Source organism: Hordeum vulgare, chromosome 1H (assembly GCF_904849725.1).
Source record: "Hordeum vulgare subsp. vulgare chromosome 1H, MorexV3_pseudomolecules_assembly, whole genome shotgun sequence".
Classification (NCBI taxonomy): Eukaryota; Viridiplantae; Streptophyta; class Magnoliopsida; order Poales; family Poaceae; genus Hordeum; species Hordeum vulgare.
Window position 1 is genome coordinate 496712876 of NC_058518.1, and position 71508 is coordinate 496784383.

Genomic DNA, 71508 nt, shown 5'->3' on the forward strand with positions numbered 1-71508 from the left:
GTGTGCACATGACTCGAGAAAAATGTGTGAGTAAAGGATCAAGCATGTCAACTAGAATGGGGCTAATAGGAGTCCACAATATGTTATCCATTTTGGCTAATTTTGGGAATTATGTATTTATGTGTGCTCTAGAAATAGGCGAGTCACCCTAAATGACTAGATACAATTAGCAAGAAGGATATCTTTTAAGTAAACAAGGATTGATCAAGTAATATGATTAACCAACGGGGCATAGAGACGTAGTGATTTATCCTGAAGTTCAAGTCTTTTGGGGGTGGGGAGGCACTCTAATCTCCGATGGAAAGGCTTGGGTCACAATGCTTGCCAACTACACTGAATGTTTATATTTCTTCTCCTTGACCTTCAAAAAATGAAGCCTAGACACAACAACTAAGGGTATAGTTTACTTGTGCTTCTTATTGCCTTGCTCGCTTGGTCATCATATCTCAAGATACTACTAAGTTGTGTGACTTCTCAAATACTAATAACAATGATTTTAATAGTACACCTATACAATATGCTACTAGTGCAGAGTCTTATGATATAAATGCTCCATTGCTGAATCTTGTGATGAAAGGACAATTTTCGGCAAGTCCTAACGAGGATCCTGCTGCTCATCTTAATATCTTTGTTGAACTTTGTGATATGCAAAGGAAATAGGACATGGATAGTAATATTGTGAAATTAGAATTATTTCCTTTTTCTTTATGAGATAAAGCTAAATTTTGTTTCTCATCTTTACCATGTAATAGTATTGGAACATGGGATAAGTATAAAGATGCTCTTATTACCAAGTATTTTCCTCCTGCTAAGATCATCTTCCTTAGAAATCAAATTATCAATTTTAAACAACATGACCAAGAACATTTTCCACAAGCTTGGGAGAGGATGAAAACAATGATTAGGGAAACTACTCACGCTTTAAACTTGTGGATGATTATTCAAAAATTCTATGTTGGACTAAATTTTGTGTCTAGAAATCTTCTAGATTCTGCTGCAGGTGGTACCTTCATGGAGTTGGCCTTAGGAGAGTCCACCAAACTTCTGGAAACCATCATGACAAACTACTCTTAATGGCATACCGAAAGAACTCCAACTGGTAAGAAGGTAAACTCTGTTGAGGAAAATTTGATGCTCTTATGAATATAGTTGCTAGTAAAAATGCTCATGTTGATCATAATTACATGCCTTCGTCTAATTTGGTTGAGCAAAATGATAATGCCATTGATGTGAATTTTATCTCGCAATTTTTTTTAAGAACAATGCCTATAGGGGTAATTTCAATGCTAGGCCATATTCTCGTAACTCTTCTAATGGTTATCGCAACTCTTATGGCAATTCTTATAGAAATCCTTCTACCAACAATAATAAGTTATACTCTTATCTTGAGAATACCATTGAAGAATTCATTAGTTCCGAATTTTTTTTTAATACTATGGTAGAGGAAAAGTTGCATAAAATTGATGATTTGGCTAGGAATATGGATATGATTGGTCTTGATGTAGAAACTCTTGCCACCAAAGCATGACTTTAATGATACTATTAAATCTATCCAAATATCTATCAATGAAATTAAGGAGAGAACCGCTAAGTTGAAAGCTAAGCAGGAATTCCTCGAAAAGGCTCTTCCACCCGGTTTTTACCAGAATCATGATGAAGATCTTAAAGTGCTTGGTACTTCTCCTATTGAGTATTTGTTTACTAATCTGAAAATGAATGATAAAGGGACTCAAGATGAGTCAACTCTACCTAGAGAGTGTCTCAATTGCTTGGAGGGTGATGACTATAGTGATAAAACTGAAAAAGTGGTGTTGGAGAGGTTAACACTTTAAATTGTGATGTGTCCACTATCTTGAATCAAAAGGATTTTAAATATGATAATTTTTCTTTAGTAGAATGTATTTCCTTGCTCCAATCCATCATTATCTCACCAAATGCTTATGAACGAAATAGAGGACTTACCTAACATATAGTAGAAGCTATGGTAAAAGCCTATGATGGAAAACTTAAGTTAGAAGTCTCTATTCCTAGAAAGTTGCATGATGAGTGGGAACCGACTATTAAAATTAAAATCCAAGGATATGAATGCAATGCCTTGTGTGACCTAGGTGATAGTGTTTCAACTATACCTAAATCTTTTTGTGATCTACCTTGTGAAAGGATCGATATGGTTGAATAGAATGGGGGTGAATAGGCAACTAACAATTTTAAGCTTTTCTTTAACAAGTTAAGTTTAGCAACTAATAGGTTGTCTAGATATGAACTATGTGAGCAACCTATATGATGCAAGCAACAACAATGACAAACAAGTAGTAAGTACAAGTAAAGGTAAGAAGTAACCACAAGTGGAACCGATGAAGACGAGGATATGTTTCCGAAGTTCCTTCCCTTTGAGGGGAAGTACATCTCCGTTAGAGCAGTGTGAAGGCACAATGCACCCCAAGATGCCACTAAGGCAACCGTATTCTCCTCACGCCCTCACACAATGTGAGATGTCGTGAATCCACTAAGTGGTGCCCTTGAAGGCGGTGACCGAACCCTTACAAACAAGGTGCAATCTCCACAACTAAATTGGAGGCTCCCAGCGAAACCACGAAGCTTCACCACAATGGACTATGGCTTCGTGGTGACCTCTTCCGTCTAGGGTAGTCAAACACCCAAGAGTAACAAAATACGCACAACAAAGTATGGGGGAATCAAGTTTCCTTTGGTGGAAGTGTAGATCTGGATCTCCTCCTCCAATCCCTAGTAAATCAACAAGTTTGAGTGGCTAGAGAGAGAGATCCGGCAAGAAAGCTTGGAGGGAATTAATGGTGGGGAATGAGAGGTAAGAGATAGATGGGAGGTGGAAGAAGCCACTCCTTAAATAGTCCCCTCTTTTCCAACCGTTACACCCACTTTCTCACATGGGCGATACAACCGTTGTGTGCACTGGTACAACCGGTGCACACAGATAATTCGCACTGACCCGAACACCTCGTACAACTAGTGGCAGGGGCGGTAGTACGGTCACATAGGAGGACAGGAACTGCCACCCTACCATCGCCCAACAACCGCCTAGAAAAATATAGAGGAATCACCCCTGTGCGGAGTTGGGGCGGTGGTTGCCACGGTGCAACCGCGAGGGGGGAACGAGGAAGCGCCTAAGTCCTGGACGGTACAACCTCCCTAGACACCGATAGTACCGGTCAAGAGATATGACAGGATCTATCGGCCCGCAACTGCCCAAGTACGGCACCAAACCAGAGACATGTCCGGTTGTGGAGCGGTACTGGTCCAGTACAACCGCTAGAGGCGCTATGTCGGTACAACCACCCGGAGGCGGCGGTACTACCGCTGGGCACCAACCGGAGAGCAGTTGCACCTGACTTACCCATCCCAGCAGTACAACCACCCAAGAGAAAAAAGCTGATTAGAGAAGCAAAGAGGGCCTCTCTCAAGGATCGGAAGGAAACAGGGTGGGAGATAAAATGATGTGTACGTCTACTGATTCACACACTACCTTCTGATGTGAATTCCCTCTTAATAGTACGGATTCCCTACGACCAAAGGAATAAACACGTAGAGAACACCGTCTTCGTTCTTTTCCGTCCGGAGGGGTGTCAAAAGTGATGTCCCTGAATAGCTTGACACACGGTTAGATCACATAATGACTTGTCATCAACATCAAAAAACTAATGAAGTAAAATGCCCTAACACTTGGTCTCACTAATATTCATGAGTTTTCCCTTAATTTACATCTTGTGGTCTCTACTATCAAGAAACCTATGTTAAGAATAAATGATGTCCTCATAATTGCTAATAGAAATTATGTGCATGTAGATTTTATAGTTGTTGATATTGAATGCAATCGATCTTGTCCAACAATACTTGGGAGACCTTTTCTACGAACTATAGGTGCATTAATTGATATGAAAGAGGGAAACATACGATTCCAATTCCCATTAAAAAGGGATGGAACACTTTCCTAGAAATAGAATCAAACCACCTTATGAATCTATCATGAGGGCTGCTTATGGGTGGAGTGTAAAAGATGACAACACTTGAATCATATGCATTATGCCTAGCTAAGGGCATAAAACAATAGCACTAGTTGGGAGGCAACCCAATAGTTATCTTAATTTTGTTTTTTTGTACTTTCTGTTTGTGTGTGATAACATGATTGTTGCCTCTATAATGATTGTGTTTTTATGTTTAAATTAGTGTTTGTGTCAAGTAAAGCCTTTGGGATGATGTGAATGATAGTAGAATTGATGCGGTGCCAAAATAGAAACTTTGACATCCATTGCAGAATTTCTCGTATTTTACTCGAACGTCTTTTGGATCTAAATTTTTTACACAATATTTTTATACAAATTCCTAAGGTATTGCTAATTTTTTAGAATATTTGGTTTCATAAGTATGGTACTTAATCATACCACTACATATTGTTCTGTTTTAGACAAATTTTGTTTATGCTTGTATAGTTTGCTTATTTTGATGATGCCATGGATTTTATTTGGGGGTATAAGTCATAGGGAAGTCAAAATACAATACCTTATGCAATAATAAAATATGAATCAATTTATAACAGTACCTAATTTTTTTGATATGTTTATTGTACTAATGGATCTCTCAAAGTCTCTATTGAGTTTTGTTTGCTGAATTTTCAACTTTTGGGTGTTATCACGATGGATGAAGTTTCTGTTGAGTTTTGTGTGCTGAATTTTCAAGTTTTGTGTGCTGAAGTTTCAACTTGTATCCAAAGTGATGTCCCTAAATAGCTTGACACACGGTTAGATCACAAAATGAGTTGTCATCATCATCAAAACACTATTGAAGGATAATGCCCTAACAATCTTCCCCCTTTTGGTGGATAATGACAACTACAAGATTTGCATTGATGGTTTTTTTTAAACGAGAGCTCCCCCTGAATGCGTGCATTATTGATATGCACGAGAACATGACAGAGTTCCCCCTTGAAAAAACAGACCAACATCTGAGTACAATTAAAAATAGACCTCAACGAGCACAACTATAAGTAGAGCAAGATAGAGAATAAACCACGGATAAGCAGGCTTTACAACATATGGAAGACATGAGCAAGATAGACTTAAGATAAAGGGGATTGCATGTCTCACACCATGCACAAAGTCACCATACAACGTCCATATAAACTTCGACTCCAGATAACCATTCCCATGCAAATCTCGTCCTAGTAGAACTCTCTACACCTTTGGCATCAAGACACCAAAAAGGAAAAGAACGAAGCTAACACCGAGAGCTCAGTCGTCCTCCTCTGACTCCTCAGTTGCCTCAGTGTCATCCTCCTCATCATCATCATGAGGCCCGTCATCATCTTCCATAATTTCATCAGTAAGAATAGGAGAGGATACAACAGCGGGATGCCCGAGGCCTCGTCATCATTCCAAGGTGATGTGCTCGTAAATCCACTTCTCCTCAGGGGTGATGACCTTCTTAGAACCACTCTCACTCTGAATATGCAGAGCCCTCATAACCTGAATTTGTCTGCGTCTGGATAGAGAGAGATTGGGCAAGAAAGCTTGGAGCGAATTAATGGTGGGGAATGAGAGGTACGAGATAGATGAGAGGTGGAACAAGCCACTCCTTAAATAGTCCTGCTCTTTTCCAACCATTACAGACAATTTCTCAAATGGGCGGTTCAACCATTATGAGCACCGGTAAAACCGGTGCACACATATAATTCACACCAACCCTAACACCAGGTACAACTGGTGGCAGGGGCGGTAATACCGATCACATAGGAGCGGAACTACCGCCCTACCATCGCCCAACAACCACGTGGAAAACAGAGAGGAATCACCCATGTGCGGAGCAAGGGCGGTGGTTGCCACGGTGCAACCGCCAGGGGGGAACGAGGATGCGACTAAGTCTGGGGCGGTAGAACTGCCCTAGACACCGGTAGTACCGGACGACACATATGATAGGAACTAGCGGCCTACAACTGCCCAAGTACAATACCAAACTAGAGACATGTCTGGTGGTAGAGCGATACTGGGCCGGTACAACCGCTAGAGGCGCTATGGCGGTACAACCGCCCGGAGGCAATGGTACAACCGTCGGGTGCAACGTGAGAGAAGTTGCACCTGACTTACCCATCCCAGCGGTACAACCGCCTGGGAGAAAAAAGCTGATTAGGAAACGAAAGACGACCTCTCTCAAGGATCGAAAGGAAACCGGGTGGGGGATAAAATCATGTGTATGTGTACTTATTCATGATACGTCTCCATCTTATGTACTTTTCCTAAAGATTTTGCTCTTGTTTTGGACTCTAATTTGCATGATTTGAATGAAACTAACCCGGACTGACGTTGTTTTCACGAGAACTACCATGGTGTTGTTTTTGTGCAAAAATAAAAGTTCTTAGAATGGAACGAAACTTTTTGGATATTTTTTCTAGAATATATAAAAAATATTGGAAACAATATCCACCGGAAGGGAGGCCACACGCGCCCACTAAACATCACGGTGCGCCGGGCCTCCCTCAAACGGACTGCTGTCTAGTGGGGCCCATGTGGCTCCCTTGACCCTAATTCCAGCGCTATAAATTCCTATTTTTGAAGAAAAAATCAGAGAGGGGGCTTCATTGCGTTTCACGATACGGAGTTGTTGCCACCTCCTCTTCTTCATCGGGAGGCCTAATCTGGAGCCCGTTTGGGGCTCCGGAGAGGGGAATCTGGGGAAATATAACGTAACATTCCTTTGCACTAAGAGATTTAGCATACAACTAAAAAGCGCATGGAAACCTCTGCTTCCCTCTGCGAAGGGCCTATATTTTACCTTCATGTATTTACTTTTGTGCAAGAGTCAAAGTATTTTCCTCTACTTCCTTTATCTTCCCTTTGGCAAGCATCATGTGGCGGGGAAAGATCTAAACATATATATCCAGCTGAATGTGGGTGGCCATGAGTTATTATTGTTGACATCACCCTTGAGGTGTACGTTGGGAGGCAACACTATAAACCCCTATCTTTCTCTGTGTCTGGTTGAAACCTTTTGCTCATATATATGCGGTGAGTGTTAGCAACCATACAAGACTAAATGTTGGCTGAGTATGTAGACTTGCTTAAAAGCTCCGACGTGTGACCCTTCCTAAAAATATGATGAACTGTGTTGCAAAGTTGACTCAGAACATAGTTTGTTAGTTTTCAATAGAGTTTATGCTTCATACTTCAATGTTGTGATGAATTGCTACTTGTTTATACGAAGCCTTTATGATAAAAGTTATATGATGAAAATGATGTGATGAAGTATTTTATAAAGTTTTATTTGTTGTTATAATAATGAGCATGATTTCGCTATGTCCGTATTTTGTTTTTCTCGACACCTCTCTCTCAAAGCATGTGGTCATGATTTTTTCTATCGGCTTTCGCTTGAGGACAAGCGAGGTCTAAGCTTGGGGGAGTTGATACGTCCATTTTCCATCATGTTTTGTTACTGTTATTTATAGTGTTTTTTTGCATTTTGCCACTTGGTGGGGTAATTCTAATGCTTTTTCTCTCATAATATGCAAGGTTTACATCAAGTGGGAGAATGCCGACAGATGGAATTCTAGACCTAAAAAAGCTACGTCAGAGATACCTATTCTGCAGGTCTCCAATTGGGCTGAAAATTTATGGAGATTTACTTTATAATATATAAAAAATACTGGAACGAAGAGGTGCTAGAGGGGGCCACCAGGCGGCCCCTAGACACTAGGGCGTGCTAGGCACGCCTGGCGCGGCGTGATGTCTAGTGGGCCACCTGGCCCACCTCTCGCGCCCATCTTCTGGTATATATTCTCCTTCGACCTAAAAAATTAAAGAGAGGACTTTCGGGACGAAGCGCCACGGTCTCGAGGCGAAACCTGGGCAGGAGCACTTTTGCCCTCCGGAGGAGCGATTTTGTCGAAGGAACTTCCCTCCCAGAGGGGGAAATCGAGGCCATCGCAATCACCAACAACCCTCTCATCTTGGGAAGGCTAATCTTCCTCAGCATCTTCACAAGGACCATCTATTATGAAAACCCTAGTTCATCCCTTATACTCAATCTTGTATCAGAAACTCGGATTGGTACCTGGGATGTGTCTAGCAGTGTTAATTACATCTTGTAGTTGATGCTTTATGGTTTATTTGGTGGAAGGTCATATGTTCAGATCCATTATGCTATTCAATACCTCTCTGAACATGAACATGTTTATCACTTGTGAGTAGTTACTTTTGTTCTTGAGGCCACGGGAGAAATCATGTTGCAAGTAGTAATGTCAAGTTGATATTCGTTCGATATTTCGATGATATGAATGTTGTGATTCCCTTAGTGGTATTATGTGAACATTCACTACATAACACTTCACCATATTTTGGGCCTAAGGGAATGCATTGTGGAATAGTAATTAGAGGGTGGGGTGAGAAAGTGAAAGAAACTTAAACCCAGTCTAGGCACTAGTTCGTAAGGGGCTGATTTGGATCCCTAAATTTAATGCTAAGGTTAGAATTTATTCTTAATATTTTTCTCATAGTTGCGGATGCATGCGGGAGGGTTAGTCATAAGTGGGAGGTTTGTTCAAGTAAGAACAACACCCAAGCACCGGTCCACCCACTTATCAAATTATCAAAATACCGAATGCAAATTAACCGAGCATGACGAAAGTGACTAGATGAAATTCCCGTGTACCTTCAAGAATGCTTTGCCTATTATAAGAAATTTTTCTAGGATGTCCTTTGCCACAAAAGGATTGGGCCACCTTGCTGGACCAATTGTTACTATTGCTACTTTTCACTTGTTACAATTATCTTGCTATCAAACAACTTGTTACCGCTATTCCAGTGCTTGGAGAAATTACCTTGCTGAAAACTGCTTGTCATTTCCCTTCGTTCCTCGTTGGGTTCAACACTCTTACTTATTGAAAGGACTATGATTGACCCCCTATACTTGTGGGTCATCGGTGTGTTGTAGTGGGTTCAATCTGACGGGTTTCTATATCCCAGTGTGAGAAGGGGACACGATACGTATTTGTATTGTTGCCACTAAGGATAAAACAACGAGATTAATTCATATTGATTGAATTATCTTTGTCTACATCATGTCATTGTTCTCCAAACATTACTCTGTTTTACTTAATACTCTATATGCGTGTTAGATAGAGGTCGATGGGTGGAGTAATAGTAATAGGCGCAGGCAGGAGTCGGCCTATTTGCTTATGCACGTGATGCCTATATATACATGATCATTGTCGTGAGTATCACATAACTATGCATTTTTCTGTCAATTGCCAAACAATAATTTGTTTACCCACCGTATGCCTACTACATGAGAGATGCCATTAGAGGAAACTACGGCCCCGGGGTCTATTCACTTATAAGTTTACAAATGCTAAAATTACCTCGTTGTCTTTATTTACTTTTGATTTACTTTGCATTTATCAAGTTTCATCTACACACCTGACTTGTTTGCAATCAACGAGTCCAAGGGGATTTACAACCCTCTTGCTCATGTTGGGTGCAAGTGTTTGCTTCTTTGTGTGCAGTCGCTGAAGACGGGGTCTAGTTGTTACTCCTACTGGTTCGATAAACCTTGGTTCTCTACTCAGGGAAATACTTACTTATATTGTGTTTCCTCACCCGTTCCTCTTCATGGAAAATCCAACGCAAATCACAAGTATCACTTATCCGGACGAGTAGGAGGGATGTCTTGGTCGACAGCTTGGAATTAGCATGCTGGATGTCATTTTCTTCATTTGATTCCGTCCGTAGTCGGACCCTGCTCTTATGTATGATGATTGTTATGGATGATTGTGTTTGAATGGTTAATGTTTTAGCATGTGGCGAGTGTAAGCCAACTCCATGTAGTCATCTCGTCTTTACATGTATCGTGACGACATCCATTCTTGTGAAGCAACTTGAAATGCGCTTCTATCCCTATCGAGACCCTCGAGCCGCCGCGAGCATAGTGCCGCATTTTGGGTGTTCCAGTTTCCCGCCACCAACTATTGGGCATAAGCCTAGGCGGCGCGTGACAACTAGCTTAACCTAGAGCCCCTCTACCATTTCCAAGCACTGTCTCTGCCATCAGCCTCCTCGATAAGAAAAATGAGTCGGTGCAAGCGCCACAGCATGTCGAGGAGGAGGGAGCCCATGGCAATGCGCTGGACAACATCGTTTTGCACGGCATCACCAAGGTTGAGTAGGCCTTTGGGGAAAAGTCCATTTAAACCCTAAACTCGTAGAGGTTGGACGAAATGAACCCCCCAAGTCAAAATCCTTGTCGATTGTACCCATTCTATGCAATCCCGGTCTTTGAAACTTTGTGTCATTTTCCAAATTAGGATTGTCAACATGACAAAGGATGGTCTGGATTGGTAGCATTTCATAAAGGGAACACACCCTGCTCCCTGCTGGGCCGACCTACTTTAGTTATTAATTTACCGTCCGGGTTGGCTTGAACCCTAGATCTCTTGCTTTCGATCGACGCAAGTAACCACGAAGGACACCACATGTGTTGTGTTCACTTTCTCCCTTTTTCTTCTTTCTTTCTTTCCTTTTCCTATTTTTCTTTTTATTTTGTTTTCATTATTTCCTTTTTTCTTCATTCATGAACTTTTTCTGAAATCAACGTTTTTTTCAAATTTGCCTATTTTCCAAATCCCGTGAGTTCTTAAAATCATAATGCTCGAATTATTTTAAACTATGTAAAAAATTAGTGTCATCTTAGTAGGAAATAGCAAACGAAAAAAGAACCTCGTTGTGACAGCCCGATGCCGAATTTCCAGAAGATTCCCCTTTATTTCCATTTTCGTCCTGTGGCTTATTTTATTTGTCGCATCATCATCGCATCATGCGCATCATCATCATTGCATCGGCATCTCCGTTGCCGCCAGTTTTCAAAACTTGCATCCGTTGTTAGTTGCCGGTTCTCGTCGTTGTCCGTTCTAAGCCCGACCGCACCCGCACGCATCCGCGGCATCGTCAGACCTTGTTTTCAAAAGTGTGTTTAAAACTTTCTCTGATCGGGGTGAAACATGGCATGCGGTCGTAATTAGTTATAGCTAGGCCGCATGTCGAATTTCGTCGCGATCGGAGTCCGTCTGGTACCCGAACGGTCGACCGTAGCGGCACCGTATTCGGTCTATCGTCGGACGTTTTCGGTATTTTAAAAACTTCGTCGCCGGGTTGCCCGTTTTCCATCTCACCTCCGCCTAGCCCCTCTGCACTATGCACCGAGCTGCGCGCAACCTAGTCCGAAGGCCTCCCGGTACCCAAAACACACGGTCGTGACCGTTGGGTCCGGATCAACCCCGTTATACCGCAAACAATCATCAGTTTGTCCATTGGACTCCCTAGCCTATTCGTTCTCGACCGTCCGATTTATATCGGAGGGTCCACATAACCCCTAATCTAACCCTAGCCAAAACGGTCAAGCGTTGAATTCTAGGAGATTTGTCCCCCTACCGCCGCCGAGTCACTCTTCTTCCTCGGGATCCTTTCCTCCCTCAGTATTAACCACCAGCCAATCCCCAGATCCACTGCAGCCAGACGAAGCCAGCCACCCAAATCCATCCATCCATCAAAGCGTCGGCCTCCCGCGCTCGACCTCGTCTCCAAGCCTCCTCCCATGCTTCAATCCACGGGGATCGGGAGCAGCAGTTGGAGGTCCTCCCGTGCCCGAGCTCCATGCCCCAAGCCACCTCCTTCTCAGCCACCGGAGATCCAGTTCGTCCCAGGCTCATCTCGTGCGTCTAGCGTGGCGCCGGCGTGCAGCAACATCAACGCATCCAGGCTAGTGCCCCGCCATGCTGTTCTCTCCTCCTTCCTCCTTTTCTTTCCTCTGCTCTCAAACTCCTCTTGTTGGTTTCCTGTTTGTCAGCAGCCCATGTGTTGGTGCGCAAGCTGTGGCCGCCGGAGCTTCGTTGAGCACCCCCAGCACCGGGAACGGGACTCCCTCGCCATCCCTCACCTCACGTGCTCTCGTCTCTCTCTCTGGTTCTCACCCTCTCTCTCTCTTGTTTCCTCTCGCAGGGATCGACCTTGGCCTTGGTGTCTCCACCAGGAGGAGCTCGTCGGCAGGCCGGATCGGCCCCTCCTCGATCGGATCTGGACTCTGGTGCTTGTCCCGAAGGAGCCCCATGGCATCCCCTACCTCTGGCCTCGCCATGCGCCTCGTCCATGTAAGGAAATCGCGCTGCCGTAACCTGTATCCCCGGCGTGGCAGCTCTGTTTCGTGTTTCAGGTTCGTCAGATTCGCCAGGGGATGTAGTTCATCTTGCCCAAACCCTTTCTTTTTTGCAGCCTGATCGCTTGTATCCCAGTGGTCAGCCTGCTCGGTAGCAACCGTGAGGTCCAGGGATCAAATCCCGCCGGCGCCCCCTTTTGTTTATTTCGTTTTCTCCCTGTTGCAGTAGAAGTAGACTTAGTTTAGCTACCTTAAGTCCCCATCTGTGGTCAGCTGCACTGCAGTAGCGTTGCATTGTGGTGTGGAGTTGTGCATAGGGTACCCTAGGTTCAGGGTTCGAATTCCCCTGCACCCCATTTTATTTTATTTTAGGTGTGTGGTACAGTAGTTGGGGTGTGTGTGTATTGTGGGGGTATGGCCCACTTGCATATACCCATTAGGGGCCCTCGTGAGTATGACCAGTGGGACCCCCTGATGTTTATATGTTTTTTTTTAGGTCTGTGATGTATTTCCAAATCTGGGATATTCCAGAACAGGAATATGCCAAATCTGGCATATCAAGAACAGCCCCTGTTCTTGTTATTAGCGTAGTTTGATCCTGTCTAGTTTTTCCTTTGCTATTTCTGGTGTTTTTCCGCACGCATTTATAGCGGTGTTATATATGGATTTGGGGTAGAAGAACCCAATGAATCCAATGGTGACACTGGATTCCAGTTGTGAGCAGTTATGCAGGAGTGTCACTTTGTCATGAGGTGGCACTTGTTGACCTCATAGGTTGGTGTAAGTGCATAGTTAGGGATTGAGCATACATGCATCATTTTAGTTAGTGCTTCCTGTTGTGCATGTCTCTGGGAACGTAGCTCCGTTCGATGTTCCATGTGTTAACCGACTAGGATGACATGTAGAATCACTGCTTCACCCCTTGCCATGTTAACAACATTTTAATATTGCCGTGTTCCTAAATGGGAGTGAACTAAACAATTAAATGTGGAGTTTCGTCGATATGCAACTCGTTGCATATCGAGCTTTACTTAATGTGTAGTGTTTGTGTGAGGTGAATTGTCATGCCTTGCCGTGCATATTTGATCTGATCATGCATCATATTAGGTTGTGCTTCATGTCGTGCTTTGCCGTGGTGAATATCTGTGTTGATGTTTGTTTCTGTTTTCCTCCGTCTCGATAGAGTTCCGCAAGCGTGTCGGAAAGTGAGGAACCGTTCGACTACGTTGGTTCGCCGACTTCACAGAGTTAATCTTCTTCCAAGCGGGATCTCAGGCAAGATGACCATTTCCCCAAATACCATTACTATCATTGCCATGCTAGTTTTTACCGTTTCTATCGATTATGTCTCGTTGCCTACCACCTGTTAAATATCAGCCTCTCAACAATGCCATGAAAACCTTTAACCTGTTCAACCTAGCAAACCACTGATTGGCTATGTTACTGCTTGCTTAACCCTGTGTAAGCGTTGCTAGTTGCAGGTGCAGTTGCTTCCATGTGAAAACATGGGTTCCTTGTTATACCACCATATTAAATGCTATTTAATTTAATGCACCTATATACTTGGTAAAAGGTGGAAGGCTCGGCCTTTCTAGCCTGGTGTTTTGTTCCACCTTTGCCCCCTTAGTTTCGGCTACCGGTGTTATGTTCCATAAATGAGCGCTCCTAACACGATCGGGGTTGTTATGGGGACCCCCTTGATAATTCGTTTTAGATTAAGACTGGTCTGGCAAGGCCCAACTTTGGTACTACGTTTTCCTAATAACCTAATAATAATGCATAGGGACCCGCCGGCACCCGAGGAAATTTAATCAACCCTCGGCCAGTGCTCCTCATGAGTGTTGGTCCAAACTGGCAGACTACGGGGCCACCGCGGGGCAACCCAAGGTTTGGTTCTCCTAGTGTGACCCATCCGTCGTGTCCTGAGAACGAGATATGCGGCTCCTATCGGGTTCGTCGACACGTCGGGCGGCCTTGCTGGATTAGTTTTACCTTTGACGAAATATCTTGTGCATCGGGATTCCGGTGATGCTTTGGGTAATCTCAGAGTTGAGGTTTTCCACTAGGGAATCCGACGAGATCACGAGCTTCGTGATTGAGGATTTCTATGCGGCTTATGGTAATTTGTGATGGACTAGTTGGAGCACCCCTGCAGGGTTAAATCTTTTCGGAAAGTCGTGCCCGCGGTTATGTGGCAACGTGGAAACTTTGGTTAACACTGGTTCTAGACAACTTGAAGTTAACTTAATTAAAACATGCCAACTGTGTGCGTAACCGTGACTATCTCTTTCGTGAGTTCCTTCTCCGATCGAGGACACGGTGGGGTTATGTCTGACGTAGGTAGGTGTTCAGGATCATTCATTTGATCATCCGTAGTTCCCGTCCGCTATGCGTAGATCTTCCCCCTCTTATTTCTCGTACTCGTAAGTTTAGCCACCAAATAAATGCTTAGTCGCTGCCGCAACCTCACCACTTAACCATACCTCACCCATTAAGCTTTGCTAGTCTTGATACCTTTGGAAATGAGATTGCTTAGTCCGTTGTGGCTCACAGATTACTACAACACCAGTTGTAGGTACAGGTAAAGGTTACTTGACGCGAGTGCGTTGATTGTTCATTTGGAGTTGCTTCTTCTTCTTCTTCATCATCTATCTAGGATGGGTTCCAGGCCGGCAGCCTATGATAGCAAGGATGGACGTCGTTCTTCTTTTGTCGTTTGTTTTCGTCCGTAGTCGTACCCTGCTCTTACTCTTGATGAATATGTACTGTACTGATGTGACTCTGATGTAGCTTGTGGCGAGTGTAAGCCAATTCTATATATATATATATATATATATATTCTTTTCAGTACAAGTACTCGTAACGATATCCATTCTTGCGACAAGACGAGATGCGTTTCTATCCCTGACGAGGCCTTCGTGCCAAATTGAGAATAGGGTCGCATCTTGGACGTGACACTCGTGAACCAAATTTTCAAAACAAAAAGTTCACAAATTTAGAAAAAAGCTCAATAATTTTGTAAATAGGTCCATTGATTTTGAAAATAAAATTCTACAGATTTGGAAAAAAATCACGAATTTTGGAAGAGAAATGTAAAAATGAAAATGAGCTCATGGATTTTAAAAAGTTCAGTAGTTCACGGATTCAAAGAAATTCAAAAGTTTTGTACAAAGGTTAACAAAATTTAAAAACATATTGAAATTTTTTTCGCACAGTAGATAAAAAATAAAAATAAAATTGAATAAGGAGCTTCCATAAACAAAATAAATAAGATAGGAAGAAAAGGAATAAACTATTCACAAGAGGTGAGCGACATGGTTGGTTAGTGTAGTTTGCATAAAAAAAGAGGTTTCTTGTTCGAATCCCCTTGTGTGCACCTTTTTTAGCAGTGTAAGAGGAAAAAATGATTTTTTAGCACACAAAGAAAAGACAAATGGGCGGGCCTAGAAGGCAGGACGGGTGCGCGTCGTGGCGAACGCTGCCGCTCCCTGGCCCATTAACCAGATGAATCCCGTCGACATTTATCATGTGAGCGCTTTTATGCATTAAAAGATGTCGGTGTTCGATTTAGACCAGGATTGCATAGTTCAAGGTGCAATCGACGAGGATTTCGACTTGGGGATTCGTTTCGCCCAACATCTGCGAGTTCATGATTCAAAATGGACTTTTTTCGACCGTTGGCACAGGGCGTGGCGCCGTCGGACCAAGAAAGGCACGTTCATTGTGTTCATCTATATAGCGTTGCATGAGCTGCATGGATTTGATGGTTCGGATATGACGAACACGACCGTGGAAGCAGTCGAATGAGGGTGTCAATCGGTGCATGCGGACGTGTTGGGCGCCATGAGGGGCCGCATTAGATATATGTAGATGTTCTTAGGGAATTTCTATCCGATCACCAATAAAGTTGTAGGGGGGTAAATTTGGTTATCCTCCCTTATGGCGCACCTAGCCGAGCACCTAGCGGTATATTGGAGTAAAAATTATCCTCCACCTCCCCAAATCCACCCCTCCCCTAATCTCCCTAAATATGCTCAATCATGTCGCGGCCGAGTAAAAGTGGTGCATTTCTTTCTCACACACCCATGTCTCCTTGTCTCCCACCTACACAGCCACCACACCCGCCGCCACCACCGATGACCGTCCCTCCGGTCGGAAATGATAGTCTGGTCCCTTCCCTCTTCCAGTCGGGAACCGTTGTCGCCTTTTTGCCGTCGAAAATCTCCCACACGCCATCGCCCGCATCGAAGACGAGGTTGGGGATGAAAAAAAATGTGTTCAAGCTCCTCCTCCAACTACATCAATGGCCTCCAGGATGGCCATCGCCTCTTCGACAATGGCTCGCAGCCCTCCTACCACTTCTGATGGAGCCAAACGAGCTCTAAAGCCGACGACGCCTAGTAAAGCTACTCTAGCGCGCCCTACGACCACATCTCCAGCGTGGCTGGTGATACGTCTATTTTGCATCATGTTTTCATGTTGATATTTATCGCTTCTTTGGCTGTTATTTCACTTCACGGTACAATTCTTATGCCTTTTCCCTCTTATTTTGCAAGGTTTACATGAAGAGGGAGAATGTCGGCAGCTGGAATTCTGGCCTGAAAGTGGAGCAAAGTTGAGATACCTATTCTGCGCAACTCCAAACGCCGTAAAAATTAACGAGGATTTTTTTCGGATTTATAAAAAATACTGGGCCGAAGAAGCTCCACAGGGGCGCCAGGGGATGGCCACAAACCTGCACGGCGCGGCCACCCCCCAGGCCGCGCCATGAGGGCTTGTGGGCACCCTGCTGGCCCACTTGCCCCCCTCTTCTACTATATGAAGGGTTTCGTCTGGAAAAAAAATCAAGGAGGAGCTTTTTCGTGGTTTCGCCGCCGCCATGAGGCGGAACTTGAGCAGAACCAATCTAGAGCTCCAGCAGGACGATCCTGCCGAGGAAACTTCCCTCCCGGAGGGGGAAATCGTCGTCATCGTCATCACCAACACTTCTCTCATCGTAGAGGAATCGTCACCATCGACATCTTCATCAGCACCATCTCATCTCCAAACCCTAGTTCATCACTTGTAACCAATCTCCGTCTCGCGACTCCGATTGGTACTTGTAAGGTTGCTAGTAGTGTTGATTACTCTTTGTAGTTGATGCTAGTTGGATTGTTTGGTGGAAGAGTTTATGTTCAGATCCTTGATGCTACTCATTACCTCTCTGGTCATGAATATGATTATGCTTTGTGAGTAGTTACTTTTGTTCCTGAGGACATGGGATAAGTCATGCTAATAGTAGTCATGTGAATTTGGTATTCGTTCGGTAATTTGATATGTTGTATTTTGTTTTTCCTCTAGTGGTGTTATGTGAACGTCGACTACATAACACTTCACCATTATTTGGGCCTAGAGGAAGGCATTGGGAAGTAGTAAGTAGATGATGGGTTGCTAGAGTGATAGAAGCTTAAACCCTAGTTTATGCGTTGCTTCGTAAGGGGTTGATTTGGATCCACTAGTTTAATGCTATGGTTAGACTTTGTCCTAATTCTTCTTTCGTAGTTGCGGATGCTTGCGAGAGGGGTTAATAATAAATGGGATGCTTGTCCAAGTAAGGGCAGTACCCAAGCGCCGGTCCACCCACATATCAAACTATCAAAGTAACGAACGCGAATCATATGAACGTGATGAAAACTAGCATGACAGAAATTCCCGTGTATCCTCGGGAGCGTTTTTCCTCCTATAAGACTTTGTCCAGGCTTGTCCCTTGCTACAAAAGGGATTGGGACACTTTGCTGCACTGTTACTACTTTTGTTACTTGTTGCTTGCTACGAATCATCTCACCACACAATCACTTGTTACCGACAATTTCAGTGCCTGCAGATTTTACCTTGCTGAAAACCACTTGTCAGATCCTTCTGCTCCTCGTTGGGTTCGACACTCTTACTTATCAAAAGTACTATGATTGATCCCCTATACTTGTGTGTCATCAAGACTCTTTTCTGGCACCATTGCCGGGGAGTGAAGCGCCTTTGGTAAGTGGAACTTGGTAAGGAAACATTCATATAGTGTGCTGAAATTTATTGTCGCTTGTCACTATGGATACTAATCCTTTGAGGGGCTTGTTCGGGGTATCTTCACCTCGAACGGAAGCACAAAGAGTTGCTCCTCAACCTGCTGCACCTACTGAAAATATTTGCTTTGAATTTCCTTCGGGTATGCTTGAGAAACTGCTAGCTAATCCTTTTACAGGAGATGGAACATCACATCCAGACTTGCATCTAATCTATGTAGATAAAGTTTGTGGTTTATTTAAGCTTGCAGTTTGCTCGAGGATGAGGTCAAGAAGAAGGTCTTTCCTTTATCTTTGAAGGATAAGGCGTTGACATGGTAAAGGCTATGTGATGATACTGGATCATGGGACTACAATCGGTTGAAATTGGAATTTCATCAAAAGTTTTATCCTATGCATTTAGTACATCGTGGTCGGAATTATATTTACAATTTTTGGCCTCGTGACAGAGAAAGCATCGCTCAAGCTTGGGGGAGGCTTAAATAAATGCTATATTCATGCCCCAATCATGAGCTCTCGAGAGAAATTATCATTCAAAATTCTATGCTCGGCTTTCTCATGATGATCGCACCATGCTTGACACTTCTTGTACCGGTTCTTTTATGAAGAGAGATATTGACTTCAAATGGAATTTATTGGAGAGAATTAAACGCAACTCTAAAGATTGAGAGCTTGAATAAGGTAAGGATTCAGGTATGAATTTCACGTTTGATTGCGTTAAATCCTTTGTTGAGACAAATACATTTTGTGACTTTAGCGCTAAATATGGACTTGACTCTGAGATAGTAGCTTCATTGTGTGAATCCTTTGCTGACCATATTGATCTCCCCAAAGAGAAGTGGTTTAAATATCATCCTCCTTTAGAAGTCAACATAGTTAAACCCACTCCAGTTGAAGAGAAAGTCATTGCCTATAATGATCATGTGGTTCCTAGTGCTTACATTGAGAAACCACCTTTCCCTGTTAGGATAAAGGATCATTCTAAAGCTTCAATTGTGATACGTAGAGGCTACATTAGAACACCTACACCCCCTGAGCAAATTAGAGTTGAACCTAGCGTTGCTATCATAAAAGATCTTCTGTCTGACGATGTTGAGGGACATAATAGTCACTTCTGTGAAGATGCTGCTAGAATTGCTAAACCTCACGTTAGAGACAAACATAGGCATGTTCTTGGCATGCATGTGGTTTCTGTTAAGATAGGAGATCATTGTTATCATGGTTTATGTGACGTGGGTGCTAGTGTTAGTGCAATACCTCAATCCTTATATGATGAAATCAAAGATGAGATTGCACCTATTGAGATAGAGCCTATTGATGTCACTATTCAGCTTGCCAATAGAGATATTATCTTCCCTGTGGGAATTGTTAGGGATGTTGAAGTTTTGTGTGGTAAAACGAAGTATCCTGTTGATTTCCTCGTTCTTGCTACCGCACAAGATAGCTTTTGTCCCATCATATTTGGCAGACCCTTCCTCAATACCGTCAATGCTCATATTGACTGTGAGAAGCAAACTGTCACTGTTGGCTTTGAAGGTGTGTCACATGAGTTCGATTTCTCCAAGTTTGGTAGACAACCTCATGAAAAAGAGTTGCCTAGTAAGGATGAAACTATTGCCTTAGCTTCTATTGTCGTGCCTCCTACTGATCCCTTAGAGCAATACTTGCTTGAGCATGAAAATGATATGCATATGGATGAAAGGGATGAAATTGATAGAGTTGTCTTAGAACAATATGCTATCCTTAAGAATAATATGACTGTTTAACTGCTTGGGGATCCACCCCCACCAAAGGGTGATCCTGTGTTCGAGCTTAAATAGTTGCCTGATAGTCTTGAGTATGCCTATCTTGATGAAAAAGAGATATATCCTGTCATAATTAGTGCTAGCCTCTCAGAGCATGAAGAAAAGAAGTTGCTAAAAACTCTGAGGAAGCACCGTGCTGCTATTGATATACTCTTGATGATCTCAAGGGCATTAGTCCCACTCTATGCCAGCACAAGATTAAAACCGATCCTGATTTCAAACCAGTTGTTGATCATCAAAGGAGATTAAATCCTAAGATGAAAGAAGTAGTAAGAAAAGAAATACTAAAGCTCCTGGAAGCGGGTATTATATATCCTGTTGCTCATAGCGATTGGGTGAGTCCAGTGCATCGCGTTCCTAAGAAGGGAGGCATTACCGTTGTCCCTAATGATAAGGATGAATTGATCCCACACAGGATTATTACTAGCTATAGGATGGTGATCGATTTTAGGAAATTGAATAAGGCCACTAGGAAATATCATTACCCTTTGCCTTCTATCGACCAAATGCTAGAAAGACTGTCTAAACACACACACTTTTGCTTTCTAGACGGTTATTCTGGTTTCTCCCAAATACCAGTTGCACAATCTGATCAGGAGAAAACCACTTTCACCTGCCCTTTCGGTACCTTTGCTTATAGACGTATGCCTTTTAGCTTATGTAATGCACCTGCCACCTTTCAAAGATGTATGATGGCTATATTCTCTGTCTTTTGTGAAAAGATTGTCGAGGTTTTCATGGATGACTTATCCGTTTACGGGTCTTCCTTTGATGATTGCCTCGGCAACCTTGATCGAGTCCTGTAGAGATGTAAAGACACCAATATTGTCTTGAATTGGGAGAAGTGCCACTTTATGGTTAATGAAGGCATAGTCTTAGGACATAAAATTTCTGAAAGAGGTATTTAAGTCGATAAGGCTAAGGTTGATGCAATCGAGAAAATGCCATATCCCACAGATATCAAAGGTATAATAAGTTTCCTTGGTCATGCTGGTTTCTATAGAAGGTTCATTAAAGACTTCTCTAAGATTTCTAGGCCTCTTACCAATCTATTGCAAAAGGATATTCCTTTTGTTTTTGACGATGATTGTGAGGAAGCGTTCGAAATACTTAAGAGGGCTTTGATAACTGCACCTATTGTTCAACCACCTGATTGGAACTTACCTTTTGAAATCATGTGTGATGCTAGTGATTATGCTGTTGGTGTTGTTCTAGGGCAAAGAGTTGATAAGAAGTTGCATGTTATTCACTACGCTAGTAAAACTCTAGACAGTGCCCAAAGAAACTATGCTACTACGGAGAAGGAATTTTTAGCAGTCGTGTTTGCATGTGAAAAGTTCAGGTGTTACATAGTTGATTCCAAAGTTACTATTCACACTGATCATGCTACTATTAAGTACCTCATGGATAAGTAGGACGCTAAACCTAGACTTATCAGATGGGTTCTCATGCTACAAGAATTTGATTTGCACGTTGTTGACAGAAAGGGTGTTGATAACCCAGTAGCAGATAACTTGTCTAGGTTGGAGAACGTTCTTGATGACCCACAACCTATTGATGATAGCTTTCCCGATGAACAACTGAATGTCATCAATGCTTCACGTAGTGCACCGTGGTATGCTGATTATGCAAACTATATCGTTGCCAAATATATACCACCTAGTTTCACGTACCAGCAAAAGAAGAAATTCTTCTTCGACCTGAGACATTACTTCTGGGATGACCCTCACCTTTATAAGGAAGGAGTGGATGGTGTTATTAGACGTTGTGTACCTGAACATGAACAGGGACAGATCCTACAGAAGTGTCACTCCGAGGCCTACGGAGGACACCATGCGGGAGATAGAACTGCACACAAGGTATTGCAATCAGGTTTCTATTGGCCCACTCTCTTCAAGGATGCCCGTAAGTTTGTCTTGTTTTGCGACGAATGTCAAAGAATAGGTAATAGTAGCAAACGTCAGGAAATGCCTATGAACTATTTACTTGTCATTGAACCACTTGATGTTTGGGGCTTTGATTATATGGGACCTTTTCCAAAATACAACGGGTATACTCACATCCTAGTTGCTGTTGATTACGTCACTAACTGGGTAGAAGCTATCCCCACTAGTAGTGCTGATCACAACACCTCTATCACGATGCTGAAAGAAGTCATCTTCCCTAGATTTGGAGTCCCTAGATATCTAATGACCGACGGTGGTTCACACTTCATTCATGGTGCTTTCCGTAAAATGCTTGCTAAGTACTATGTCAACCATAGAATTGTGTCTCCCTACCACCCTCAGTCCAGTGGTCAAGTAGAGCTAAGCAATAGAGAGATTAAACTAATTCTGCAAAAGACTGTCAACAGGTCTAGAAAGAATTGGTCTAAGAAGCTCGATGATGCACTATGGGCTTATAGAACTGCATATAAGAATCCCATGGGCATGTCTCCGTACAAATTGGTGTACGGTAAAGCATGTCATTTCCCTCTTGAGCTAGAGCATAAAGCTTATTGGGCAATCAAAGAGCTCAACTTTGATTTCAAACTTGTCGGTGAGAAGAGGTTATTTGACATTAGCTCGCTTGATGAATGGAGAACTCGGGCATATGAGAATGCCAAGTTGTTCAAGGAAAAGGTCAAGAGGTGGCATGATAAGAGGATACAAAAGCGTGAGTTCAATGTAGGTGAATATGTCTTGCTATATAACTCTCGTTTAAGATTCTTTGCAGGCAAGCTTCTCTCTAAATGGGAAGGTCCCTATGTTGTTGAGGAAGTATATCGTTCCGGTGCTATTAAGATCAACAACACGGAAGGTAATTGTCCGAGAGTGGTAAATGGGCAGAGAATCAAGCATTATATCTCACGTACTCCCATAAATGTTGAAAGCAATATTATCAATACCATAACTCCGGAAGAATACCTAAGGGATATTTATCAGCCTGTTTCACACTCCGAAAACGAAGAGGTATGTGATTCGGTAAGAAAACAGAGTCCAAAACTTTTCCAGTAGGAAATTTTCTCCGTTTTGGAATATTTGAAAAAATACAAAAATTGGAAGTAGTCCGGAAAGTGCGCGAGGAGGTGACAAGCGTGCACGGCACGGGCCCACCCCCTGGCCGCGCCGTGAGGGCTTGTGGACACCTCGTGCGCCTCCCGGACTCCGTTTTCGTGCAGGGTACTCCTTCTGGTCTGAAAAAATCATTATATATAGTCCCGTTTGATCTGACCCCTGCATCACGCGGATGTCTTCTGTTTTTTGTTTCGAGCCTGTTTTCTGCCGCAGATTTAGAGCAAGATGTCGTCTAAGGAATCAGTGGGGGAGAACGATCTCCCTCAAGTTTATGGAGAAGTAAGTGCTGATCTGAAAAGGATGGAGGTCATGGAGGCTAAGGAAAGGCTACCTAAAGAAACCAAGGGCAAAACTAAGGAGAAGAATCAGGCGTGGGACGAAGTGCAATCTGTGCTCAACAGGGAAGAAGTTGACGAAGTGGATTTCCTCCAACCCTACCTCCACCTACTGTCTCCATCCTTGATTGAACTCTTGACGTTTTGTGAAACAACTCGTGCTTGCAATACTTGTCTCACTCGTGAAGTTGTTTTGCTGGAAAAACATATCGCAGATCTCCAAGGTATAAATCAAAGATTAATGGCCCTCTTGGAGTCAAAGATTGCAACAACTCCACCACCATCACCTCCAAAGGAAGACAACTAAACATGGGTATGGGCAATCCCCTTGGCTTGTGCCAAGCTTGGGGGAGTTGCCCCGGTATCGTATCACCATCACATCTTTTGCCTTTACCTTTGTTTTAGTTTTCCTTTTTCAGTTTTCTCTTTCTCTAGTAGAATAAAAGTCTTAGTGTTTTAGTCTTGAGTTTTGTTTTGTGTCACCCCCGATGTATTCGAGCTCGTGAGCCATATAATAAAGAGTGTCTTAGTTGAAGGGCTTTGCCTCTTGCCATGATCAAAAGAGTGAGAATAGAACAAAAGCATGAAAGATCATGTGATGATCTTATGGAAAGTGATGGCTTCACATATAAAAAGAATGAGGATTGAAACTTGTTGAGGGTAGGCAAACGTAGACCTTGGTCATTGTTGAAATTAATAGAAAGTGATAAAGAAGGAGAGGTTCACATATAAATATATCATCTCTGACACCATCTATGATTGTGAACACTCGCTAAACTATTGCATGCCTAGAAGTAGATGTTGGACAAGGAAGACAACATAATGAATTGTGTTTTCTTGGCTCTGAACAATGTTATATGATTAGATATCCCTTAGCATGTGACGATTGCTTCCACCTCATATTAGCCAAACCTCCCGCACTAAGTAGAGATACTACTTGTGCATCCATAAACCTTCAATCCAGTTTTGCCATGAGAGTCCAGCATACCTACCTATGGATTGAATAAGATCCCTCAAGTAAGTTGTCATCGGTGCAAGCAATAAAAATTTCTCTCTAATATGTATGATCTATTAGTGTGTGGAAAATAAGCTTTGTACGAACCTGTGATGAGGAAGACATAAAAGCGACAGACTGCATAATAAAGTTCTTTATCACAGGAGGCAATATAAAGTGACGTTCCTCCGCACTAAGAGGACACGCATCCAAACCTCAAAAGCGCATGACAACCTCTGCTTCCCTCTGCGAAGGGCCTATCTTGTACCTTTACTTTTTGCCCTTGAAAGAGTCATGGTGATCTTCACCAATTCCTTATCTCGCCTTTATCTTGGCTAACGTCATATGCTTGGGAAAGATCTATATTCATATGTCAACTTGGAAGTAAGTATTCATGAATTATTGTTGTTGACATTACCCTTGAGGTAAGCAGTTGGGAGGCAAAACTATAAGCCCCTATCTTTCTCTGTGTCCAACTGAAACTTTGATCTCATGAGTACCACGTGAGTTATAGCAATTGTAGAGAACGAAAGAATGATTGAGTATGTGAATTTGCTTTACAAGCTCTTATTTGACTCTTTTTGATGTTGTGATAAATGGCAATTGCTTCAATGACTAAAGGCTATCGGTTGTTACTTCTCGATAAGGTTCTTGATCCATGCTTTACTTTGTGAAGGAATTATCACTTTAGCATGAGAGATTATATGTTGGTATTGTTGTTCTGATCATGATCATGATGCATGCATGTTCGTATCTTGTTTTGTCGACACCTCTCTCCCTAAACATGTGCACATATTTATTGAGCTAGGCTTTCGCTTGAGGACAAGCGAGGTCTAAGCTTGGGGGAGTTGATACGTCCATTTTGCATCATGTTTTCATGTTGATATTTATCGCTTCTTGGGCTGTTATTTCACTTCACGGTACAATTCTTATGCCTTTCCTCTCTTATTTTGCAAGGTTTACATGAAGAGGGAGAATGCCGGCAGCTGGAATTCTGGCCTGAAAGTGGAGCAAAGTTGAGATACCTATTCTGCGCAACTCCAAACACCGTAAAAATCAACGAGGATTTTTTTCCAGATTTATAAAAAATACTGGGCCGAAGAAGCGCTAGAGGGGCGCCAGGGGATGGCCACAAGCCTGCACGGTGCGGCCACCCCCCCAGGTCGCGCCATGAGGGCTTGTGGACACCCTGCTGGCCCACTTGCCCTCCTCTTCTGCTATATGAAGGGTTTCGTCTGGAAAAAAATCAAGGAGGAGCTTTTTCGTGGTTTCGCCGACACCACGAGGCGGAACTAGAGCAGAAGCAATCTAGAGCTCCGGCAGGACGATCCAGCCGGGGAAACTTCCCTCCCGGAGGGGGAAATCGTCGCCATCATCATCACCAACACTCCTCTCATCGTAGAGGAATCGTCACCAACAACATCTTCATCAGCACCATCTCATCTCAAACCCTAGTTCATCACTTGTAACCAATCTCCGTCTTGCGACTCCGATTGGTACTTGTAAGGTTGCTAGTAGTGTTGATTACTCTTTGTAGTTGATGCTAGTTGGATTGTTTGGTGGAAGAGTTTATGTTCAGATCCTTGATGCTACTCATTACCTCTCTGGTCATGAATATGATTATGCTTTGTGAGTAGTTACTTTTGTTCCTCAGGACATGGGATAAGTCATGCTAATAGTACTCATGTGAATTTGGTATTCGTTCGGTAATTTGATATGTTGTAAGTTGTTTTTCCTCTATTGGTGTTATGTGAACGTCGACTACATAACACTTCACCATTATTTGGGCCTAGAGGAAGGCATTGGGAAGTAGTAAGTAGATGATGGGTTGCTAGAGTGACAGAAGCTTAAACCCTAGTTTATGCGTTGCTTCGTAAGGGGCTGATTTGGATCCACTAGTTTAATGCTATGGTTAGACTTTTTCTTAATTCTTCTTTCGTAGTTGTGGATGCTTTTGAGAGGGGTTAATCATAAGTGGGATTCTTGTCCAAGTAAGGGCAGTACCCAAGCGTCGGTCCACCCACATATCAAACTATCAAAGTAACGAACGCGAATCATATGCACATGATGAAAACTAGCATGACAGAAATCCCCGTGTGTCCTCGGGAGCGTTTTTCCTCCTATAAGACTTTGTCCAGGCTTGTCCCTTGCTACAAAAGGGATTGGGCCACTTTGCTGCACCGTTACTACTTTTGTTACTTGTTGCTTGCTACGAATCATCTCACCACACAATCACTTGTTACCGACAATTTCAGTGCGTGCAGATTTTACCTTGCTGAAAACCACTTGTCAGATCCATCTGCTCCTCGTTGGGTTCGACACTCTTACTTATCGAAAGGACTATGATTGATCCCCTATACTTGTGGGTCATCAGCTGGCAGTCGCAGCTGCCAACAAGCATCGCGACCGCCAAGTGCTCGATGAAATGCCTACAAGGTAAAGAAAAAGCTCGGGTCTTGTTGGTAGCCGATAGTGATTGTTGATGGATGATGGTAATGTAGTTTTTTTGTCAAGCGCGGAGATGAACACAGTTGAATTCCTCGCATCTTTGGATTCCCCGTCCGCCGTTGGACTTGATGAGCTCAACCACGACTCCATTTTCCATCATTCGTAGGCGGCCCGAGACATGGAGCCAGAGGTGGTCAGTGAAGAGAAGGAGGCCGAGAAGGTGGTGGACGATGAGGAGGTGGGCGGTGAAGAGGAGGTTGTGGAGATAGCCGAAGCAATCACGCGGGCGTCAAGGTCTCGCACAACCAACTACAACTAAAAAGGGGATATTGCTCTTTGCGATGCCTGGTGCGCCCTTTCTATGGATGCGACGATTGGAACGGATCAAACCAAGACTATGTTTTGGGAGAGAATTACCGAGCACTACAACAACTCCGTGGACGTGTGATCAAGCCATACGGAAGGTTCTCTTGGACATCGTTGGAGCACCATCCATGAACAATGCAACCGATAGTCCGATTGCATCGAGTGAATCATGCACTACCGAGCGGTGTGGAAGTGGCGGAGTATGGCCCCTACATCCAAGAACTATTCAAGCATATATAGGAACACCGAGTTCAACCACAAGCCCTTGCCGTTGCATCATTGCTACAAAGAGCTATGCAAGAACGGGAAGTGGATCCAAAGGATCGCGGAGACCACTCCAAAGAGATCAAGGTTGAGCATATCCATTGAGGAGGACGACGAGGTTGACGAATATTCCAACAATAAACCGGAAGGTAACAAGACTACAAAAGAAAGAGAGAAAATGTGTTCGGTGGCACTTACAATGAAGAACTTGTGGCCATGACTGAGACCAAAAAGGTGTTGGTGGCCGAACGCAAAGAAGATAATATGGTGAGGTGGAATGAGCTCGAGATGGTGGAGGATGGGAAATGGAAGGCCAAGTTGGTGGACGAAGAGAGGAAGGTGAAGGTGAAGGAGCGTAGGCTTGCACTTGAAGAGGAGACGATTCATGATGCCAAGAAGATCGAATAACGTGTTATCATGTTCATGAATCCAAACAAAATTGATGAAACCACAAGAAAGTATTGGGAGCTCACTCGTGGAGAGATCTTGGAAGCCTCTCTTCAGAATGTTCGTGGTAGCCGAGGGGTGGTGGTGGTGATGGTGGTGGCCGAGCGGTGATGGGGGTGTAGATGGTGGTGGTGATTTTTTCTCCGAGCACCTCGTTTGAGTGATGATGATCGAGGGGGTGGTGGTGCATGCCATCGGTTGGCTCGGTCCACAACATATACATGCTATGTTTGTGGTGATTTTGAATCAAACATTGTGTTTGAAGTGATGCCGCTAAATTTTACATATTTTCATTTGAAATTCATGATGATAAAACTATATGTTATAACGGTTATGTTATGATGTTTCAATTTTAATATTCTCATGATATACACATTGTGTAGTGTTTGATGTTGATACGGATACAACATAAAATCTACACAATTTTATTGTTACTCTACTAACTATAAGGGATCGACTAGGTGCGACCTTCGTTGGGGTCCGGTGCCGACGGCGTGGTGGCGGCAGGGTGGTGACGGGAGGGAGCTTTCCGGAGCCGGCCGTTGCTTCGCTCGACGAGTCGGGGAAGGGATCGGGGAGGTCCTCGTTCCCCTAGATAGAGGGGAGAGAGGCAGCGTTTTCGGAGAGGTCAAAATAATGGGGAGTAGATCGGGCCCTGCTGGAGGTAGTTTTTTTGCCTTCCTCCCTTAAAACAAGGGAAAAAGATTACCTTCCACTGGCTGGTCCCCGCGATCCATCCGCCGTCCGCTTGACCGTTGGATCTCAATCTGATCTCGAACAGCTTCCACGTGAGCTGTGACCGTTTTTTCTGAAACGATGTTGTTGTTTCAGGAACCGTTTCCTGCAGCTCCTCCCGAGCGCCCCTGCCCGAGACCGCGCCGCCGCTTGCCATCGCCTGCTCCAGCCCGCACCGGCCGGCCTCGCCGGAGCAGGGCCACCGCGCTTGCACCTTCCCGCCGCCTGGAGCCTCCCGAGCCTCTGCCCGAGCGAGCCGTCGGCTCCCTCCTCCTCCCGAGCACGGTCCCTCATGCCCCGTCGTGGTGCGCCACCGCCGGCCGATCCTGCCGCCACCGAAGCCCCTGCCACCGGCGCCGGAGCCCCCAGCCATCCTCGTCGCGTTCCGGCCGCCGGCCGACCCGCGTCGGCCCTGCCTCCCCGCGCCAGACCGGATCTGGATCGATCCCTCCGCCAGCCATGGGGCTTGGGAATCAAGCATGCCCGGCATGGTTGTGCGTCCTCCACAGCTCCATACCTCCCTCTGTTTTCCGTCTGAAGGAAGAAGATGGAGTTTCTGCAACATGAACTTTTGTTGCAAAAAATTATTTTGCAGCAATACTTATGTTGCGGAAAGACGAAGGAAAAAACTGCAACAAAGCGATTGTTTCAGAAACTCGAGCATCGTTTCAGGAATTAGGCCAAAGCCCCACGTACGGATCGGATGGATGAGATCGACCGGATGCACCAAATCAAACGGCTGTAAAGGTGACGGATTACGCGTAGGTTGCCATAAAACAAGGGCTATGAAGGGTATTGGGAACTGGTGCACTTGCTTTTAAAGGAGTAAATTTTTTATTCTATTAATTTTACTTTTGTCGAATCCATTTAAATTTTTAAGGGATCGGTTAAAAAAGCCATAAAGAAGAGGAAGAGGAGGAAGCAAACACGTTTTAAGACCAGAAGGCTTGGATTCTTGTATCCGGTGACCGGTGAAGTATGACAATCGCATGAGAGCTGCACTGTGAATTGATTTTCTACTGGCGTCAGTTGACCGCTCCCCCGCGCCGTCTCCCTCCCGGAAAGATCTTCATTCCTTCCGCTCCGAAAACGACGGCGAGCCCCCGAAGACCGCGTCAGCCCGCTCCCTCCCCCCCACCCGCACGTCACTCCGCCCAAGTGTCCCGGCCGGCGCCTTGACTCCACGCCCGCCGTCGCCATCGCCCCCGCAGCTGGTTCTCGCTCGCTCCCACTCCAACCCAACAACGACACGACGACCGTCCTGGCCATACACCGACGCGACGGCCCCTCTCTCTCTCCCTCTCTGACCACTTCTCCTCTCCACACCGGTGGCGCGGCTTATAATGCGCGCGCCGCGGAGCCGGGGAGCTTAACGGGCTCCCGGTGGAGTGGGGATGATGATGATGGACTTGGGCGCCGCGCGCGCGACGCCGCCGTCGGCGCAGGAGGCGGCCGAGGCCGCCGTGCGCGCGGTCGGCTGCGGCTACGACCTCGCCGACGACCTCCGCCTCTTCCGCGCCAAGGACCGCCTGCTCGACCTCGGCGGCGGCGGCGGCGAGCGGGACATGTGCCTACCGGGCGGGGCCGTGGTGACCGGCGTGCCCGCGGGGGTCAGCGCCGACAAGGGCGAACGCGCGCGGTTCCGCTCCGACGTGCTCTCCTTCGCGCAGATGGCGGAGCACGTCAACCAGTCGCTGTCGCTCACGGGCAAGATACCGTCCGGCCCCTTCAACGCCATGTTCGACTACCGCGGCTGCTGGCACCGGGACGCCGCCGCCACGCGCAGCCTCTGCTTCGACGCCCGCCTCGTCGAGCTCTACGCCGTCGAGGCCCCCCGCGGCGCGCGCCTCGCCCTCCTCGCCCACGTCGCCCGCGACGTCCCGACCTCCTGGGACCCACCCGCGCTCGCCGCCTTCATCGACAGGCACGGCACCCACGTCGTCGTCGGCGTCAGGATGGGGGGCAAGGACGTCGTCTGCGTCAAGCAGCTCAAGGGCTCCGCCCTCGCGCCCAGCGACGTGCAGGCCCGCCTCAAGAAGCTCGCCGACGCCACCTTCTCCCAGTCCCAGGACCGACGACAGAGCTCTTCCGGCTCCAAGAGCCGCGGATCGTCGTCGCGGAGACCCCTCGGCCCCGGTTCCGCTGCCTGGCGCGCGTTCAGGTCGCCGGTCATCCACAACAAGGACGATGTCGTCGGCATCCACGTAAGGCGAGGCGGCGTCGACGACGGGCAGGGCCACGACGAGTGGCTCACCACCGTCGCCGGCTCGCCGGACGTCATATCCATGGCCTTCGTGCCCATCACCTCCCTGCTCACCGGCGTCCCCGGCCGCGGCTTCCTCAACCACGCCGTCAATCTCTACCTCAGATGTAGGATAATCTTTCAAACCCAGATATTTTCTCTTGTTCTCAGCTGGTGTGTGTGTCTCTGACCATCTTAACCAAATACGTATACTCCAGACAAGCCGCCGATAGAGGAGCTGGAGCAGTTCCTGGAGTTCCAGGTGCCGCGGCAGTGGGCGCCGGAGTTCGGCGAGCTCCCACTGGCTCTCGGCCCGCAGAGGAAGAAGAAGAAGGACAGCCTGCCGTCGCTCCAGTTCACGCTCATGGGGCCCAAGCTCCGGGTCAACACGGCCAAGGTGGACTCCGGGGGGCGGCCGGTGACGGGCATCCGACTGTTCCTGGAGGGCAAGAAGAACAGCCGGCTGGGCGTGCACCTGCAGCACCTGTCGGCGACGCCGCGCGCTGTCCCCGTCGTCGTCGGCGAGGCGGTCACCGCCACCGGCGGGGACGCCGTGAACGAGCGCGCCTACTTCGAGCCCGTGAGGTCGTCGCTGCTGACGCACGCGTGCACGGCGCCGGTGCAGCACAACGGGGCGCGCATCGACGACTGCGCGGCCGTGGTGACCGCGGCCTGGCTGGAGGTGCGCGAGGCGTGCCTGAAGAAGGTGCTCTTCCTGCGGCTGGGCTTCTCCGGCGTGGCGCGGACCAAGATACGGCGGTCAGAGTGGGACGGCCCGCTCGCCACGACCCGCAAGTCAGGCTCGCTGTCGGCGATGCTCAGCGCGGCACTGTCCGGCACCGCCGCTATACCACCGCAGGCGGAGCCGATGGAGGGGAAGGTGGAGGTGAACTCCGCCGTGTTCCCCAAGGGCCCGCCGGTGCCACTGCCCGTGCAGAAGATGGCGAAGTACATCGACACTACGGAGGTGACAAGGGGCCCTGACGACCTGCCGGGGTACTGGGTGGTCACCGGCGCCAAGCTCTGCGTGGAAGGCGGCAAGGTGGCGCTCAAGGCCAAGTACTCGCTGCTCATCTCGGCGCCAGAGGACGACGATGTTTGAATCAGTTGTGCATATGGTGTACAGACTACAGAGTGCGCGCACACATCAAGAGACAGTACAGACTAGTAGATTAGAGAGTGCTTGTCAATTCTTGTAAATCAGGAACAGTTAGAGCAATTCCAACCGGTCTAACTCCAACCGGAACGACGGCTTTGTTCGTCTTTGTCCGTTTGAATCGACTACTCCGTCCTCATTTATAAATGAATCGATCCTGTGTTTAACGTGTCGACTCATTTTTTTCACGCATGAACAATTTTCAGTGCTGCACATCTTGCCAAAATGTCGAAGCCTTTTGCTCGGAACCTGTCTTGGGGTCTTGACCAATGTATCTCCAACATTCATAAAAAAGTTTGCCCTCATCTTGTGTGTATGCTTTCGTCCGCTTGCTCTTCCGCTTCTTCTTTGCATTGGCTTTGGCGGGGAGCGGTTCCTCGAACAATGGCTCTCCCTCGATGTCCACTTCATCATCCTCTTCGTGTAGGTCATAGTCTTCCGAGAACTCGTGATCTAGTGCAAAAGAGCCACCCATGCCGAGTTGGTCCTCCATGAGGGGTTCAGACATGCCTGCATTGTCATCACCAAAGGTGTACCCCAATGCCATCATGCCCAGCCATGAAGGGGCTTCACCCATCTTGGCTTTGTGTCTCTTCGCGATTGAAGGAAGCGTTGCTGCCACCACCTTCGTAGATGAGGCTCTCCATGAAAATGCGGTTGGCCTTCTCTTCCGTAGCCGGCATTTCGATGAACAGGTTGCGGGTGTTCTCCACGGCGTCGCCTGGGAGCTCGCGAGGCCGCTTGCGCACACCCCAGAAGGACGATCCACCTCCTACAGGCACCGCGTTGAGGTCGATGCACGCGGGGGCTGGAGTGCCAGACACGACCACACTCACCTCCCGTGAACCGAAGCCCGTAGAGTAGGATAAACGGAAGGTCTGCGGGTGGTGGTGTCGTTGGAAGCCGTGGAGGACATGCGCGGCAAGTCCATAAGTGGGTGACGAAGGGGCGGTGAGCCGGTGTTGGCCACGGCTGCAGCGACCCAGGGTTTAACCCTAGTATCAGCAGGGTTTGCCTTGTAGCTCGCGGACGAGCTGGTTGGTCTTCACGTCATTGGCCTCTTGCTCTAAGGCAGCGGCAAGGGTGGACGCGGCCGCGACCTCGTTCCTAGCTTCTTGTTGATGCCAACAGTTCTTCCTCAATGATTGATCGACGCACTCCACGGGCGTCAGCATCTTCTTCTTGACCGATGCTGGCCCTTTAGCCCTTTTCACCCACCGCGACTACCAACAGCATCGAGGGTCAGCACGTCAACGTCCATGACACGACTACCAACAGCATCATCGAGGGTCAGCACGTCAGTGTCCATGACGCGCACGGGGAGGGGTGAGCGAGAGAATGATGGTTATGTGCCACCGACAAGTGGGCAAAGCGAAGAAGGTAGGCCGTATCGTGGGTGTTCTCATGGACGCAAATCCGGTCTAAATTTAAGCCTGAATGGGTCACGAACGGATAAAAAACGGACACGCGTCCGTTTGGTCCGCGCGTTGGGCCAACTTTTGTGTCCACGGCAACACAAATGGACAGAGACGGACGACTTTCGTCCGGTTGGAATTGCTCTTAGAGGTGCAAGCCTCAGAAAAAAGAGCTGTTGAAATTTGTCAAGTGTAAATTTTTTTAGCTTAATTCCTTGCTGTAACTGTAATTGTAAGATGGAATGGCTTGAACCAGCATCCACCTATTTGTATCGCAAAACCCAACAGAACTGAACCTCTGATATCATCGTCATCCTCGTCCTCGTCACACAAGTTCAGTTAAGAAACACAGTTGCATCTAATGTACATGCATCAAGCACAGAGGGTGCTCCGTTTCTCGGCCGAATAGCTCGAAAGGCCACCTTAAAACCTCTCCATGGTACCAACCACCGGCTGTGCCTCCACGCGCGGCTTCTTCTGGGAAAGATAGGGACCCCTTCTAACTGCCTCGTTCAGCTGCAGCAAGAGACATTTGTTCCCTCGATCAACAGTCACGCTTCAAACAACAAGAACCAGTGGATACAAGAACCGGGGACATACCTTTCCAATGAGTTCAGAAAGGCTCGGCTCATGAAGAAGGTGCGACGATGCCAAGGCCTTGTTGATTGCAACACAGCAAGCATACCGTGCCTCCATGCCTATGATAGTATGTCGAACCAATGTCATCATCAGAACAGTTGGTTCAGTAAACAGAATATCACATGGTTCATGACTGGATTAGCAGCAAAGAACAGCTCCAGCGTATTGCCAAGAGCCAATGATGCTAGGAGGTCAGAAGGCAGTTGGACACTTGCACGTGCACTAAACATCAGAGCAAAACATTTGGATTGAGGGAAGTTAAGCGGGCACATTACGTGTAAGCCTACATCATCGGCAGCGAACTCCAAATAAGTTATGCAAATGCTAAAAGGAACATAGCAGCAGTGCAGCACACTATGTTTGGCGGGAAAAAAGTCTACTTCAGAATGAGAGATGTATGCTTCTATAAGAAATGACACGTCTGTAGTGGTTACTGCATTAGTATGAGAATTACTACTACTTCCTTACCAAGTTTTGTTGTCTCCATTTTTGGATCCGTAACAACTCCGATTATCTCTGGCTTTGAGCAAACTTCCCTTAGGCACCATTCTCGGACAACCAGTCCTGATAGTACTCTGTAACCCTGCAAACATTAATGTGATTCAATCAGTATAATACGATTTGATTACTTAAAACATAACAAGGCAATAGAGATGGAAAGAAAATACAGCGACAAGTAGACATTAGCAAGAACTGCTTACAGCAATCCGAACGTCTGGATCTTGTTGTAGAATTGAGAGAAGAAGAGCCTGCCAAAAATTAAAAGGAAACCGCTATAAAGGCAAATTATAACCATCAAGTGAGAAAGATAAAACTAGAGAAAATTGTGTTGCCGTAACTGAAGGAGTTAATTTTGGACTGTTTGATGCTGCACTGTAGACTAAACGCTTCAGGCACTCTTCTGCTTGATAATCATCCAGTTTCATCTGGTCTTCTTCTCGATCAACACCACATATGCTTCCAAATGCATGTAAAGCGGCCTGAAAGTTTCAAAGTATCACTCTAAGAGGAATAGTTTCTGGAGATTTTGCCAATGACTAAAATAGTACTCCCTCCGTCCGGAATTACTTGTCGCACAAATGGATAAAATTGGATGTATCTAGAACATCTGGATACATCCATTCTTGTGACAAGTATTTCCGGACGGAAGGAGTAGTAAACAAACTTACCAGCTGTTTCCCTCTGCCCTGCCTATCAAAGGACATTTCTACCACATGTTTAGCAACATTTGGTGGATCAGAGAACAACAAGCATGCTCCTTGACTTGCTATTTCACCAACAGGGCCAGAGAAACAAAGAGCAAGTCAGATCATGAAATGAAGTATTATGGTTAATGAGATCACTCCCAAACAGATGCAGGTTTCAGTACAACAGAAGGTTACAAGAAAGAAATAAAAACATAACTTACTTGTACCAATTAGACCTAAGGTCTCCAATGCGCTCTCAATTTCATCAGTATTTTGACTTTCCTCCGTCCTCAATATTTTGTCTATGGCCAAGAGCAGGTTCGTAACACCTAACATGGAGAAATCTTGATTAACATATCAATGATTAACATATCAATCTAGTACCCTTTTTTAGAGAATCGCACCAAAGACACCCTCACACAGATAATACCTATGTAGCATACAAGGTCTCAGCAACGACCCAACGAATGGGTTATCAGAAATTAGCATAGAAGCTATGTTCAGAATCATGTGTTTTTTTTAATGAAGGGGCTTTTCTCAATACATTTCCATTTAGTAGAGTACGGTACGAAGAAACAAAATGTAGCGGAGAACACACTATAAATCATACAATGATCAATAGTGCACACAATTAAAAAATCTACAATATAAGTGAAATATTTAGCAGCGCTGATAGACTGAAAGTGTAAGTAGCTGCAAGCCATATCATGCTTACAAGATTGTTCTATGGTCATAAAAGCGTCAGCTGAAGCAAGAAGCCTCCCACTGATCAATGATGCCCTTGACCGTACAATAGAATCAGCTGAGGGATCGCTGCACAAGGACCAAAGATAGGCAACATAAAGCGGCTGAAAGACAAAATAGGAAAAACACAAATATGGGGGCAACAGCTGTGTACTTAATCACATCAGTTATGTGTTGAAGCAAACTGGTCTTTAACAAGAACATGTTGCTGTGAGGGTGCTCCGCAAGCTGCAATACAAGTAAAGACATAATTAGCTAAAATGTGTAGTTTATCCCAGAAATTCTACAATCTTGCATTCTTAGATCTCTATCATCAACAATTACATAATGAAATTCGTTTCACATAACATGTGATGAACAAGAGATACTAGTGTGAGTTTAGGCCAATGAAGATAAAGAAAAGGTGCAAAATATTTGGTTTCAAAGATATAGTATAATAAAAAGATCACCCAGCAAACATAGATGGCTGAGGCTGACTGTAGATTTTCACTGGCACAGAGTTAGACTGACTACATTTAAAGAAATTACACGATCTTCAAAAATTCCTCCTAACAAACGTAGACTCAAGAGACTTTCAGTGGTGGACTTGAAGTGGCAAAGAATTAGACTGTTTCTAACTGTAGTATAGCTGGTCTGTCCAGCTTTGGCTTGTTTAGGGGTTTTATTTCTTATTTTCCTTCTCTTACCTATGTTTTGTTTTTGTTTTGATCAATATAGTTATGCAGCAGAAATGGAGAATCCACCACATTCTTACAGAAACCGGGCTACAAGATACATACATCCTTCCCTCAGGAAAGAGGGATGCATGAATCCGGTGATAACAAAGGAAATATGTGAAGGCAATCCAAGTAAGACATAGTATTACCTCATAGAGGACCTCTAGTGCACTCAGGGTTTTAAGCATGTCTTTTCTATCTTTTATCTCGTCCTCAAATAAGCTGAGAAGGTTTGAGTCACGAATTGCAGTAGCAGTACAACTTGATGCGGCAAAGAGCTTAGCTATCAAAGATAGAATGCGAATTCGTGCCTGCAAAGAAGAGGAACAGCACCATAAGCAGGTTTAACAGAACCATACTAATAGCACCTAGTACCACATACATAACTATTCTTCTGTATCACACTAGATAGCTATTTTGCATCTCAACACACATAAGTAATCTGCTAGTATTGGCAAAACAGTTCTGTGATAAACTAATTTAGATATTACTAAATTGTAGGCTGCCATTGGCCCAAGAGCCATGTATTGATTATTTCACAAATTGACATAATAACGGTGGCGTTTGGTACCATACCATTGAGGATGACTGGGCTGCCACTTTGTTGAGTTGCAATCCTTGCCCATCTGGTGGAAATATGATATCCTGAAAGCCAAAACCAAAATAAAAATATTAGCATCTGCTAACCACATTAAGAGGGAGATACGTTCAGCATTTATGGAAAAAGAATATTATACTCACGGTCCCTTTAGGAATTTCTGCTAGACGCTTTATGGCATCCAAAACAATTGCTGAGATCTCTTCGTCTCTACAGAAAGCAAACATAACTAATAGTAAGTAAAATACAAGCATAATGCATGTCATGGGACATGACTTGTCAGATGTAGTTTGATAATAAGAATACCCCTCAATCAAGCAGTTGATCAGAAGAGGGTACAGATTGTGCTGTACAAATGTGTCCACGGCAACATCACTATCTTCAGCCTTGTCAAGAAGATGTACCACCTGGTATAGAACTTGAGAGTTAGGATCTGGACTCTGGAGCCATTGGTTGAGAAAGGGTTTGCAGAAGATATTCTTTGCAAGACGATGTTAAACCTAGTATGTGAATGGTTATTTTAGACAAGAGAAGCATCATGCATGAGATGGATTCTCAAGAGTTGGCAAACCACATCAGTGTTCTGTTTGTACACAAATTTCACTCTGGTTATTACCATATTATAGAGTAGAGGGCAAAGGAGTTGAAAACCAGCTTAAACTTGTACTTTTTTCTCAAACACGCAATAAAATCTGTTTCATTTATATTGAAGGAAACATCGTAGCCAAGACCAAAACTAATTACCTGCTGCTATACAAAAAGGCAAACAGGGAAAAACAGAGCAAAAGAACAGACAACTAAGATAAATCAGGAGGCCGAGTGTGCTTAAAGTTAACCTTGGAAGGTACACAACTAACATTTCAATGTTGATTGGATATGTGCTTTACACACTTGCCATCTCAAAGCAGTAAATGGTTAAACAATTGGAATTGGGTGCCATATTTTCTAAATGCCCTAAATGATTACAGTAAACAAAGCAAGGAAACCATATCCAAAGAAAGCATCTCCTAGGGAACAATAATCAGAAACATACCGCTTTGCAGGCCAGTTGTCTGATATTGTTTAGGTTTGTGAGCAACCCAGCTTCAATAAATGCCTGATAGAATCAATTGCAAATTCAGCATTCAGATAATCAAGCGAGCGGGACAATAAGCCTCCCCCCAAAAAAGATGACTAATAAACAAAGGAGCATAGAATACATCAACTTATCAAGGTAAGAGGTTTAGGTTGCCATGTGTAAATAGGAAGAAACAACTGGAGAGGCGGAGACAGCAAGTCACACATACAGCATAGCTGGGCAGAAGTGAAGCTCCATATCTGGACGAAAATACTTTGTCCAAGCAAGCTGCAACAGTTTCAACCGTCTCAGGCTCGGCTCCCTGACTCTGCAACGCACTTCAGAACAAACACGGGTTAAAAAAGCAGCCACGATAGTCCACATAAACACCAGCAAGAGCATATATTCCTCGTAGCACTTGCAGAAAACAGAGGATGCAAGGGAACCTGAAACATTCAGAGGAGGGGGGGGGGGGGGGGGGGGACAAATCTCACCCTAGCAGGTCATGAAGAGGGAACTGCTCCAGGAACTGCCTCACTGCGTCCTCGCCATGCACTCCTACAACATAAAAGGCAGGGTACGGTGACATGTCAGCACCCAACAAAAAATCAACTACCTGGGGAGAAGAATGTATGCAACTAGTGCGATCCACAAGCTGAGTTCGCTACAATTTGGTGGGAGAAGGGACTAATCCCCTACCCAACATCGGAGATGGAAAAATAAGCACAACCGCGACTACACTACAATTTCAGCGAACCACGGTATGATATAAACCCCCAGGGGCAGGGCGCTGATCCAGTGGGGCTGTATTGGGACGCACGATCCTCGGCAATACAGCCGCAACCTACCCGCTCGGCAGTAGAAACCCTCGGGCTCAAACCCTACCACCGACACCGACACCGTACTTCCTCGCTTTCCCCGTCGCCGGAGGTGGGCAGGCAAGCAGAGGAGAGGGGCCCCCGCGCCTAGAAGGGGAGGGGGAGCGCGGCGGAAATGATCCGAGCAGCCGGAATCGATGCGGCGGCCAACGGTATGAAGCGGGGAGGAAGGGGAGGCGCCGCGACGGACCTGGGTAGGAGGCGAAGTCGGCCGCCGCACGGAACACGGCTTCCAGCTCGCCGGCGTCCATCTCCGCCGCGGCATCCATCTGCTGCTGCTGCTGCTCGCCGCCGCGGGCTGGCTCTGGGTTTTGGTTTCGGTGTTTGGGCAAGGGGGAGGGGGAATGGGGGAACAAACGAAGTTGGACGCCTCCAGCGCTGTACTGGACTGATGTGCCCCTGCCCCGTGCGGGTGCCGCGTGCCTCTCCGGGTCCGGGGCAGATGGGTGCGGCGGGTGGGCCCACAGCTACTGCCGCCGACCTCGCGGAGAGAGACTGGTCTATCGCCGCAAACCGAGCAGCGGTCCGGGGCCCCTTTGTTTGGGCTGCAGCAAACCTGGGCGTGGGCGCTCGGGCCTCACTTTCGATGGATGGTATTTGGTAGGTGTATCAAGATTGAACAACAAATAGAAGGAGCCGTCTTCTGAGATATATTCTCTAAAAGTGGGCAACATTCTCTTAAACTATAATACAAGCACATTGTTCGATGTATGGTATAATATTATTTCACACATACTCCCTCCGTTCCTAAATATAAGTCTTTAAAGAGATTTCATTAGTGGACTACATACGGATGTATATAGACATACTTTAGAATGTAGATTCACTCATTTTGCTCCGTATGTAGACTCCTAATGAAATATTTTAAAAGACTTATATTTAGGAACGGAGGGAGTAATAATTAAGAAGACATCCTTAAGACAAGTAAACTCATGATTTATTTATCGGTCGGGATGATGGGTAGTCCAATTAACATGGTGGAAGCATTGTCAATTCAAGTCAGAAGATGTCGATAATTGGATAAGTTTGGTTCTACTTACTCAACTCGCCTTTTCTCGTCGAAGATGGAGGGTCAACCCTTTTTTATGTTGGCTGGTTGTGTTTGTGCAAAACGTAAAGAGAAATAATTTATAGAGAGGTTTAGAAAATTTATTGTTTGTTAAAGCTCTCGTGGTCAAATAGGCTAGCCTACTCAGCAAATAAACTCAAAAATGTAATTGTTTCAAAGTTCTAACTGTTTCTGGCTTACCGGTGAGAACCACTCAAAACGAGTTCATATTTTATCTTAAGAACTCACATACTCTTACCTACCCAAGGACAAAAAAGCTAAAGAAATCATCATTTGATTGAAGTTCTCGTTGTCTCTAAACTATAACGGGGAGAAGAGCACAACAAATCCGATTGTTTTTAAGACCTTATAGGATTTTACCTACCAAGGATCAAGCTCATAACCAAGGAAATCTTATATATTGACTAAACAAATAACCGTGACTTCATGTCACTACCACTATGATGTGCCCAAGTCTTCTATAAAAAGCGAGCCTTCCCTAAGCCAATCATGAATAGCTTGTTCATCATCTCATTTCCTTATAGTGGAACTGTTCATTTACATTACGTGCATTATTTGTTTCATATCTGCACACGTCTGATTTGAGGCACCATGAACTACTGATGGTAGCTACAAACTAGGGATTGGGAGATGAAAGGTGTAGGCATATGAGGCACCAGGAACTATCGATGATCGACGGATAACAAAGATTGTTACACGATATGGCTCATGTGCCTCTCCCTCCTACTCTACCACATTGGTTATTTTCTTCGTGTTCTCTAACCAGTAATAAGTCAATTAGTTGGGTCCTGCTGGTGCATCATTTAGTGGCTGTCAATCAAAGTCAAAAACAAAGGGAGTATCAATGAAATCTTGGTATATGTTGACTTGATGAATGCTAACTATAGATCTCTCAGAGCGACATGACCAGTGGCGAAGCCAGCAATCTGGCAAGGTTTGGCTGCTGCCACACCTAACATATGCCATGTATACTAGGTTTATACAGTACTTAATTAAAAATTTAAGTCAACCTATGTATACTAGTAACCTCTGCCACACCAATAAAAAGTTTCTGCATCCGCTACTGGACATGACCAAAAGGATTGTTGTAGCAGAGGGAAGCAATCATGTAATCCAAACAATCCGCTTTTGAGGTTAGTTGGTCATGTGTGTCTTGCATTTGTTAAGTTTAATAAATGCATCGTCTTTGTAAAAAAAAGGCATTGTAGACAAATGCAAGAACTACATTTCATCTAAACCCACTCATGTAAGAATTGGTCAACCACCTGCTAAGATTCTTATGTTTCTATATAGTCTATATATGGCAACTATACAAGGACATATAAAGAAAACAGAAGCCACAACCATAGTTGTTCATGGTCAAGTTGTAGTCACAAATGCTTAGTATAACAAATTCTAGTAGATCTCTTTACTTGATCCAGATTTTGTAAAAGTGTTATGTTTCATTCATAAGAACTTCTAATTAACAATGACACATGGGACTAGTCAACAGTAATAGTGTGGCACTTTGGTGTGCGAGATTTCTCCTCTTGCTCCTTCGCCACCTCGCACCACGTGTGAGAGTTGTTATTGTGTCATGGTATCCCCGGTCTAGCATATTGCACTGCAAATACTTCTGGGCGTTAGCTGCAGACCATCCCAAGGACAAACCAGGTTGAAAAATGCATTAGTTTTAAAAATTCCCATTGTATTTGACCTGCAAAGGAGAAAAGAGCATTTATAGAAATGTATACTCTAAAAATGCGCATTTCAATTTTATTTATTTTGCCACGCTTTATAGAAATGTTATTTCATGTCAAATTTTTGCATGCACTTAGAACTTTTGACAAGGTTGGTCTAAAAAAAAATCGGTATTTTTTAAACTTTTGTTGAACGTTTTTCGGTTTTACTGTTCACCCGAGCTCAAATGAGCTCTTGAGCCAAAAGGCACTTTCCGCAACCTCCCATAACTGAAACGCAAATAGCTTGTTCATCGTCTTATTTCATTGTAGTGGACCTACACGATTATATTTTATATATTTTGTGTTTGACATCTGCACAGGTGCTACCAACTACAGACCGCAACGACGAAAGGTCTTGCCTTGTCCAGCCTCCAACCATGAATGGCGAGGTAGCTAGACTCAAAGTCTCAAGGCCGTGTCACAGCCGTTCCAGGCGCCTCCGAAGAAGATCGCATCTCCAGGGCAGTTCGGGCCAACGTATCTTCCACCCATATGTACCTAGGAGACGACATGTGGATGGAAGGACCCAGCCAGAACTAGCGAAGCCATCGTCTTGGACATGCCGGCGCCGAGTACATTGCGCCCTGGATGCGCACGCTCTATGCTGCAGCCCTCATCACATCATCACAATACCAGCAATCCTCGCAGGAAATACCGGTGAGGCCACCATCTCCAGCTGCAGCGTCGGGGACTCCAAATGCGACCCAAGCAACACCTTCAAGAAGGGAACGTCGCTAAGACGTCGCCGCTGCCTTGTCTGGTGAAGGACCAAGGGTTTCCCGTTGCTCGAGGAGAGGATCTAGTCCGGGCCATGACAGCGCCTCCATGAAGGTAACGACACCCTCGAGCATCGTTGTTGTCAGTGCAGGCCATCGCCGCGCAGGGATTTCGCCCCGACTGAAGACCAGAACCCCAAATACCTCTGAAGCAGAGAAGATAGGAGACAGGGGAGCAGATCGCCGGAGCTGACCACTAGCACCGAGAGGGAAACCACGTATCATCACCATCAATGTAGGGAAGCATCGGCCAACACAGTGTAGCAGCCGCCGAATGGCTGCTAAACAAGGCCAGACACCGCAGGGAGGCGCGTGGACTAGTGGCGCCGTCGTGGGGACCCGCCACCTGCACCATGCCGCCACCGACCATGGCCACCGCCGCGCTGGCCCGCGCAGCCTCCGCCACCCGGATCCGCCGGGGCACAGCCAAGCAGCCGCAGTCGCGCCCCCAAAGGGTCGCGCCATGCCGCCTGCATGCTCGCCATGCCTCTGGATCTGGGGCCGCCGTCGTGAAACCCTAGGCCCGAAGAAGCGCAACTCCGTCAGCCTCGTCGAGCCCCACACTAGAGGGGGAAGGACACCTAGCAGCAAAGTCCCGCCTACGTCGGATACGCCAGGGCTTTGCCTAGCATGGAGCACCGGCGGCGGCAGGGGAAGGGAAGGAGGAGGGGAGCGAGGGCTCGAGGGATGTGTCGCCTCCCAGGTCGCCCATGGGGAGGGCGACGCGAGAGTGAGGGGGGGTCCCTTAAAATATGAAAATTTCACTTTGGCTAGTAGGTACGGATGCATCTATTGTACAAATACACATTTTATGAAATTAAAAAATTAAAAAATCAAGAAAACATCCGCATCTACATTCGGACATTATATCTTGTGTACAAAGTTTCGGTGAAAAAGACATTTTTGTGGCTTGTGTAAAAAGACAATTTTAAATGCTTAATTATAACTATTCACGAGACATTTTCTTAATCTTTTTTATACATGCCATAAAAAGTGTTCTTTCCTTGCGTAATTTTGTGTGCGAACATAGAATGTCCAGATGTAGAGGCGATATTATCATTTGGAATTTTTAAACATTTTAAAAGCATGTTTTTAAATATATTTCGTAATAGGTGTATCTACAACTATGAGCCAAAACTCCACTCTCAGAAAATATAGTTTTGTCTATATTTAATGTATATGGTATTGCTTTATATATAAGGCATAGGGTGTGCCCTTAACATATTTAATATTGGTATAGCTTAAGATATAATGCGTCAGGAGTGTCCTTTACATTATGATAAAAGCATTAATTTGGAAAGGAAATGCGCACATGAAATATATTATAGCATTATTTACAAAGGGTGCTTTCCTTAATTAAAAAATGTAGCATTAAGGTCTTATATCTTATAAAATCAATCGCTCGCCTTCCAAGTCTGGTCACACTATATAAACCTACAACATGGGAAAGAGCTCGACAACCAGTGAACACTGCTGAAACAGCAGCAGAAGGACAACTGAAGAAAGCAGAGGTGATCTCCACCTTCCTTCTAACCATGGCGCTCGTAAGTAGCAATGCACGCTCCATTGTGGTCTTCCTGCTTCTCGCGATGACGATGTCCTCCTCCACATGGTCACGCTGCCACGCACGTAAGCAGCAGCAATCTGTCCACGATTTTACTCTGCATTTTTTTGTTTGATCAACTATGAGATACAGTACGTAGCAACCTAAACCATTTTTTTGTTTGATCAACTATGAGACACAGTACGTAGCAACCTAAACCTGTCCTGATTCATGCAGTTGGGAGTCTTGGGTCATGGAATTGCACCACCTCCGAGACACAGCCCTGCAGTATGTATAAGTGCTTGGTGGAGTGCAAACACAAGATACCAGGACTTTCTCCTCGCTACCACTGCAATCGCTCCGTCAACCCCGAGCAGTGCTGCTGCAAGCGTGCCTGGACTGAGTGACAACCATGACGGCTAAGCCGTGTACATGAGTGGCACCGAATGCTTTCACCGTCACCGATTGTACCACACTGGTGGAAAAAGGGCCTTTGGTCGCGGTTCGCAACTGCCATTAGTCGCGGTTGCGCAACCGCGACCAAATAGGCGCGACTAAAGGCCCCCCCTGTAGTCGCGGTTGCTTAAGAACCGCAACTAAAGGCCCGTCCACGTGGGCGTCAGGCGGCCGTCGGGGCGGAGGACCTTTAGTCGCGGTTCTTCTGGCCAACCGCGACTAAAGGCCGCCACAGGGTTTAGCCCCCCCCCCTAAACCTGTTTTCTGTTTAATTTGTATTGTTTTATTTTTTTTGTGCTTTATTTTAATTTTGAAGGAGTTTCACATATTCTACGGTACTACATACATGCATATGAATGTACAATTTCAAACAAATTTGAAATTAGAACCAAAAAGAATTCAAGAGGAATATACAATATATATTCAATATCATCGGATGACCATATACAATTTTGAACAAGTTCCCATACATAATTTAATGCATATAAAGTTCTACGTCCTCGTAATGGTGTTCTCCTTTACGATGAAGGACTTCCCTCCTGAACCATCCAGCTAGTTCCTCTTGAAGTGGTCGGAAGCGAGCTTCTGGACTAAGCATCACCCGGAGGTTATTCCGCTGAGCATTGGTATCACTCGGAACCCGCTCAGAGGTGTATCTCCGGATCATCTCACAGACATAGTATCCACATAGATTGGTCCCCGCTGGCTGAATATCCCCACCATTCTTAGCCTTTGACCTTTTGAATTCTAGCTCTTTTTTGAATTCACCGACCTTTGTATCTACGAACCGTCTCCAAACCCTACGAGGCAAAGAAAATTAAATGAACAAGAGAGTTATTAGTTACTTGATATTAGGAAATGAACGAAATAGGCCGATCGATATAGAGCGCAAATGAATGAAAATAATTACTTCTGCAGCATTCTTCTCATGCCGCCCCAAAGCTTTGGATCCATATTCAGAGAGTCGTGGACGAGACATTCTGAGGTGTCAACTCTAATTACTAGCAGAATCCAGTGGAACCTGCGGACACGATACATGCACAGTACGTCATGCATAACTCATAGATTAGCCGGCCACATACCATGCATGGAGTAAACAAAAGAGAATGTGCTCAAGACAGAAACACTCACCCAAAATGGTAAGGAAATAGAATATCACTTTTGAGTTCCTGCTTTGTAAGAAACTGCCACAGGTCTGCCTCCATGTCGGCGGGGTGATGCTCCAACACATATCCATTAACGATGTGTGGGTCAATGAACCCAACATCATGGATGTTCCTTACTCTGCATTCCTTAATCTTCATTCTGCATGTATAATAGCGGACACAACAATATAGTTACGACATATATATAGTGCAAGCAATATGAACGAGATGGGGTAGAAATAAATCACTTACAGAACGTAGCAACTGATGATAGATTTGTCGAGCTCGCGCAGATTGAAAAGCTGGAACAATTCACTCAGATGAATTTGTACATAGTAATGTTTGAAGTGATGCTCATATCTAACTTCCGCATAAATATATTCTTTGGCGTTTTTATTTTTTATGTAACCCTTGTACCATTTCAGCAGACCTTTCATTTGTGGAGGTAGATCCTCTTCCTGCGCAGGCTCGACGAGAGGCCCATTCTTCACATATGTAATTACTACCTCCTTCACTGGCGCCTCATCAAGGCCTAACAGTTCACGAAGAGTAATACCTAAGTTGGCCGCTTGTTCTCTGGCACTCGTTACAGTCAATCCATGTGCTGCCGCAGCTGCTATGATATCGGGGTCATCCGGACCGGCGGCTTTCACTATAAGCGGGGCAATCGATTGTTTACTTTGTTCCCCGAGCTGGGCAACTCGTTTCCCGCTTTTTTTACTTTCTAATTCCGTTTTCTCGGCCTCCTCCAAGGCTTTGTTCTCCTGGTTCTCCGCCCGCACTTTCTTCTCCTTCAACATGAATGCCTGCCTACGAAGTTCACGTGCATAGTCGTCAGGCAGATTCTTCGTGGCTTGGGACGGTGTGCTCAAAAATGACTTAGCCCACTTCTTTTGCTCATCAGAAAATACTGGCTTGGGCTCGGGCTCTCTTTTCTTCTTGCAGTCCGCCTTCCATTTCTCATGATCAGCAGCCGCGGCCGCGGTAGTTTCCTCGGCACTACGTTCCCAAGGCCTTGTGGGGAGAGGCTTCAGTGATGGCTCCGGTACCTTTGTGGTCTTAGGTACATAAGGGTCCGGGTTAATAATCCAGGACTGCTTCTGCTTCTTTGCCGGAGGTGGATTGGGGGGCGGCGTCTGATCACCCGCCGGACGAGGACTGGGGGGCGGCGTCTGATCACCCGCCGGACGTTGTGGACTGGGGGGCGTCGGCTGACGTGACGGAGGTGTAGGTGAACCGCCACCACCACCACCACCACCACCACCGCCACCGCCACCACCACCACCGTAGGGGGGTGGACTTGTTGTCCTTGGCGCCTCGCCTGGAAACTTGATAAACTTCTTTTGCCATAGAATGAAATGGCGCTTGACATCTCCAAGTCTTTTCTCCCCTTCAGGTGTAGCAATGTCAATCTCCAGGTCCTCAAACCCTTGGACTATGTCCTCCACCGTGACACGAGCATAGCCATCTTGAATGGGGTTGTTGTGGTGGAGTGCTCCAGGTAAACATGGTAAAGCACTGCCGATGGCTACCTTCATGGACATGTTCCCGATAGGATAATACAGATGGCATTCTTTCATCTCCTTTATATCGTCCACGGGGTAGCGAGGAGGCTCCGGTGCAGTAATTTCGACCACCAGAGGCTCCGGTGCAGTAATTTCGATCGTCGGTGCATCTGCACCAGCTGGTGGGGCCTCCGTGGAAGCCACGCTGCTTCTCTGCTGCTGGCTTCCGAGATCCGCTGGATGATCTTCATGCTGCGCCCGAGCTACATCTCTTTCGGCTAATAGTACACTCACGGTTTTCTTCATCACATCCATTTCCGATGCCAACCGCGCCACAACATCTGCTTCCCGATCCATCTTTCTCTTACGGCTTCTGTAACCGTACGGGTCATCGTTCTCGGGGAACCCTATTTTCCACGGAATGTTCCCCATGCCTCGTACACATCCTCCGTGTTCAGGATTCCCGAGGGCTTTTGTCAGCGCGTCGTTCTCTCTGTTGAACTTGATCTTCCCCTCTTGAGCATCCCTCATTGCGTCAATAAGGGCTTGGGTGGGTTTAATTAATTTGCCCCGGTAAACACACTCCCCTGTCTCCGGGTTCAGCGTTCCCCCATGCCCGTACCACCAGCTTTTGGCCCTTGGGTCCCATCCCTCCGTACCTGGACGGATTCCTCGCGCCCTCAGCTCGTTCTCCATCTTCTCCAACCTAGGCACCCAAATGCGATACCCTCCTGGCCCCATAATATGATTGTACTCCTTCTTAGCCGCATTTTCCTTATTTCTTTTCGATATTTGAATGAACTGCTCCGATTTCTTTTGCTTCACAAATTCTGGCCAATCATGTTTCAGTTTCTCATATTGTCCTTTGAAATCCGGAGTCTTGTTCTGCTTGACAAAGTCATGGGCTAGATTTTGCTTGAATTTCCGGAATGCGTCGGCCATCTTATGAAGAGCGAACTGTTTGACTAGCTTCCTCCTCTCCTTGTTTTCCTCAATCTTGTTACCCTCCTCATCGAATTTGTTGTATTCCGGAGGTAGAACGAAATGTTCCATAAGCTTCTTGAAGCAATCTTTTTTTGTTCTCTTATCGACAAAAGTGAAACCAGCAATTCGTGCCTTCTTTGGCTTATTCCACTCCTGGACGGTGATCGAGACGTTGTCTCTAACAACGGCTCCGCATTGGCTGACAAACTTGGTGGCGTTCTTGCGGGGCTCCAGCGGCCTGCCGGTTGCACTGTCGACAACCTCGATGGTGCATGTTTCTCCTTGTTTCATCGTCTTGGTTGCGCCACGCTTTGACGACGTACTCGATTGTTTCGACGATCCGGCCGAGGGCTAAAATAAGAAAGAGAGTCGCGCGCGTTAGTACACACATATTTATTCAAATCAGTTAGTTTGTATCACCAGAGGCTCAATGTATATATATACCTCGGCGCCGGAGGTGGTTGCTACTTCCATTTGAAGATCGTCGTTTATCGACGTTTGTTCGGCATCATCTTGCTGACGGCGCCCTTCATCTTCACCGTCAAGGTTCAGATAAGAAGAGATATCATCTTCTTCTTCTCCGGTCGGCACATATAGAATATCGCCGTTTATGATGCCGAACATATGTGCTTCACCGTCCGGATCATAGTTGTCCATAATCGGGTCAGCTCTATCGTCCGCCATTATGTCAGTCCTGAAAACATGTAGTAAAAACAAATTAATTAAGTGAAGAAGGGGGGCGGTGGCGGTGGCGGTGGCGAAAGGGCGGTGGCAAAAGGAGGGGGCGAGGAAGGGGTGGGAGAGGGTGTCGCGGTAGAGCGCGAGACGGGGCGGCAGACGACGGCGTCACGGAGAGGGAGGCGAGGACAACACACATGTATAACCCTCGCCGCCCCCTCTCGATCCCAAAAAAAAAACACCGCGCGCATCGCCGCCCCCCTCGCCTTCCCCTCTCCGTATACTTTTTTTGTTGTTAATTATCAAGTTCTCCGTGTGCCTAGTTTAATTTTTTGTCAAAATGTTCATAGTTTAAATATAGTTTAATTTTTTGTCAAAATGTTCATAGTTTAATTTTTTTTCAAAATGTTCATAGTTTAAATGTTTCTGCAAATCAGCTCATTTCATACGTTGAAGGTTTTATTTTCCAAATTCCGTACGCTTATAGAGGAATTTCAAGAATGGAAAAATTTCTAACCTATGAAACAACATTTTCTAACCTATGGAACAACATTTGAACATTGTATAAACAAATTTAAAAATGTCATGAATCTTTTTTGAATTGTTGGATTTGTTTTTCTCAAATGTCACATACATCTTTTTAATGTTTCAAAACATTTCTTATATTACGCAAAAAAATATTTTTTACATTGTATAAAATATTTTTGAAAATGTCCGTAAAACTTTTTTCAAGGTCGTGCAGGGGAGCTATGGCGGCGACCCCTCCGATGAGGATTTTTACTCCGGTGAGGGTGGGCGGTGGCTCGTCGGCGCTCTAGTTAGCAGTAGCAGAGCGGGCAGCACCGGCGGCGTTGAGGGCGGGCGAGGGAGGCCGGTGATAGCGGCCGGCGGCGCCGTACGTGGGCGAGAGGGGGCGGCGTCGAGGGCGAGGGCGACGGCGGGCGACGGCGGGCGGCGTCGAGGGCGAGGGCGACGGCGGGCGGCGTCAAGGGCGAGGGCGACGGCGGCAGGCCTTCGGCGCGGCAGAGATCGGAGAAGACGAGAAGAGGCGACGGTTCGGGCTTGTATTTATAGTCCCCCCCTTTAGTCGCGGCTGGGGAGGCGACCCGCGACTAAAGGGTAACCTTTAGTCGCGGTTGGCCAGACCAACCGCGACTAAAGGTATTTTTCAAAATACTTTTCTTTTTCAAAATGTTAAAAATACAAATAATATATCAAAAAATTCAGAAAAATAAAACTAATTCAATTCAAAATCTTAAAAATACAAATAATATATCAAAAAATTAAGAAAAATAAAACTAATTCAATTCAATATGTTAAAAATACAAATAATATATCAAAAAATTAAGAAAAATAAAACTAATTCAATTCAAAATGTTAAAAATACAAATAATATATCAAAAAATTAAGAAAAATAAAACTAATTCAATTCAAAATGTTAAAAATACAAATAATATATCAAAAAATTCAGAAAAATAAAACTAATTCAATTCAAAATGTTAAAAATACAAATAATATATCAAAAAATTCAGAAAAATAAAACTAATTCAATTCAAAATGTTAAAAATCACGGTTGCTACCCACGCGTCCTTATCCTGCCGACAGCTTTAATCACGGTTGCACCAACCAGCCGGGACTAAAGGTTAGATGACCAGCTCTTTCTTCCCGCCACTTTCTTCCCGCCTCCTGTCTTCCCGCTCCCATTTTTCCCGCCATTTCTCACTACATATATGTAGCCCGGCTTGGCCAGCATTATCACATCTCTACAATCTCTCATCACTCTCTCATGGCTTCCACCGCACCCACTCTAACCTACCAGCAGGTGGAGGAGCTTTGCGCCTCGAACTACCCTTGTCCACCGGGCTACCGCGTCCCCACCGGCTGGAGCCTAAGCGCCGGCGGCGTGCCGGTCCCTCCCGTCCCTCAGGGTACTGCGCGCCGGGCGGCCATCACGAACCACTACTACCTCGACCTCACGCCGGAGCAGCGGATGAATCCCCGCTGGCATCCCGATAACCAGCATACTTTGGACGCCTTCTTCATCAATCGGCGTGAGAGGGCGCTCGCCAGGTATGAGGAGGACGGTCTGCCTCCTGGGAACTTCCACGAGGCCGGCCGTTGGCTATGGTGGTACGGCCGGACTCTGCAGAGCGTCATGGACTACATCACGGCCGGCGATATCCCCCGCCTGCGCTACCCTCAGTTCGAGCCACGAGCGCCGCCCGACGACAGCGACGACAGCAGCGACGACGACGGCGGCAACTTAGAAGGCGACGACTACCAGTACAACGACGACGGCGGCTATGAAGACTACGAGTATGCATATTATACGCCTAGGCAGGAGTATGACTAAATCACTCCAAATTTCATGTATCATCAGTGGTATCTCGAATCATTCGAAAATGGACACCAAACACATCACGGGTAATATAATTCACATGATCCATTCAACAAAGTTTGGTACAATAAATTATTACACATCATTTCTTCCCTTGTGTCCCTGCTTGCTTACGATTGTGCCGTATCCATGGAGCATCCTCATCATTTAACTTAATGCTTGGGTCGGTGTTTACTTTGAAGGGCGGAATTTCAGCAAACATATTATAATCTTCTGACATGTCTGTCTTGTCCTCCACTCCCACGATGTTTCTTTTCCCTGAAAGAACAATGTGGCGTTTTGGATCATCGCATGATGTACTGATCGTTTTCTTATCTTTCCGTTTCCTCGGTTTGCTACTCATGTCCTTCACATAGAAAACCTGAGCGACATCTTTCGCTAGGACGAATGGTTCGTCAAGGTAACCAAGATTGTTGAAATCCACCATTGTCATTCCGTATTGCTGGTCCACCTTTACCCCACCTCCTGTTAGCTTGAACCATTTGCACCGGAACAAAGGGACCTTAAAGGAGGGTCCATAGTCAAGTTCCCATATCTCCTCTATGTAACCATAATATGTGACCTTTTGCCCATTCTCGGTTGCTGCATCAAAGCGGACACCACTGTTTTGGTTGATGCTCTTTTTATCTTGGGCGATCGTGTAAAATGTATTCCCATTTATCTCGTACCCTTGGAAAGTCGTTATAGTCGAAGATGGTGTCTTGGCCAACATGTACAGCTGATCTACAACATCATTGTCATTCATTAAATGTTTTCTCAACCAACTGCCGAAAGTCTCCATGTGGGCCTTCCTAATCCAGGATTCAGGCTTCCCCGGGTTGTCCGAGCGTAAAATATTCTTGTGTTTCTCAAAGTACGGAGCCACCAAGCTGGAATTGGTCAGTACAGTGTGGTGTGCTTCAGTCAGAGAATGGCCGTCCATACATATCGTTGATTTCCTTCCGATCGTGCCTTTTCCACTTAGTCTCCCCTCGTGCCGCGATCGAGGAAGACCAATCGGCTTAAGGTCAGGAACAAAGTCAACACAAAACTCAATTACCTCCTCATTTCCATAGCCCTTGGCGATGCTTCCTTCTTGCCTAGCACGGTTACGAACATATTTCTTTAATACTCCCATGAACCTCTCGAAGGGGAACATATTGTGTAGAAATACAGGACCGAGAATGAAAATCTCTTCGACTAGGTGAACCAAGAGGTGCGTCATAATATTGAAGAAGGATGGCGGGAACACCAACTCGAAACTGACAAGACATTGGATCACATCGTTCTGTAACTGTGGTAGAACTTCTGGATTGATTACCTTCTGAGAGATTGCATTGAGGAATGCACATAGCTTCACAATGGCTACTCGAACATTTTCCGGCAGGAGCCCCCTCAAAGCAATCGGAAGCAATTGCGTCATAATCACGTGGCAGTCGTGAGACTTCAGGTTTTGGAACTTTTTCTCCGCCATGTTTATTATTCCCTTTATATTGGACGAGAATCCAGACGGGACCTTCATACTGCTCAGGCATTCAAAAAAGATGACCTTCTCTTCTTTGGTCACAGCGTAGCTGGCACGACCTTGAAACCATTCCGGATGCCGGTCATCAGGGTCTTTCAAACGTTGCTGGTCCTGCCGTGCTTCCTTTGTATCATTTGTCTTCCCATACACGCCCAAGAAGCTTAGGAGGTTCACGCAAATATTCTTCGTAACGTGCATCACGTCGATTGCAGAGCGGACTTCTAGGACTTTCCAATATTCTAGCTCCCAGAATATAGATTTCTTCTTCCACATGGCTGCGTGCCCGTCAGCTCCCTTCGGAACTGATTGTCCGCCAGGACCCTTTCCAAAGATGACTTTCAAATCCTTGACCATATCAAATACCTCAGCACCAGTGCGTTCCGCAGGCTTCGGCCGGTGATCTGCCTTGCCGTTGTAATGCTTGCCTTTCTTTCTTACTGGATGAATTTTCGGAAGAAATCGACGATGCCCAAGGTACACGTTCTTCTTACAATTTGGCAAATGTACACTTTCAGTCTCATGTAAGCAGTGCGTGCATGCATTGTATCCCTTATTTGACAGTCCCGAAAGGTTACTAAGAGCAGGCCAATCGTTGATGGTTACGAAAAGCAACGCTCGTAGGTCAAATTTCTCTTCTTTGTGCTCATCCCACACACGGACACCAGGTCTGCCCCACAGTTGTAAAAGTTCATCAACTAATGGCCTTAGGTACACATCGATGTCGTTACCGGGTTGCTTCGGACCTTGGATGAGCACTGGCATCATAATGAACTTCCGCTTCATGCACAACCAAGGAGGAAGGTTGTAGATGCATAGAGTCACGGGCCAGGTGCTATGGCTGGAGCTCTGCTCGCCAAAAGGATTCATGCCATCTGTACTTAGACCAAATCTTATGTTCCTTGCGTCAGCTGCAAAATCTTTGAACTCTCTGTCGATCTTTCTCCATTGCGTTCCATCTGCGGTGTGTCTCAACTCCCCTCCGACTTACGGTCCTCTTTGTGCCATCGCAACAACTTGGCATGCCCTTTGTTCCTGAACAGACGTTTCAACCGTGGTATTATAGGAGCATACCACATCACCTTGGCGGGAACCCTCTTCCTGGGTTTCTCGCCCTCAACATCGTCACCAGGGTCATCGCCTCTGATCTTATAACGCAATGCAGTGCATACCGGGCATTCATTCAAATTCTCGTATTCACCGCGGTAGAGGATGCAGTCGTTGATGCATGCATGTATCTTCAGAACCTCTAAACCTAGAGGGCAGACAACCTTCTTTGCTTCGTACGTACTGGCGGGCAACTCGTTATTCTTTGGAAACATATTCTTCAACATTTTCAGCAAGTTTTCAAATGCCGAGTCAGCTACACCTGCCTGTGCCTTCCATTTCAGCAAATCCAGTGTGCAGCCCAGCTTTTTCAGACCATCATCGCATCCGGGGTACAACGACTTTCTGTGATCCTCTAACATGCGATCCAAATTCTCCCTCTCCTTTTCAGTTTCGCAGCGTCTCCGTGCATCAGCAATGGTCCGACCAAGATCATCAACGGTCTCATCACGTGCCTCTTCTTCACCTTCACCTTCCCCTTCACCTTCAGCATCCTCCATGAAAGTATCACCGAAACGAGCAAGATAGCTTTCATCCATGAAATCATCCCCTTCTTCATCTTCTTCCATTATAACCCCTCTTTCTCCATGCTTGGTCCAACAATTATAGCTTGGCATGAAACCATGCCGAAGCAGGTGCAGGTGAACTTCTCTTGAGGAAGAGTAACCCTTCTGATTCTTACAGTCAACACATGGACAGATAACAAAACCCTTCTGCTTGTTCGCATTAGCCACTACGAGGAAATCTTTCAAACCCGTAGTGAACTCGCGGGAGAGTCGGTTACCGTACATCCATTGCCGATTCATCTGCATTATTATAATATAAAATATATAATTAACCATCATGCATTTGTTAAACTAACTAGCTATAAACAATAGAAATTAAACAATGAACAACACACATGCATATTTTATCAATGACACACATGCATGAAAGGTTCAAGTTGCTAACCGCGATCGAGGAGGAAAAAATAAATGAGGAACCTCAAGTGTTGCTCCAACACTTCATATCATGTTTGTTTCACGCTCTTGGGGCATTTCATCAAACACCTTGTGTGCATAAGAGGAACCAAAAGCAAACCTACACCCCCTTGTGAAGCTTGTGAAGAGAAGTGGCACCAAATGGCTAAGTGAGTGTGCTGAACTGGTATATATAGAGGAGATTTAGTCGCGGTTGGCATGGCAAACCGCGACTAAAGGCCTTTGGGCACCTTTAGTCGCGGTTGGCCTGGCCAACCGCGACTAAAGCCCCTCACGTGCACCAGCTGGCCACCGAGCGCCCTGGCCCAGGCCTTTGGTCGCGGTTCGTCTGCCGAACCGCGACTAAAGAAATCATTAGTCGCGGTTCCTACAGTTTCGCGACTTATGGGGCTGGACGGAAGCCTCTTTTTCTACCAGTGCCAGCTTGTAATGCATCAACCTAAGATTCAATAACATGTTGTCTTTCTCTGGAAAAATAATAATTTATCTTTTGAGAATGAGTAGAAAAACAATAGAAAGACGGACTGCCAAGCCTGAGATGCATACCGAATTGAATTAGTACTGACTAGAGAACCGGTAGAGACTGAAACAAGTGAAAACGTGGGAGCCTCCAGTAGCGCAGTGGCGGCACACTGTGTAGACCATACAATACTTGCTGCAAAAAACTTATGATCCAAGCAAAGATACTTGGTGTCTGTATTTTTAAGCGATCATTGTTTCTTCAGCCTTAGAGTCGTCTGAGAAAGAGGGAGCACTACCGGAATAAGCATCGGTCCCAACGGCCAGATCTATACCGACGGGGCCGTAGGCATATATATAGAGATATGCCGACAGCCTAGCGGCCGCTGTCGGTATGGAAAGGCCGTCCGTATATCTCCATATATGCCTACCGCCCCTCTTGGCATACCTCGCTCTATGTCGATGGTTTTCATCGGCATAGCGGGGCTGTCGGCATACACGTGGGCCCGGCGTCCCACCGATAGATGACGGGTTGACGCGGTCAAATATATGCCGACGACCCTGACAGCTTTTTTGTGCCGACAACTCGACATGAATAGTTCGACGTACAGGTTGCCGACGGTTTTATGCCGACGGCAGCCGTCAGCATATGGATATCCTGACGGGGTTTCCCCTAAGGCGAAGGCAGTGTGCCATCGACAAGCGAGGTTACTCTCCACAGAGGCGGGTGATAGCAGTATAGGCAGCATCATGGACTACCATATCAACAGTCAACCCAACACCGCAGAAGGTGTGCAGCTCAGTGATGAAGATGTTCTATCGATCGAAGATACGAACGAAACGTGGTAATGCTCCTGGTTGAACTCGTGGTAGTCCTCGTAAATAGTGTTCTCGGGGTACCATCATTATCCCAACCTGGTCAAGAGGCCGACAAGAATGGCCGGGAACCAGTCGCGTCAACAGCCAGAGTCAGGCGTACAAGCTATCTTGTGTGGCGCATCTTAAACAATGAGGTTCAAAGATGTCAAACGACAGTGTATGCAACATACTTTCAAAAGAATAGCGGTAGATAATCCAGATCTTCGGGTTTATGTGATCACGAGAACCTAATGTTAGAGTTAGCAAAATCCTTAGCCCAAAAGAAAAGAGAGATCAGAACCGAGAGTATAGAAGAGGAGTAAAAGATCCTAATCCCACCCAATTAAGATGTGGGTCCATAAGCCACACAATAATGTTAGTAAAGTTTTTCAAGTACAAGACTCAACTTCGACGAAGAAGTTGGAAAGGGGGCGATCTACAGGTAGTCGGCTCTGATACCAACTTGTGACGCCCCCAACTTAATCGTACACTAATCATACACGCAAATGCGTACGATCAATATTAGGGACCCACGGGAAGATATCACAACACAACTCTATACATAAATTGAAGTCATACAAGCTTCATATTACAAGTCACGGGCCTCGAGGGCTCAAACACATAAGCTCAGATATAAATGAGTCAGCGGAAGCTAATAATATCTGAGTACAGACATGGAAAACAAGTTTTACCTTAAGAAGGCTAGCACAAACACAACATGGATCGAAAAGGCGAGGCCTCCTACTTGGGAAAGTCCTAACTACTCCTGGTCGTCAGCGGCCTCCACGTAGTAGTAGGCTCTGTCAGGGTAGTAGTCGTCGGCGGGAACAACCATCTCCTGGGCTCCGTCACTTGGTCGCGGCAATCGTATCAAGAGGAAAAAAGGGAGCAAAGCAACAGTGAGTACTCATTCAAAGTATTCTTAAGACTGACATCAGAACTATGCTAAGTATGCATGAGTATCAAAAAAATGGGGCTATATCTTTGGACTGACTGTAGAAATGCCAGAATAGAGAGAAGTCCTAGTCATATCAAAGACTAGCATCTTCAGTGCCTTGCGGCATTAGAAGAGTACACATTAGTAACACATATATAGTCATATTGTTGCAACAAATTTATTAAGCACGCCAAGAGATTCTTCCTCGATTCCCTGCGATAAAGCAATCTCGGAGCCAACATTTCAATTTAAGTCACATGTCTAGTTGTATTAGATCGGGATACAACTCCAAGTCGTCTTGTTACCATGGCAACGACTATTCGAATAGTTCAATCATCCGTGCAGGGGTGCATCACATTTCCCAACACGCTCGATCAACTCTGGTCGGACACACTTTCCTCGGTCATGTTCGGCTTTGGGAGATCAACACGTAGTAGCCCTACCTAGGCTCAACAGAGAGGCCAGCTCGCCGGTCTAAATCCTAAGCGCGCGCACGAGTCTTGGGCCCATCACCCTTTGCACTCCTGCATGTTGTGTCGGCAGCCTAGATCAGTCTTGGCACATCTATACAATATCAATGCTTACGCGGACCACTCGGGCGCGTGCCACTCCAATGCTGACATCCGAAGAGCTTCGGCTGATACAACGACGCTCAGTGCCCATAACTGTCCCTGCGTGAAGGTTAATGCGAAAAGGTCAATCGACCAACTCAGATCAAATAACCAAACACATTAATGTTTTGTTACCTGCGGCGAGGATCAATGATCCACGATATGTGGTCACGTCGCCCCGTCTCGAGGATCTATGGCAAGGGCCAAGAATGCCCGGCCACGCCTCGTCACAATCACGCGGGAATCCACCCGCACCACACATCTCAACATGTTCCAGTAGTAAAGGGAAAGTAACCGTGTGTCTATAACATCACATGAATCCGAGGTATCACCCTCAATGGATTCCAATAGATGTAACCGTCAAGGAGACCAGGGAGGAATCACCCTCGATGGTTCACGCTTGAGGGGTTGCACGACAGAGTCGTTATCAAAAGTGTTGAAGGAGGAATCATCCTCTATAATCCACCTCTGGTTAACTACACTATAGAGTTAACATCATGAGTACATTAAGAGGTATCACCCTCGGTACGTGATAGTAGCTCAACAAAGTCGTACAACTAAGGGGTGTGAGGTGACGGGTCATGGTTTGTCGATCGGATGATCGAGTCTTCGAGTCTCCGAGGCTTCAAGTCGTCGAGTCTTCAATGATGAAGCAAGGGCAACTGGGAATAAGTGGGGTTACTCGGGATCACTAATCAACCTATAGTAAGCATTTAATATGTAGTAGGGTACAAAAGCAGTTTAACAAAAACATGTTATGCATCAGAATATGAGTTATCTAAAACAATTCCAAAACCTAATGCAAGCAAGAGTGAGAAAGAGTGGGCGATATCGGAATGATCAAGGGGAGTTGCTTACCTTGTTGCTCTGCTACAAAAGGTTGGTCGTCAGGGGGTAGTCGTACCCGGCAGCAACGTCAGTTTGGTGTCAACCGGAGAGAAGAGGGGGAAGAAAAACAATAAATAAAAGCAAGCACATGAATCATGATGCATGACATGGCAATATGCAGTGCTAGGGATGAGCTAACGCAGTACTACGCGTCATGGATGGAGCAGGATAATATCTAACGATATTTCCTAGGTCTGTGGCTACTACCGGACATGTGATCCTGATGCCAAAATGTCCATGTTCATCATGCTAGGAGCATGTGACAAATGAACGTACAACGTATTCGAATTCATGGGATTTTTCTCAGCAACTTTCATATATAAATTATTTTCATATGGCTTATAGGTTATTTTATATTATTTTCAAAGTTTTAATAATATTCTGAAATAAATATATATTTATTTTAATTCAAAAATTGACTTATTGCATCAGCATGACATCAGGGTGATGTCATGAGTGAACCCAACTCTCTGAGGTCAAACATGACTCCTCGGCCCCACCTGTCATGGGCAGTGGATTAATTCGAGAGTTAAAAGTCAATCTATTTAACTAATCTAAATACGAAGGCCCAACCTGTCAGTGTCTAATTAGATTAATTTAACTCTTTTAGTTAACAACTTAATTAACTCACAGGGCTGGCTCACAACAGTGGATTATTAATTTAAATTAATTAGGTTAACGAAATTATATTTAATGAGAGGGGGACCCACTAGTCAGTGCCTCGAGGTTGCCCAGTCAGTAGTTGACGAGGTCAACTGGTCAATTGTGGCTAGGGGGCCCGCAGGTTAGTGAGCCTAGGGGTGGCCCTGGTCCAACCTCGCCGACGGACGGCGTCAAAGTTGCTTCGGTGACCACAAACACGGTCGAGAGGCTCGGGAGGGGCTCATAATTTGTCCACACGGGGCCATTTCACGCGTTCGAACTCTGGACGGTGCGCGGGCCCGCTCCGACCATCAGGAGGTGCTGGGGAGGCTAGAGTTGTCGCCAGCGTCAACTCTTGCGACGGGGCTTTCGGGCATCTACGGATACGCCGCTATAGGGCTCACGGAAGGCCGTGCATGCACGCATCCGTCGCCTGGTGAGCTCCAAGAGCTCAGCGCGGTGCTCAAGTGCGAGCTAGGGTTGTTGTGGCCATGGCAGCACGCTCATCGGCAGAGGCGCGTACTGTCATCAGTGGAAGGGGTGCTACGACGTCGTATTTGCATGGGGGAGAGGGGGAGGAGGCTGAGGCTCACCGGGGACCTACAAGTGAGCAATGCGTGCGCGGGGAAGGCTCGACGTCGACAAATTTTGCCGATGACAACCGGCGCTGCAGCGGAGGGGAACGAACGACTCAATCCGCTCGTGCTAGTGTAGCTCCGGTTGCCCTGCTCCTCGTAGGCAAAGCAAACAACACACGCGGTGCCCCTAACATAGTCCTAGGCGACGGGGAGGCCGAACCGTCGAAGAGCGTGTGAGCGGTGGCGGCCATGGCGACAACAGCGCAGGTCCAAGCGTGGGGAGGAGTAGGAGAGCACGAGGGGGATGAATAAAAGGGGGCTAGGGTTCCAGGGGCGTGCGGGGGTCCTATCCATGCCGGAGAGGGGCTGGATGGCGACCACGGTGACCGGGGCAGCTGGTGGCACGCATCGGCGGCGGCCACCTCCCTTCACGTGAGCAGCGGGAGGGAGAAGGGGTAGGTGGGCTGGGCCAGGACTATGGACTTAGGCCGAGTCGAGAGTGGCCCTTTTCCTTTTCTTTATTTTCTTATTTCCCTTTTTTCATTTATTTTAGTATCAATACTCATTGCAAGAATTATGGCACAAGGTCCATAATTCATGTTGCAATTTATGGCATTGCCACAAAAAGTCTGGGACCCATTTGGAAGGTGTGGGTATTTTCATAATTCAAAAGGTATTTAATTAATTGTTTTGGCATGTGTTATTATTGTTTGGAGGCACTTAAATACATTGAAAACATATGGTTTCAATTTTATAATCACTAGGTGAATATTTTCAAAGCCATCATTATATCAGTTTTCATGTTTGGAAAAATATTTAATCCACTTATTATTTGAATTTTGAATTTCAAAAGGGTATTTGAAATGAGATATGATTCTAAGATTAATGAAGCGATGTTTAGTAAAAGCATTTAGCTTAATCTTGACTATCACTGTAGCTTAATTACAATGATCACTCTAGCTTAATCCAAGGGTGTCACACAAAGCTCGCGAGTAGCCGCCGGTGGTTGTTGTCCCCATGTTCTTCGACTACTCCATGATGAAGGAAGGGAGGGGTGCTGGATATGGTGAAATCCCTCTTAATAAACTCGTGGGTGCAGGTGAAGTTGGTGTTCTGGATATTCTCCTCGACCCATGTCGTCGTGTTGGCGGCAATCAGTTGATGGGGAAGAGCTTCCTCATCTCCTCTGCCTGGAGTTTAGCCTCGTCGGATCCGACCTTCCGGGGATGGTTGTGTCTCCCAGTGATCTTCAGAAGGGCTTCGACCTTGATGCTAGAAGCGGATGATGGGGACTTGATGCTAGAAGCGGATGATGGGGATTCGGAGCTCACAAGATGCTAGAGATGGAGAATCTATGGCGCCCATGCCGGCTGGCCGATCTTCCCCATCATCCGTCTTATCCTATGGCGGAAGGGCGACCAATGTATTTCCTCCCACTATTGATGCTCGGGATGACAATGTGCAGGGTATGAGTAGGGTAGAGTAATATCATATCTATATCCGTATAGTCAATGGGTACTAAATTCTATCCATATTTGTATCCATGTGTATGAAACTTTACCCATATCCATGCCCGATATTTATCCATACCCATTGGATACCCAACGGGTAGAACGAATAGTACATAAGTTGCTCAGAATTTTACACTCACTATAGCACATTTGACACAAAAATAAATTATCTCGTCTCAATAACAGGTACATGACCACTATGAAAATTTAAAAATCACAACATACTCATAAATCAATAGGAGTAGACGATAATAATTAATTGACAACTTAACGTTAGTTCACAAGTGAATAGGTACGTGTATACTCGTGGATACAAGGTTATACCGGTACGCTATCCATGACTTAACGGAAAGGGTATCGCTACTATTCATGAATATAAAAAGTGTCCATACTTTACCCGTGTAGGTACGGTATCCGCGGGTAAAATTGCCACCCTTACTCGGCGTTGGAGATGCCTTTATTGGGTATAGATGTGATATTGCATAAGATATAGTGCATGGAGTGTATCCTTCACGTATTTAATACTCCCCCGTTCCTAAATATAAGTCTTTAAAGAGGTTTTATTAATGGACTACATACGGATGTATATAGACATACTTTAGAGTGTAGATTCACTCATTTTGCTTTGTATGTAGACTCTTAGTAAAATATCTTAAAAGACTTATATTTAGAAACGGAGGGAGTATATATGATATAGCTTACGATAAAGTGCATTAGGAGTGGCCTTAACACTTTGATAGAAGTCTCAATTCGGGAGGGAAATACACGAATGAAATAATTATAGCATTAATAATAAAATGATGCTTTCATTAAATCAAAATGTGGCCTCAACATATCGTATCTTATATCTTATAGAATCACTCGCTCGATCACCTTGCAAGATTTGGTCGCAGTATATAAACCCACAACATGGGAAGGAGCTCGGCAGCCAGTGAGCACCGCTGAAACAGCAGCGGAAGGACAACTGAAGAAAGCAGACGCGACCTCCACACCTTCCTTCTGACCATGGCGCTCGTGAGTAGCCACGCACGCTCCATTGTCCTCTTCCTGATTCTCGCGGTGACGATGTGCTCCTCCACATGGTGGCGCTGCCACGCACGTAAGCAACAGCAATCTGTCCATGATTTTACTCTGCATTTTTCTGTTTGATGAACTTTTGACGTACAGAACCTAAACTTGTTCTGATTCACGCAGTTGCGCCATGGACGTGCGCCACCTCCGAGACGCAGCCGTGCACTATGTTTAAGTGCCTGGAGCAGTGCAGAGCCAGGGCACCAGGGATCGTTCCTCACCCCCGCTGCGACCCCTCCGTCCACCCCGAGCAGTGCTGCTGCAGACGCCACGCGCCACCACCAACTCTGAGTGACAGCCATGACGGCTGACCACCGTAACGTGACTGACACCGAATGGACCAGGCGATCGGCCTATAATGTACTATCAACCTATCTATGTCAAATACCCGATCAAGATTCAATAAACTTCGCCCCGACGCTTTGCAAGATTTCATGCCTATTTCTCTCCTGCACAGCCTGATAAAGTTATTCTCAAAGATTTTATGACGTCTACTGCGCCCAAAAATGAATGACCTGGTTAGCCATTGCCAAAGTGCATTTATTAAAAATGGAAGCATCCAAGAAAACTTTATGTACGTCTAGAACACCATGTGCCACCTTTACAAGGCTAAGAAGCCGACTGTCCTGCTTAAATTAGACATTGCCAAGGCTTTTGACTCTGTCTCTTGGACGTACATCCTAGATATGCTTGAGGCAAGAGGTTTTGGTGTGCGCTGGCGGGAGTGGATCGCCGTGTTACTGCGTACATCCTCTTCACGCATACTGATAAACGGCGAGCAGTATGAGTCCGTTCACCATTAGATGGGAGAGACAAGGGGATGCCATCTCCCCCATTCTTTTTATCCTTGCGATGGAACCATTGCAGCGGATGCTAGATCTTGCCACAAACTACGGCGTGCTGTCCAAGCTGCCCGAGAGAAGAAAGTTTATGAGGTGCTCTTTTTACGCGGATGATGTGGCCCTTTTCAAGAACCTAAAAGAAAGTGACGCCAAAATGGTTAAGCAAGTGCTTGACTGTTTTGGGTCGCGACTGGGCTACGAACGAACCATGCCAAGAGTTCTGCCTTTCCTATTAGGTGTGCTGGCTTGGACTTAGCAACCATTCTAGCTCCTCTCGTCATCATGGTCAAAATGCTTCCAACCACTTACCTCGGACTTCCCTTGTCGCTCAGAAGTCTTACCAAAGCAGAGTTCGACCCTTTCCCGTTGAAGTTTGGTAACAGGTCGGCATGCTGGAAGGGCAACCTCATGGCTAAAAGTGGGTGACTTATTCTACTAAAAGCCAACTTGATTCTGTTGGTAATTTACTGGATGATTCTGTTCAAGTTCCCAGTTTGGGCACAAAAGCAGCTGGTCAAGACTTCGAGAGCGTGGCTATGGACTGGATCAGATTCCTGCACTGAAGGTCAGTGCAGAGTGGGGTGGAGCCAAATCTGTAGGCCCAAACACCTCGAAGGCTTGGGAGTCATGAACCTGAATTCCTTTGGCGTCGCCCTTAGCCTCCGATGGCTCTGGCTAGCCTGGCGCATTCCTGACCGCCCGTGGGTAGGAACTTCAATTCCGTGCGACAGAAAGGAGCGCTCCCTTTTCTCGATGGCAACTAACATCATCATTGGAAATGGGATGACTCCAAAGTTTTGGCATGATAGATGGTTGCATGGACAATGCCCCAAGGTGATTGCACCAACCATGTTCATAGTCTCTGTATGTAAGAACAAATCAGTTCAGGAAGCGTTACATAGGGAAACATGGCTAGCTGATCTGGCGCACGACCTAACGGAAGAAATGACCACGGAGTTAACGAATTTGGCAACCCTGCTAGATGGCACAACGCTTACGGACGGGCAACCGGACGCGATCATCTGGAGATTCTCTGCTAACGGCGAGTACAGTGCAAGCTCGGCGTACATGCTCCAGTTTGAGGGATCAACACCGTTGGATGGCTTCAGGCCAATATGGTCCGCGTGGGCCCCACGCAATTGTCGTTTCTTCTATTGGACAAGAATGTTTGGGAAAATTATGATGGCAAATGCATTGCTACGGAGAGGGTGCAAAAATGAATACTTCTGTCGGTTCTGTGAACGGAGCCTTGAAACGCCAATTCGTTTGTTTGCAGAATATCCATGGTCAAGGAGGATCTGGAGCTCCGCTGCGACACAGGCGGGTCTACTGTCGTTGCAACCTCCAACGTGGGATGGCCAACCAAGCTTCAAGGTATGAATGGAAAAGTGTGTCTCCAACGCGATGTCGGGGAAAAGGAAAGGACTGTTGTCTCTCATGCATCTCACGATTTGGGAACTTTGGCGTGAGCGGAATAGGCGCATAGTCCAGAAGGAGCACATGCGGCAGACTGCATTCTTATGTAAAATCAGAGAGGAGATCAACCTGTGGAATATGGCTGGAGCTGGAAACCCGTTTGATCCAGGCTGAGGGCACGTAAAATTTGTTTTCTTTCTTTCTTTCCTTCCCTTTGCACCAATTTCTTCCTTGGTGCTTGCCCAGCTCGGGCTATTGTTACTCGTTCTTCCCTCTGATCAATGAATTTGGTAGGCAAACTACCAACATTAAAAAAAAAAGATTCAATAAACATGTAGGTAACGATCCACATTAGTTGCATACCATAAGTGAACCATCTCTAACAGCGGGCGAACGAGCCCGACTCCCGTGTCGCTCCCCGTAGCGACCTGGGAGAACCCTAAAATGTCGCCGCCACCCCACACCCCCACCATCTCCACCCTCGCCGTCGCCGGGCAATGCCCATGCAGCGTCGGTGGCGGCAGGGCCTTTTTCCATCTCTAGAGGAGCTTAAGCGGCGCGGACGCGACTCTTTTTCGGGAGATGCGAGGCACGGCGGAGCTCCGGGCAGTTCAAAGAAGAAAATGGCAACTCTCTCTGTTGCGATTCAACGTAGGAGTGTGCCCTAGGATCTTTCCCTAGAACAACGGCCGCTGCCTACTAAGGTGGTCATGGACGACCAATACAGCAGCCAGCTTTTCCTTATCGTTGGATGAAGAATCATCGGAGTCACATAGAAAGATGTGGAGAAAGAACTCGTTAGCGGAGTCCATTTCTACCTTTGTGGCAAACCATCGAACAGCTTGTGGGCATCGCCGAAGAAACTGGACGGCGAAGAGATGTTCATCTCCAATCGACCACGTAGCTGTCACTACACCACAACACTGCATTTTCAACAACCAGGTTGGCTGGAAATACTGCTTCCGCTGACAAACAGTTGGTTGGGAAAGATTATTGCCGACCGATCGTGTTTTTTGGGAAAAGTCCGAATGGGAAAGTCCTTTCCCGACCGTCATATCTTTCCTGACAAACTATTTGATGGCTATGGAGTATCTTTCCCGACCAACAGTCTGTTGGGCTTGTCATGGGATTTTCCCAACCAACAATTCGTTGGGGGTGCCATGGACCTTTCTCGACAAAAAATCTGTTGGGGTAGCCATGGGTCTTTCTCGACCAACATTCATTTGGGCTTTGTGTCAGCCTTTCCCAACCGACATTCAGACAACATTTGTTTTGCCGACCAATAATCAGTTGTAATTAACCAATGGTACTAATTGTTACATATATATAGTTCATGTGTTCTAATCATAATCGCCAAGACATCCTCCATCAGGTGCACCAAACATGCTTTGTTTTACCGACCAACACGTTAGCAACATAATATCAATCAAAGTTACATAATTCATAACAATAACATGCATGTTATCCGTGAATATTAAACAACAACCAAACAATAATAACACACATTCATTAATTTTGACATATAAATAGTTTATTTGTTATGAATAGATGACAGTCCAAGTTTCCTATAAACTAATGATACTAATTAAATAAAGGAAACATTATCATTCATTGTGTGAGAGCAAAAATTTATCGCTTTGCTTTCTATAATTTGTCTACTTGGCTCGTTGTAGTGGACATCCTTGCATCCTTCCACCGAGATCCTTGCATCATTCTTGTACCTCACATCAAAGCAATCATTCTTCATCTCATGGAGAACATCCTCTAGCTTGAACATATGCAAGTCAAAATCACCAGTAAAATTTCCGCACCACAACAAGAGGACATGATATTTTCTCTAAGCTGCCTTCAATATCATTTCATACCAAAGAAATTGAAGAAAAATCATCATCACTCATAGGAAAATGGTTACCCTTTTACAAATTTTAGAAGGGCGCGTACCTTTAGCTCCCCTCTTTTGTGTTTCTTGTAAACTTCTCCTTTTGCTATATCCTGAGATACATTGTCTCCTTGTCTATGTGCCCATGGGGGATAATTCTCTTCATGCTATTCCTACATAAATGAAAGGGGTAAGAAATCAAATGATTAAAAACATGTAGCAGCAAAAGCCTTTGCTAAGCATCCATAACATAATAAATGATAATAGTACACATGGCCGTCCAAAACACCAGTAGTAATAAGTTTCCATCATTCGTTTTACCCAACTAACACAGAAAGTGAGCTCGAAGCATCTGAATTGCAGCATATATAAGAACTTTATTAATATAGAGTAGACTAACTCCAAATTTCTTGCTCTCTAATTGAACCTTATTAGGAATACCAGAACATCTCAAAAAAATTAATATAGCCTTTATGTCAACCATGAATTCTTATCCACTATAGTAATTCGCGGTAGCACACTTTTATTTTGACTCAATGAGATCTGAAACAAATTAAAGAGGTTTGTATGTTCAATCTCTGTAACAAGTAAATATTCTGGTACGCATAAAATTCTAAAAAACTAAGTGCTCACAATTATATCATCAATAGTGATTGCTTGCAAGAATATGTTAGTTGGACTCAACTATCTGGATGTGTCCAACTTTTGTCTAATACTAGATGAACTCAACTGAAAAATATAGTCAAAATCAAAGCATTTATATGCCTAGCAATGGATCACAGGAACAATGTAGTTTTTACATTCAAAATCTCAACAAAACAAATCTAAACAATACTAAAAAATGTCAAAATCAAGGCCTGGCGACGCCTCACAATGGACCAGGAAACAATTTAGTTGTTGAGGGCATTATTGCTGCGCAAGCACAATTTTGTCAACCATGAAAACCGCCTTCCAGCCTGTGTATGTGTGTGTGTGTGTGTTTGGTCATTGACTGGCCAAGTTTACATGCATATGTCTGAATATTACCGACCTTATTTCTGATAGCATGGAATAAATGTATGTGCTGCTCTGAATATGAGTGCTTTGTTTCACGTTTCTCTTGAATAAGAGAAATGCAAACATGATAATGTTAGGATCAAGGAGGTATGCACATGAATTTTTAAATATATATCATTGCTTTGAATGGAATATCTTGAAGATTTTCTTCCCCGGTAAAAAAACTGAGCAATATTTATCTCAATAATTTTTGAGTTATGATAACCAAGAGAAACTCTTTGTGCATACAAGTGTTTTAGAAGCTACAATATAGTCGTAGTCAGGATATAGGTTCCGTTCCTTTCATCCATCATTATACATTGTAATTTCTATGGGTTGACAGTAGCGACCACAATGCACATGCAATACACTCGAAAACACTAATACAAGTATTGTTCGCTCTGTTCGCTTGGTAAGTTTACCTTTTATTATATAACAAGCAATCTCCAGTATATGATTTGTTCAAATGTTCAATGTCAAAACCTAAACAATAAGAAACCAACATGTAACATGTTAGTCATAAGTTCTGCAAGGTGTTGATGATAGATCCCGTGGATCGTCAAGGCTAGATGTGTTCGGTGATAGTAGTAGATTATTACCTTGTGATGAACTCGATGAGCTCCCTCCGTCTACCGTTTTGAGGTGATGACGGCGGTGGGGAAGGAGAGAGAGATACAGTAGCGGTGGTGATAGACTTCCCATCGCTTCAGTGCATCCCTCTGGATCGGATTAGGGTTGAGAGTGGGGAACCAGTGGCGGCGGCGAACCTCGTCCCTTGTGCCATGGTCCCCACCTCCTCTTTATAGCACTGCGCGACAGGGGCCCACCAGCCTTGCTTGGGCTGGACGCCCCCGATCAGGGCGTGGGTCAAGGTTCCAATGGTCCGTTGGGCCCATTGAACGAGAGATCAACCTAACATTCTCCCCCTTGATCTCATCATATGATTTTAACTTTACTCATTTCGCAATAGATCAATACATAGGGCATGTTTCATCGTCACAGCTCAATTGCCGATGGAATCAGACACCACAATGTACCTCTCTATTTTGAGACAGATTCTTTAACCTTGGTCCCTTTATTGTCCGGAAATATTAGACTATACCATAAAACCCATGTCGACTGTGTGTTCTCCGAACACACTGGCGGTAAGCCTTTGATAAGCAGATCTGCAAACACTTGTTTGTTGCTTTTATGCTTCAAGCATTTTTTTCATAATTCCGGACTTTCTCCTTCACAACACGTAACTCTTTGTCAGTGTGTTTGGCATCAACACTTGACTCGTTGTGACAGGAACGAAGGAGCTTAAAATGGTTATCTTTGTTGTCAACCATTATCAACTCCGGGTATAGGTAGCCATTAACCATTTTGCCTATCCCTCGGCCTCATATCAAGCTATAACATATCATTGCATCACATTGATGACAATCGTTTCACTCATTTGGAGATTTTCCACACAAAACTCCGAGTATGAAAGTTAGTGACAATTGTGGATTTCGCTATACATTTCACAAGTCATGCCTTTGTACTCACAATGTTTCGAGAGCACTTATTTCTTTCAGCATGAGGCCGATATCTTTGACTCCATTCCATTGATTTATCTACGGACTGGACAAAAACAACCCGGATATATACCTGAACTGTGTCAGGGTAACATCTTGAGCTTCCAACAACTGAAGCATATGGTATCATATCTCTACTATTAAAGGGGATCTGCCGTCGTCGTGATGGTTCAACCTCGATCACCCCCACGTAAAACAGGCAGCCCACCTCGCGTTTGACGTGGCCCAGAAATCAGCCCAACGAAAAAAAAAATCGCTAACACGCGCACATGTCTCTGCCTCCCCCACTCCCAACTCCCTCCCCATCCCGATCCCGATCCTCGCTGCCGCCGCCGGTTGTGCTCGTCGCCCCGTCGCCTCTCCATCCGTTGCCGCGCGCCTTCTGGATCGGTGAGGGGTGCCTCTCGTCCCTTGCGCCCGCCTTGGTAGAGAGAGAGGGGGAGAGAAAGAGATAAGAGAGAGGGAGGAGCGGATAGCAGCACGAGGAGGGAGGACCCCTCCATGTGCCTGTCGTCGTTGCCGTGCTCGGTCAGGAGGAGGAGGCCGCCTCCATCTGGCCACCGTGGGCGCCGTGCTTGGACCGGGAGGAGGCAGGTCGCCTCCATCTGGGCAGCGCTGGCCGCCGTGCTCGCGTTGGAGGAGGGAGGACGCCTACATCTTACCGCCGCCAGACACGGTGCTCGCGTGGGAGGAAGGAGGGAGGACCCTAGGAGGTCCACTCCCAACTCCCTCCCTATCCCGATCCCGATCCTTGCTGCCGCCGCCGGTTGTGCTCGTCGCCCCGTCGCCTCTCCATCCGTTGCCGCGCGCCTTCTGGATCGGTGAGGGGTGCCTCTCGTCCCTTGCGCCCGCCTTGGTAGAGAGAGAGGGGGAGAGAAAGAGATAAGAGAGAGGGAGGAGCGGATAGCAGCGGGAGGAGGGAGGACCCCTCCATGTGGCTGCCGTCGTTGTCGTGCTCGGTCAGGATGAGGAGGCTGCCTTCATCTGGCCGCCGTGGGCGCCGTGCTTGGACCGGGAGGAGGCAGGCCGCCTCCATCTGGGCAGCGCTGGCCGCCGTGCTCGCGTTGGAGGAGGGAGGCCGCCTCCATCTTACCGCCGCCAGACACGGTGCTCGCATGGGAGGAAGGAGGGAGGACCCTGGGAGGTTTTTGTACAACAACAACGTTGTGTTCTGCAACTCGCCGGTGGTTGGCCCATCGAGGAGCTCGTCGAGGGGCGCGTCCCGTGGTGGCACCACCGCGTCCAAGTATAAGTTCGTCACCGGCTCCCCTTCAGAGTGGAGTGACCGTGAGCTGAATATACTGAACGAAGGGCTCACGAGGTAAAATTCGCTGCCCCTCTTTGCTGAATTACTGTTCCTATTGCTGAACTATTACTGTTGATGGTACTGCCAAGTCTGTTGTGTTGCCTTTTGGCGGGGCAGGGAAGTCGCGACCATGGCCGTGGGCTTTTGCTACGATATGGTTCTCGGCCTGGAGCTCATCTCCGTGTTTTTCTACATCCAGGACACCTCGCCACCGTCAAGTTGCCGTATACAACCACGACCACTATTGCATTCATGCCCCTCAACCCGCGTTGTTCAACGCAACATCCATGCCCAAGGTGAGTAAGGTGTCGTGTAGCTGTTTTGAGAAAACGGTTGTTGTTATTGCTGACTTTCTTATTTGGAGTAAGTAGGAGTCCTGGATCAAAAGGAAAAGTTCAGTGCACACTATTCATTTGATGAAATGCGGCTAGAATGGTACCCATATTTTTCTTATCTCCGATGTGTTCTCTTGCATTGTCATTCTCCATCTCGAGGATATGTATTGAATTGTAGATGATTCACCCAAATGAAATATATTAAAAAAAGGGCTCTTTTGATTTTCAGCTAATCATTTGTATTCTGATAACTGGGAAATATATACTCCATAAAAAACATGTCAATGTCCCTGATTTCTTCAGAGAAAGAAGACTAACTCACTAATCCTTCATGGGCTCGACACTTTATTGAACCTGATATCGTCATTTAAAATGTTGGTTACTTAGACTCGGCACTTTGAGGGTTTTACTGTTT

General features: G+C 45.8%; 4 protein-coding genes and 3 pseudogenes across 4 annotated transcripts; 5 read left to right on the plus strand and 2 right to left on the minus strand.

Annotated features, from left to right (window-relative positions):
- Window positions 1-27037: 27037 nt before the first annotated feature.
- On the plus strand, window positions 27038-28204 carry LOC123401963 (annotated as a pseudogene).
- A 1744-nt stretch (window positions 28205-29948) lies between these two features.
- On the plus strand, window positions 29949-32236 carry LOC123418963 (MACPF domain-containing protein NSL1-like). The gene is made up of 2 exons (XM_045107094.1): window positions 29949-31041; window positions 31132-32236. The coding sequence occupies exons 1-2, from the start codon at window positions 30066-30068 to the stop codon at window positions 32013-32015; spliced, it is 1860 nt and encodes a 619-aa protein (XP_044963029.1). The 5' UTR covers window positions 29949-30065; the 3' UTR covers window positions 32016-32236.
- Window positions 32237-33666: 1430 nt separating this feature from the next.
- Window positions 33667-39699, minus strand: LOC123449797. The gene is made up of 17 exons (XM_045127132.1): window positions 39494-39699; window positions 38920-38983; window positions 38655-38763; window positions 38402-38464; window positions 37675-37775; window positions 37512-37578; window positions 37347-37415; window positions 36920-37081; window positions 36209-36282; window positions 36026-36123; window positions 35532-35639; window positions 35293-35390; window positions 34963-35103; window positions 34825-34872; window positions 34592-34706; window positions 34085-34182; window positions 33667-34000 (listed from the first exon to the last, which is right to left on the minus strand). The coding sequence occupies exons 1-17, from the start codon at window positions 39570-39572 to the stop codon at window positions 33908-33910; spliced, it is 1587 nt and encodes a 528-aa protein (XP_044983067.1). The 5' UTR covers window positions 39573-39699; the 3' UTR covers window positions 33667-33907.
- Window positions 39700-42918: 3219 nt separating this feature from the next.
- LOC123401972 lies at window positions 42919-43914 on the plus strand (annotated as a pseudogene).
- A 490-nt stretch (window positions 43915-44404) lies between these two features.
- LOC123418976 lies at window positions 44405-44895 on the plus strand. Its single transcript, XM_045107102.1, has 2 exons — window positions 44405-44498; window positions 44650-44895. Exons 1-2 carry the CDS (start codon window positions 44405-44407, stop codon window positions 44817-44819), a joined length of 264 nt encoding a protein of 87 aa, XP_044963037.1. The 3' UTR covers window positions 44820-44895.
- A 6810-nt stretch (window positions 44896-51705) lies between these two features.
- Window positions 51706-54977, minus strand: LOC123418989 (annotated as a pseudogene).
- Window positions 54978-62564: 7587 nt separating this feature from the next.
- Window positions 62565-63156, plus strand: LOC123419005. Its single transcript, XM_045107106.1, has 2 exons — window positions 62565-62749; window positions 62845-63156. Exons 1-2 carry the CDS (start codon window positions 62656-62658, stop codon window positions 63030-63032), a joined length of 282 nt encoding a protein of 93 aa, XP_044963041.1. The 5' UTR covers window positions 62565-62655; the 3' UTR covers window positions 63033-63156.
- The last annotated feature ends 8352 nt before the right edge of the window (window positions 63157-71508 follow it).

Coding starts and splice junctions, on each gene's coding strand:
- LOC123418963 (XM_045107094.1), top strand. CDS start 30,066: ATGATGATGATGGACTTGGGCGCCGCGCGCGCGACGCCGCCGTCGGCG. Junction 31,042..31,131: donor CGTCAATCTCTACCTCAGAT/GTAGGATAATCT, acceptor CGTATACTCCAG/ACAAGCCGCCGATAGAGGAG.
- LOC123449797 (XM_045127132.1), bottom strand. CDS start 39,572: ATGGATGCCGCGGCGGAGATGGACGCCGGCGAGCTGGAAGCCGTGTTC. Junction 38,764..38,919: donor CCTCTTCATGACCTGCTAGG/GTGAGATTTGTC, acceptor TTTGTTCTGAAG/TGCGTTGCAGAGTCAGGGAG. Junction 35,391..35,531: donor CTTAGGTCTAATTGGTACAA/GTAAGTTATGTT, acceptor TTGGTGAAATAG/CAAGTCAAGGAGCATGCTTG.
- LOC123419005 (XM_045107106.1), top strand. CDS start 62,656: ATGGCGCTCGTGAGTAGCCACGCACGCTCCATTGTCCTCTTCCTGATT. Junction 62,750..62,844: donor ATGGTGGCGCTGCCACGCAC/GTAAGCAACAGC, acceptor TGATTCACGCAG/TTGCGCCATGGACGTGCGCC.
- LOC123418976 (XM_045107102.1), top strand. CDS start 44,405: ATGGCGCTCGTAAGTAGCAATGCACGCTCCATTGTGGTCTTCCTGCTT. Junction 44,499..44,649: donor ATGGTCACGCTGCCACGCAC/GTAAGCAGCAGC, acceptor TGATTCATGCAG/TTGGGAGTCTTGGGTCATGG.